The sequence below is a fragment of the Vigna unguiculata genome, chromosome 2 (genome assembly GCF_004118075.2).
Source record: "Vigna unguiculata cultivar IT97K-499-35 chromosome 2, ASM411807v1, whole genome shotgun sequence".
Classification (NCBI taxonomy): Eukaryota; Viridiplantae; Streptophyta; class Magnoliopsida; order Fabales; family Fabaceae; genus Vigna; species Vigna unguiculata.
The window spans coordinates 22,278,885-22,350,973 of record NC_040280.1 but is presented as its reverse complement, the minus strand read 5'-3'; the positions used below and the strand labels follow the sequence as shown (position 1 = coordinate 22,350,973).

General features: G+C 30.2%; 4 protein-coding genes across 7 annotated transcripts in view; all 4 read right to left on the bottom strand.

Annotated features, from left to right (window-relative positions):
* Positions 1-5,424, bottom strand: part of LOC114173979 (disease resistance protein RGA2-like) — a 12,694-nt gene extending 7,270 nt beyond the window's left edge. Inside the window, exon 1 of the mRNA XM_028058692.1 lies at positions 3,714-5,424. Within this exon, the coding sequence (XP_027914493.1) occupies positions 3,714-5,246 (1,533 nt within the window). The 5' untranslated portion in view covers positions 5,247-5,424. The remainder of the gene's footprint in view (positions 1-3,713) is intronic.
* Positions 5,425-12,402: 6,978 nt separating this feature from the next.
* Positions 12,403-15,549, bottom strand: LOC114169678 (putative disease resistance protein RGA3). Its single transcript, XM_028054939.1, has one exon. The coding sequence runs from the start codon at positions 15,430-15,432 to the stop codon at positions 12,511-12,513; it is 2,922 nt and encodes a 973-aa protein (XP_027910740.1). The 5' UTR covers positions 15,433-15,549; the 3' UTR covers positions 12,403-12,510.
* Positions 15,550-30,211: 14,662 nt separating this feature from the next.
* Positions 30,212-39,917, bottom strand: LOC114167820 (NLR family CARD domain-containing protein 3). Of its 2 annotated transcripts, none has more exons than XM_028052817.1 (18): positions 39,655-39,917; positions 39,302-39,563; positions 37,925-38,143; positions 37,033-37,091; positions 34,722-34,859; positions 33,240-33,314; positions 33,082-33,165; positions 32,932-32,993; positions 32,700-32,769; positions 32,258-32,333; positions 32,031-32,161; positions 31,580-31,639; positions 31,377-31,451; positions 31,193-31,297; positions 31,018-31,113; positions 30,841-30,921; positions 30,673-30,774; positions 30,212-30,588 (listed from the first exon to the last, which is right to left on the bottom strand). In XM_028052817.1, exons 1-18 carry the CDS (start codon positions 39,694-39,696, stop codon positions 30,520-30,522), a joined length of 1,806 nt encoding a protein of 601 aa, XP_027908618.1. In that variant the 5' UTR covers positions 39,697-39,917; the 3' UTR covers positions 30,212-30,519. The 2 variants fall into 2 exon arrangements, with proteins under 2 accessions (XP_027908618.1, XP_027908617.1); XM_028052816.1 differs by having other exon boundaries at positions 39,302-39,581; positions 39,655-39,916.
* Positions 39,918-54,995: 15,078 nt separating this feature from the next.
* Positions 54,996-59,783, bottom strand: LOC114173906 (chaperone protein dnaJ 16). 3 transcript variants are annotated; one of them, XM_028058574.1, is made up of 12 exons: positions 59,311-59,783; positions 57,884-58,007; positions 57,607-57,689; positions 57,354-57,465; positions 57,161-57,265; positions 56,542-56,592; positions 56,251-56,340; positions 56,048-56,156; positions 55,801-55,949; positions 55,679-55,732; positions 55,351-55,564; positions 54,996-55,278 (listed from the first exon to the last, which is right to left on the bottom strand). In XM_028058574.1, exons 1-11 carry the CDS (start codon positions 59,451-59,453, stop codon positions 55,352-55,354), a joined length of 1,233 nt encoding a protein of 410 aa, XP_027914375.1. In that variant the 5' UTR covers positions 59,454-59,783; the 3' UTR covers positions 54,996-55,278; position 55,351. The 3 variants fall into 3 exon arrangements, with proteins under 3 accessions (XP_027914375.1, XP_027914376.1, XP_027914377.1); XM_028058575.1 differs by adding an exon at positions 58,396-58,482 and having other exon boundaries at positions 54,996-55,564; positions 59,311-59,420; XM_028058576.1 differs by adding an exon at positions 58,417-58,482 and having other exon boundaries at positions 54,996-55,564; positions 59,311-59,420.
* Positions 59,784-72,089: the final 12,306 nt, after the last annotated feature.

Here is a 72,089-nt window from a genome sequence, read left to right as displayed (position 1 = left end):
ATGGGGACCATTACACCAACACCGACAACCAACAAACAAACCAACTAAAATAATACCCCACTGAACCCCATCTACAGACACAAACTACACAAAATCATGGAAGTAATTTAGAAAACATGCAGAACATCACAACAATCGAAAGAAAAACAAACCCCAAAATAGAATTACGAAAACCCTAACCCCACGAGCAAACACAACCCAGAAAATCCTAAACCCGCCTACCTCGTTGATGATGATTAACGGGAAAACTGAAATGAAGAGCGCAACTGCAATCCAATGATGAAATAGTAAATATTAGCCGCTTCCTCTACAAATCCGAGCTCAAGAAAGATAAAGATGAAGAAATTTTCCTAATTGCAAAATTTCCCCTAAATTTAAAATTTAACATTAATTAACCATACACGTAACACACCCTAATACAAACTGTGCCACATGTACAATACTCCATTAATGATTTAAACGGTGTTATAGAAAAGAACCAAATAAAACACGAATTGTGGAAATGAAGACCATTTTAAACATTCTCTAAAAATGAGAACCATTTTAAATATTGTGTCAAAATGAGAACCATCTGCAACAAACACTACGAAAATGAGGACCAAAAAAGTATTTAAGCCTTGTATTTATCATACACTAAAGAATTTCTCTTAAACCGAATCAAATGACTTTACTGTATGTCCCTGGCTCTTTACGATGTTGACAAACATCAAACACAATTTTAAATATATTTGATGAGATGACCAGGAAATAGAATGAATGAAGTAGTAAATCATGCAAATACACTTTTTACTATATTGATAAAAGACCTTAAGAGGTAAAATCAACAAAGAAGCATAGAATAGAAATATATTTCACCATTGTATAATGACATGTTTGCTAAAACTATTTAAACTAAACTTCATTTTGATCTAACATGAAGAAAAGAGACATTAAAATCTTCTAACAGCATGCGGGAAGCTTGAAATTTTGGATTTGAAGGTGGCAGGGACATGATTGTGACCACAAATTAGTATACAACTATCAGTTTAAGAATAAAAAAAGTTGTGTACTAATATATAAGATGGAAATCTGCAATCTGCATAAAATGAAATATGGAGCATACGAGGAGATTTTTAAATTGAGTAGTTAACCCGCTATGTAATGGGAATGAAAGAGAGGAGAAATCCTAAAATTTGGCGACAACAGCAAAATTTATCAGATAGAAAAGAATTATTTTCATAGTTAAAAGAAAGTCCTTTTGACATACCCTCCTCAAAGAATGTATTACAATGATGAATTGAACATTACGAAGAACAAAGAAACGATATTATTGATTATTGTTGGGCTCATATAAAAATAACATGTCTTGAAAAATTTCACATCGCCAAGAATAACCAAGAGGTTAGTGTTAGTATAATGAGCTCTAAGTCTATGATATTCTTTGCCTGAATCAAATACATTTTAAGCTTGTATTTGGCTTTTCTTATACTACTTGGAGTCAAAGAGCAAGGGCATGGGAGAGTAGTCTATGTGTTATACAAATTTTCATCTGGTGTTATTCTCTGGTGATGATGATTTTTCTCTGATTTTGGGATTTTTATGTTATATTCTTCATTCAGTAACAGAGGTCAAGTAGGTCGGATCGCAGTAGTGATAAGCACAACCTAGACTTATATAAACATAGGGAAAACAAAACAGCAGAACAAATATCTTATACAATGTGTTCTTGTTTGTATGTGATGTTTTTTCTAATCGAAATAGCTTTTCTGGTTTCATTTTAGGCTTTAATATTCGCCTTTGCTTATTCACTAAGAATTTGCTTCTTTTTTATGTCTTGGGAAATGGTCCTGCAATAGGATGCATAACATACCTGCAGCAGTACACAGGAAGTTTAGACATGGAGACGGGGAATGTGAGCTATTATTGGCCAGTCCTCTCCAATTTCCTTCTCACATCGCTTCTTCAACTCGGAATTGCAAAATACAATTCTCAATTCATTGAGACTGCTAAGGCTTAGGCTTGTGGGAAGACGCAACAACTTGCGACAACCGACAATGTGTAATTCACGAAGCAAAGGAAGGTCTCCAAAGCAGTCAGGCAAGAATTGTATGTTTGGAAGATCTCTTAATGTTAACTTCTTCAAGGCAGTCATATGTTGTAAACCTTCCACCTCCTCGCCGCATCTCTCAATCGTCAAATCCTCAAGACAGGTTAACAATTGCAAACCTGCCCCCACTTTCAACTTAGTACAATTGTACATTTCTAATTTCTTGAGAGAGTGCAACCCTTGCAGCGACTCATCCTCTACCAAGAAGTTTGGACACTCGTCGATTTCAAGAATGGAAAGGCGTGGAAACAGGTTTTTTCCATTTTCACGTGATAGCCTTGTGATAGGTTATATATTTTATATTTTTCACATATATAAGACCTTAGACATCATTTTAACCCTAAAACCACCTTAAGGTAATCTTTATTTTTATATAGTGTTCAACTTTTCTTTTTTGGTTATTTTTCATATAATTTTGGTTTATGGTCATGGTTATAGACATGGTTATGGCATGGTCATTGAGAGATTGCGGTTCTATATGGTTATATGACATTAGTCTTACACATATAAGACCTTAGACACCACTTCAACCCTAAAACCTTAAAGCAATGTTGTTATGGGTCTTTATTCTTATATAGTGTTCAACTTTGTCTTTTCTATCCAATGTGGGACTTTTTGACTCACACTTGGACTATTCCTAACACCTTGTAAGGCGCCGAAGCCAGCAAAGTAACAGATGTTCCAGAGCCATGAAAGTTACACCACCATTGTAGCACTCCTCGTCCACGTATTTTACATATTTTGCCCCAACTATGTCTAGCCTCTTTAGTAAAGGTAGTTTCCCCAACTCAGAAAGTTTTACACAGTTTTCGCAGAACAACAGCTCTAGATAAGTTAAATACCTGAAAGAAGGGGTAGACATCCATTGTGGGAAACGGGAACCTTGGTACCCTTCCACCCTCAAACACCGAAGTGTGTCGGTATTAGGTTGAAGGGCTTCAAGAACCTCCTCATCATTTCCTACAAATTTCTCCTCTCTGAATCTATCCCATGTCAAAGTCAGTTTATTCAGCTCCTTACTTGGCATATTGGTTTCTTTGGCATCGTTTACACTTTTCACTTTCTCCAGATGTTTGATCTCAAGGCTCCCTTTAAGTTTTAATGGTCCCAGTTCTTCCAGAAGAAACCCTCTTCCTTTCCCAACTAAGTACATGGTTAAACTCCTTAAAGAAGTTAACTTCCTCATGTGAGGTGCCAAGCGTGACAGCGACACACATCCTTTAAGAGACAGCTGTTGCAGGACTTTTAAGCGTACCAAACTGTCAGGTAACTTTTGGAGATTATAACAATAATCTAATTTTAATATTTGCAAATTCAGTAATTTACTGAGGGATTCTGGAAGAGTTTTGAAACCACCATGAGAAAGATTCAAGTATCTTAAATGTTTCAGATCACCAATTGAAGATGATAATTCTTTAACTAGACTTACTTGAAGCAACCGTAAAGAATAACATTTCAATAAGTCAGAAGAAAGTTCGTCAGTTGTTCTGCTTTTTACATAAGTCTTCAATGATTTTAGTTGATGCAACTGGGTTGAATGTAGATTCCACTGATGGTCTGACAGATGGTGGATCCTTCTTCTTTCAAATAAAACAGGTGCAACATAGTCATCTTTAATGCAACAAACCTCTTCATCAGCAACAAATTGTGCAAGATCATGAACAAGATCGTGCATCTTGAAACTTGTAACTTTTCCAAATTGATCTGTCTCTATATCCTGAAAAAGTGATCTCCTATATAATTCATTCCACACTTCATCACCAACATCCTCAGCATCTAACCTTCCATCAGATGAAATGAATCCATTAGCAATCCAAAGTTCAATTAAATACTGTTTCTTTATGAGATCATCTTTGAGAAATATTGCGCAATAAGCAAAACATTGCCTGAGTTGAACTGGTAAGTTCACATAACTTAGTCTAAGGACAGGCATTACGGACTTTTCATTGGATGATAACATTAAGATGTTACTTTCCATAATATTGAGCCACTTATCCTTATTTCTGTGAAAGCGTAGAAGACCTCCAACTGCCTTTGCTGCCAGAGGCACTCCTCCGCACTTCTTTACTATCTTTCTTCCTATAACCACAAGCTCATCTGGTTCTGCCTCGTCTGCTCCAAAGGCTTGGTGTTTAAATAATTCCCAGCAATAATACTCGGATAGCTCTGATAATCTATGAGGATGTTTAACTGTTCCCATGATTTCCGCAACATTCCAAAAACGAGTGGTGACCAAAACAGAACCACCCTTTTCTCCACAGTCCAGTACAGATCTCAACATATGCCAATTCTCCTCCCAATTGTGTCTCGTAACATCCCACACATCATCCAAAACAAGCAAATATTTTTTTCTGGGAAGCAGATTTCTAACTTTTCTTTGCAATGACTCCAGATCCAAATCCTTGCACTCCTCAGATGCGGCATGCAAGATAGCTTTTAACATTCTCTCCAAACCGAAATCTTCAGAAACACATATCCAAATTTTTAACTGAAAATCTATGAGATCCTTGTGATTGAAGATGAGTTTTGGTAGTGTTGTTTTTCCAATTCCGCCTTGACCCACGATCGGATAGACAGGTAAATTCTCAGCACGAGAAGCAGCACCTGCCAAAAACTCTACAATTTTTCTTATATCTTTCTCTCTTCCGTAGACTCTTGGTTCAGTGACAAGTGAGATGGTTTGGCGCCACTCAGGGACTCCACGGGTTTCCACTTCAACCGTCGAAGTCAAACGAAGCTGGTCTTTTTCTCTAGCAATTCGATCTAATCTCTCACTTACACTTTTCATTCTTCGAACAATATTGTGACGGAAATAAAGATTCGTTGGATGAAGAGAGGATAAGGAAGAGCATAGTACCATTTCGGATTCACAACACTTGACTTCTTCTTCATCTTTTTGTTCCAACCACAATTGTTTATAAACAAACTCATCCAAGATGTCATCAAGCTCGTATGCTGCATCTTTCAGCTTTCCAACCCAATCCTTTATGGCTTTGTCTGAGAATTGCTTCTCTTCAGCGTCTTCAAGAGTAGCCTTGATTGCAGTGAACATGCTCTCAAGCTTTTCTTTTTCTCCACTGAAAGCCAGAAATGATCCCAGCTCTGTTGCAACCAGAGAGGTCAAACTTCCGAGCACAGCTTTGAGTACAGCCTCTGCCATTTTGAAGGTTCTTTCTAAGTCACGGGATAAAAATGCAAAATGCGAGAGATTGTATGTTTCAGAAATGGCAATGCAATGATAAGTTTTGGGATTTTGCAAAGGTTTGGAAGTCAACAACTGCCCTCTGAAGACTGTATTTTTGGTATTTTCAATGTGCAGTCACTTCTAGTTTGATTAATGAACATGCATAACGATCATGCATTTGATCCAGCATACCTCACACTCTCTATAATTGGATTAATTTACTCGCATCAGGGTCATGCCAGAAAATTAATTAATGGAACCTGACTCAAGTTGCATGTCACTCAACCAATCATGCTCAATTTCCACTCTTGGTACTTTAAAATTTCATGCAAGCAACAATTGGTTTCAAGAAAAAACAAACAATACCAACCCACTTTTAACAGTACATGATACGCCAAATGCCCAACAAATAAATAAATCATTTCAATTTTATTATATTTATTAATTATTTGTTGTTTTTAATCAACTCAATCAACCATATGAGTGTAGTTTATCACCTAAGGACAGTTTGGTGGGTAGGATATAACATGATAACTATTTTATCTGTTATATTTTGTTATTGGTTGCACCAGATCTTATTATCTTTTCACCGAATTTATATATATATATTATAACGGTAATTAAAATATTAAAAGTAAATTTTTATTCTTATTTGAATTTGAATTATTATATTGACTTTGCAAAACTTACGTTATTTATTTATAATGTTAAGAAAAAAAAATAAAATTTTATAATTTTTTTAACATCAATTTTTATCAGAATATGTATCATAAATTTTTATATCTTATGTATTTATATTTATAATTATTTAAAAACATAAACTTAAATTATGTTATTTATTAGCTAAATAATAATTATTTAAATGCTTTTCAAGATAAGTGCTATAATTTTAAAATCTTATATACTTTTTTATAATATAAAATAGTCATTTAATAATTTCATAATTTGTAAAGAATTTAAATTAAAAGTCAATTACTATTAAATACATGTTTCTATTACTTTTAGCACATTAATCAGACTGGTGTAAGGCTCACTTTTCGTTCTGCCATTTTTCTTAAGGTTGCCCCTAACTATTGAATCTTAGGGCTGGCCCAAAGGAGAAAACAGACCTAATCTGCCCCAAATCCTAACTTGTGCTCACTTTTCGTAAAAAAAGAAACATCACCTCCTTAGAGCTGCTACCACCTTCCTCTGCTAGGGTTCCAAAGTTCCCTCAGATTCACGTTTGGCTTGACCTTGATTCCGCTCACGTAAGTGTTCTTTAACTCTTATCACCATCTCTAGTCTAGTTTCATGGTCACAGTTGGAGGCCCTGTAATAACCTGTTTCTGTTCGCTGTTTCTAGTTGCGAGTCTGGTTTTAGAGTTGTGTTGCTCTGTGGTTCAGTGTCGCAGTCTAGTACAAACCCTTTTCTAAGTAAAGGAAGCTAGAACCTAATCATGTATTCATTTTTTTCTGCTGTTCTTGCTATTGTGCTAAGATTCTATGGTCGATATGAGGTTCTAAATGCGTGGAGTGTTTTAGTATGTTAGTTGGCTTGGGGTGAATGGCTGTTGCAGGAGAACAGTGGCGAGATCTCATAATCTCGCCCAAGCGAGCCTGTCTCGCCTAGGCGAGATGAACAGAGGCTCGCCCATACCTTTTTACGCGAGGGGTCGCTCGAGCAACCAGCTCAAGTTTGAGCGAGCGAGTGTCTCGCTCAGGCGAGGGGAGTCTCGCCTAAGCGAGAATGCGCAGAGGCCGCCGTCGTGTGTGTGTCGAGCTCTCGTCTAGGCGAAGGGAGCTCGCCTGAACGAGAGTCCTTCTCGCTTGAGCGAGACCCTCCAGCCTGAGCAAAGAGTTGGGCAAGAATGCGTCCCGAGTTGGTTTCCCTCTGTGCTTGGATGTTTAGCTTGTGCTTGTTTGAGTTATTGTATGATGGCTTAATGGGAAGGATTATGCATGATTGGGAGAGGATTATATGTGGTGAATTGTGAGTTTGGCATGATCTTTATATGAATTATACATGAGAGGTTGGATATAATATATATATATATATGTGTGTGTGTGTGTGTGTGTGTGTGTGTGTGTATGTGTGTGTATGTGTGTGTGTGTGTGTGGTCACGAATTTGACATGAGCAACAATGGACATGATGGTTGGTAATCCAGTGGCACGGTTTTGGTATGAGAAGAAGCACTTTACTCATGGTTGGGAATAACGAGTTGGTTTGATTCAACATATGATTAATGAGGGTTGGTTACGAATGTTGGTATGAGGTTCCTATAGATGATATATGTATCTATTACCTGGCTATTTGTACATGTTTGATATGTGGTCAGTACGTAATTCCTTGAAATTTCTAGGTGGGACTTCAAGGTTGTGCTTCAGTGGTCGGGACGTAATTTCATGGCCCCTGTTAGTAAGTGTCCATGGTGGTGCCCCATCTATATAACTTGGTAAGGATTCAAGGTAAGGATCGCATCCTGACACTGTAAGGAGTCAGTTAGTGTCACTTAGAGCGGACTGATTCCTGTGGTGAGAGTAGCAGGAGGCCTAAAACTCATTAAGGGCTAACCTTGTGCGTGAGGGAATTGATTCATTATAACACTTGTGACACATAGCTTGGGGGTGAGCAGAGGTATCCACCGCAAGTGCAAGCATCCGCTGAACCCGACCATGTTATATGTATCCGGATGAGTCGAGTCGAGTCGTAGTGTATTAATTGAAAGGTCATAACATGCTTGGTTGATATATGGATTTTGGACTGTGAAAGTATATCTGATTGCATTGATGAAATCTTTTTGGCTCTAACTTACCCTTTCTTGTTTGAATGCCTTGTATGTTATCCTTCTACTTTTGCGATGATCATCAATTTATTGATGGGAGCATATGCGAGAGGTTCTCGTGGCCAACAGGGGAGAGATCATTCCGCTGCATAGTCTACTTGGGCTGGACTTGATTTTTTCTTGTTGGGCTTTTTGTTAGGGCTATGGCCCATATATTGCTTTACTTTTTAATACTCTATTTTTTCTTCTGTTAGTCTTATAACTGGTTTTCTTTTGGCATCGTGGTGTGCCTAGGATTGTAGGAGTGTCTTTAAGACCCCAGGACTTGTGACACATAGCTCGGGGTGAGCAGAGGTATCCATCACAAGTGCAAGCATCCGCTGAACCCGACCATGTTATATGTATCCGGATGAGTCGAGTCGAGTCGTAGTGTATTAATTGAAAGGTCATAACATGCTTGGTTGATATATGGATTTTGGACTGTGAAAGTATATCTGATTGCATTGATGAAATCTTTTTGGCTCTAACTTACCCTTTCTTGTTTGAATGCCTTGTATGTTATCCTTCTACTTTTGCGATGATCATCAATTTATTGATGGGAGCATATGCGAGAGGTTCTCGTGACCAACAGGGGAGAGATCATTCCGTTGCATAGTCTACTTGGGCTGGACTTGATTTTTTCTTGTTGGGCTTTTTGTTAGGGCTATGACCCATGTATTGCTTTACTTTTTAATACTCTATTTTTTCTTCTGTTAGTCTTATAACTGGTTTTCTTTTGGCATCGTGGTGTGCCTAGGATTGTAGGAGTGTCTTTAAGACCCCAGGACTTGTGACACATAGCTCGGGGGTGAGCAGAGGTATCCACCACAAGTGCAAGCATCCGCTGAACCCGACCATGTTATATGTATCCGGATGAGTCGAGTCGAGTCGTAGTGTATTAATTGAAAGGTCATAACATGCTTGGTTGATATATGAATTTTGGACTGTGAAAGTATATCTGATTGCATTGATGAAATCTTTTTGGCTCTAACTTACCCTTTCTTGTTTGAATGCCTTGTATGTTATCCTTCTACTTTTGCGATGATCATCAATTTATTGATGGGAGCATATGCGAGAGGTTCTCGTGGCCAACAGGGGAGAGATCATTCCGCTGCATAGTCTACTTGGGCTGGACTTGATTTTTTCTTGTTGGGCTTTTTGTTAGGGCTATGGCCCATGTATTGCTTTACTTTTTAATACTCTATTTTTTCTTCTGTTAGTCTTATAACTGGTTTTCTTTTGGCATCGTGGTGTGTCTAGGATTGTAGGGGTGTCTTTAAGACCCCAGGACTGCACTGTTATACTATTTGTGTGTGAAGTTTCTTTTAATTACGCTTATTAATTAAATAGCACGTTACAACTAGTCCTATGATTTTTTTTTGCTTAGTAAGTTTTTCTTCTTTGTTATTCTTATTCTTCATATATAGCAGTGTGATATTTGTAAACGAATTTAAATTAAAATTCAATTACTATTAAATACATGTTTTTATTACTTTTAGCACATTAATCAGACTGGTCCTATGATTTTTTTTTTCTTACTAAGTTTTTCTTCTCTATTATTCTTCATAGCAGTGTGATATTTGTGGTTTTAAATTTTAATTTGTTTTGTTATTCTGAATTAATGTTAGATAAAACTATTTTTAAGCCATTGAATGTATTCTTTTTCTTTTAAAGTTTTTAGTGATTTTTTTATAAATAAATAATTTAAAATACTAAATTTTAAAATAAAAATATAACAAATTTGAATCGTTTTATTTAAATTAGGAAAAAGACATGCATTTCTGGGTATGTGTGTTTATCTTTAGCTTATGATAATAAAAAGTAAAAATTTATTTTTAATTATTATTAAAATAAAAAATATTACTAAACTTATAAAAAATATATTCTCAAAAAATAATTTAAGAAACAGTTATAAAACTTTAGAAGTAAAATAGTCACGTTCAAACCAAATTCTGCATCTAAAATCATGTCTTTGTGGTTGTTCAAGTTCAAAATTGCTTAGATAAGTTGGAAAGGACTTAGGGAAATGTTCTTTTCAGAAAAACTAAATGGTGGATAGAAAAGACAAATTTAATTATTATATAAGAAAAAATATTTATAAATACATTAAATTTTAAATTAAAAGTCAAATACTTTATATATATGAAACTAATGTTATATATATATATATATATATATATATATATATATATATATATTTATAAAATCATAATGTCTCGTGACAATACATATGAGAAAAATAATAACCCATCGGCATATTTATTATCATAATCATCTTCTTCATGATATTATTGTTCAAAAACATGTCTTAGCTATAGTAGAGTTCAAGATCTTATTTTATTGTCCATTCTTCCTTAAAGGTGGTAGAAATTTAAAAGTGAATTCTTTAAACTAATGTTTCTCCAAAACCATATTTACTTTTCCTTTTGTTATCCTTTGATCTTCTTGCAAAAGGGAAATGATTTGAGCATTAAACTACTCGTTTTTCTTCTTTAGATCTTCAACACACTTTTATAATCATTTTGTTAATATTCGTAGTAGCAAATTGAAAATAACTAATTCTTCTCAACAAAGTTCTCATATTGAAAATCATTCCGGGCTTCTTTTTTTAGTTTCTTGTTGAGTTGCTTGTCGTTTATTTTTGTAGATTTTATGCCATGACTTATATATTAGAGTTCACGATCTTATTTTTGTAATCGAAGGTGCCGAGAATATTATTTAACGTACTACTAAAAAAAATTATATTTCTTGTCAATTTTGTTTTAATTTTTTTTATTGGAAATACTTATAAATTTTATTATGAAAAAAAATTGCAGAAAATTGCTGTCAATTTTTTTGCAAAATATTTTGTATAAAACATTTTTCACAATAAATTTTGTAGAAAATACTTACGAATTTTATAATTTTGTAGGAAATAATTACTCACAAAAGAATTACTTGTCAATTAAGATTCTTAGAAAAAATAACAGAAAAAAGTATTTTCTTGCAAATTTTTTTAACAAATTTGCAAGAAAATTTCTATATAATATGAGAATTTTTAGTAGTGATGTCTTTTTTTATTTAAATTAGTTTTTAGAAAATATTTCAGTTTTAAAAATATGTTTCAGTTATAGTAATTAGCTATTATTTTAGATTAAGATTGAAATGTTCTAAATATTGTAGAGTTGATATTCTTGTTACATTTTGCTCTATATATAGGGTATATCAATCAAATACAACAACAAATTTCTTTATACAATATATCTCATATCTCTCATATTTCTAAAAGTCCTAAATGTTTCTCAGCATCCTCAAGTATTGCCTCATGTTATCCATACCTGAAAATAGTAATTGCAATACTCAAGTCTTATCCTTGATTCAACTGATATAAGCATTTTAGCTATACTTAGCAGTTAGAGAATAAAAGGTTTTAAGAATATGAAAACTGAAAATGATGAAATAACAAAAGATATAGAAAACAATATGATTCTCATCACCAAGAAGAACGAGCAGTCTTGGTAAAGTTAAGAGTTCAAAATAAACAAAGAAAGAGCCTAATTTTTTTATGTCGAAAATGGGATCGCAAATATTGTTAGATAATCTTTAATTTTGTAAAATAATATTTAGATTATGGAGTTGTTTTTTTATTTAACAAGGTGATAGGGTATTTTATATTTAGTGAATTAAATTTAAATTGGTTGTTATTTTAGTTAGTTGGAGTATCTAAGATTTAGTTTGATAAAATAGCATATTAGATAATATTAGATTAGATTAAGATTTAGTTTGGTTTGTTAATATTTGGTTTGTAATTGGTTATATAATAGCAGATTCTCCATCAATGAAAAATATCAGAGTGAGTTAAATTATTCTTTTAGTATATGTATGGGTGGATGTTAGAAGGGCCAGGTGGGGGCAATGACCCCCCTTTCCAAATTGTTTAAATCTTTTTTATTATTTTATATTTAATTTTTTTTGAATTATATAAATTTTTAATTTTTTAAATTGTATCTATCTTTTTAAATTAAATGAAATTATATAAAAAATTAATAAAAGTTAAATTAAGTATTTTTTTATTTATTTTATAAATTATAATAATAAATAATAAAATTAAATATATAAAAAAACAAAATTATTAAAATATTTTTTATTTTCTCTCTTATTATTTTTAAAAATTTTTATATATTATATTCTTTATTTTTTTTTAAATATATAAATTTTGAATATATTATTTTAGTTCTAAAAAATAGGATTTGATTTGTTTTCACCAAAGTAAAATTCTATTATGTTATTTACGTAGGAAGTAAGGAATGATCCATATATACCTTCATCGGTATTTTCGATATAGAAATTAGGAATGTGAGCTATTACGGGCCAGTCCTCTCCGCTTTCCTTCAGACATCGCATCTGTAACTTAGGATGACAATCTTGAATATACAATACCTCCAGACGGCTAAGGCTAAGGCTTGTTGGAAGACGCATCAACAAGTAACCCATAAATGTGTAATTCACGGAGTAAGGGAAGGTCTCCAAAACAGTCAGGCAAGGTTATGTTCATAAGATGAATTAATGCTAACTTCTTCAAGCCAGTCATAAATTGTAAACCTTCCACCTCGTCACAGCTTTCAATCGTCAAATCCTCAACACAGGGTAAACATTCCAAACCTGGGCACACCTTCAACTTAGGATTTCTGCTCATTCTTAACAACTTGAGTGACGGCAACCCTTGCAACGAAAAGTGAGGACAATCCTCAATGTCAAGTGCGGAAAGACACGGAAACTGGTTTTCCCCATCCTCACTTGATAACCTTATTAGACTTGGAAGATTTCGGAGCGATAGATATTCTAGACGCATGAAACCTACATCGTTATCGTAGCACTCCTCCTGCACGTATTTTACATATTTTGCCTTGGTTATCTCTAGCCACTTCAGCGAACGCAGATTCCTCAGCACTGGAAGTTTTATACAGTTTGTGCAAGACCACAGCTCTAGATGAGTTAACTTTTTCAAGGAAGGACTTGACATCCATTCTGGGAAACGGACACCTTGGTACCCTTCCACTCTCAAACTCTGAAGTGTCTCTGTACAAGGTTCAAGGGCTTCAAGAACCTCCTCATCATTCCCTTCTAGTTCCCCTTCTCTAACTGTCCTCCATCTCAACATCAAGTTATTCAGTTGCTTACTTGACATATTGCTTTCTTTGGCATCATTTATATTTTTCACTCTCTCCAGATGTTTGATCTCAAGATCTCTTTTAAGCTTGAGTTGACCCAGTTCTGCTAAAAGGAACCCCTTTTCCTCTCCAACAAAGTACATGGATAAACTTCTTAGAGAATTTAACTTTCCTATATAAGGTGCCAATCTTGATAGTGACCTGCAGGATTTAAGAGACAGTTGTTGCAGGGCTTTTAAGCGTACCAAACCGTCAGGCAACTTTTGGAGCCTCCGACAGCTATCTAATTTCAATATCTTTAAATTCAGTAATTTACACAGGGATTCTGGAAGAGTTTTGAAACGACCGCGAGAAAGATTTAAGTAACTTAGATATTTCAAATTATCAATTGAAGAGGATAATTCTTCAAGTCCAGATACGTGAAGCATCCGTAAAGAATAACATTTCAAGACATCAGAAGAAAGTTCAGTTGCTGTGCTCTTTATATAAGTCCTCAAAGATTTTACTTGATGCAATTCGGTTGAATTGAGCCACCACCGACAATCCGAGAGATGGTGGATTCTTTTTCTTTCAAATAAAACAGGTGCATAATCCTCAGCTGTAATGCAACAAACCTCTTCATCAGCAACAACTTGGGCAAGATCATGAACAAGATCATGCATCTTGAAACTTGTAACTTTTCCAAATTCATCTGTCTCTATATCCTGAAAAAGTGATCTCCTATATAATTCATTCCACACTTCATCACCAACATCTTCAGCATCTAACCTTCCATCTGATGAAATTAATCCATTAGCCATCCAAAATTCAATTAAATATTGCTTCTCTATGCGTTCATCTTTGGGAAATATTGCACAATAAGCAAAGCATTGTCTGAGTTCAATTGGTAAGTTCAGGTAACTTAGTCTAAGGACAGGCATTATGGACTTTTCATTCAATGATAACGCCAAAAGGTTACTTTCCAAAATATTGAGCCACTTATCCTTGTTTCTGTAAAAGCGTAGAAGACCACCAATTGTATTTGCTGCGAGAGGCACTCCTCCACACTTCTTTACTATCTCCCTTCCTATCACCACAAGCTCTTCTGGTTCTACCTCGTCTGCTTCAAAGGCTTGATGTTTAAACAATTCCCAGCAATAATCTACGGATAGCTCTGGTAACATATGAGGATGTTTTATTGTTCCCATGATTTGTGCAACATTTGAGAAGCGAGTGGTGACCAAAACAGAAGAACCCTTTTCCCCACAGTCCAGTAAAGATCTCAGCACCTGCCAATTATCCTTCCAATTCTGCTTCATCACATCCCACACGTCATCCAAAACAAGCAAATATCTTTTTCCTGTAAGCAGCTTTCTAAGTCTTCTTTGCGTTGCCTCCAGACCCAAGTCCTTGCGGACGTCCTCAGATGCGGCTTCGATGATAGCTTTTAATATTCTCTCGAGACCGAAATCTTCAGAAACACATACCCAAATTTTTAACTGAAAATCTTTGAGATCATTGTGATTGAAGATGAGTTTTGCCAGTGTTGTTTTTCCAAGACCGCCTTGACCCACGATCGGATAGACGGGTAAATTCTCAGGACGAGAGGCAGCACCTGCCAAAAACTCTACAATTTTTTTTATATCTTGCTCTCTTCCGTAGACCTTTGGTTCAGTGATAAATGAGAAGGTTTGGCGCCACTCAGGGACTCCACGGGTTTCCTCTTGAATCGTGGAAGTCAAATGAAGCTGGTTCTTTTCACTAGCAATTTGATCTAATCTCTCACTTACTATATTCATTCTTCGAACAATATTGTAACGGAAATAAAGATTCATGGGATGAAAAGAGGCTAAGGAAGAGCGTAGTACCATTTCTGATATACAACACTTGACTTCTTCACTTTCTTCTTCTTCCAGCCGCATTTGTTCATAAGCAAACTCGTCCAAAATATCATCAAGCTCGTAAGCTGCATCTTTCAGCTTTCCCACCCAATCCTTTATAGCTCTGTCTGAGAATTGCTTCTCTTCCGCATCTTCAAGCGTAGCCTTGATTGCAGTGAACATGCTCTCAAGTTTTTCCTTTTCTCGCCTGAAACATAGAAATGGTTTCAGCTCTGCTACAGCTGGAGAGGCCAAACTTCCAAGCACACTCTTGAGTACAGCCTCAGCCATCTTGCAGGTTGTTTCTGAGTCACAGGATAAAAATGTATGAGAAATTGTATGCTTCATAAATGGCAATGCAGTGATAAGTTTTGGTATTTTGCAAAGGTTTGGAAGTCAACAACAACTATCCTCTAAGAAATATAATGTCGGTATTTTTAATGTGCAGTCAGTTCTGGTTTGATTAGTTAACATGGAGAAGGATCATTGATACGGTCCACTACACCTCACACTCTGCTTAATTGGAATAATTTACTTGCATCAGGAGAATTAATTAATGGAACGTGATTCAAGTTGCAAGTCTCTGAACCAATTAACTTGGGATACTTTATGGTCAATGACTTGTTTCCACTATTTCTATTTTGAAATTTCCTGGAAGCTTCAATTTTGTTGAAGAAAAAACAAACAATGCCGACTCAGGTTATCATAGTTTATTATGTATGTTTTCTTATCGTATTGTCTCTATTAAACCAGCCAAACCCTATAAGGTATAAGATAAACTGTACATATAAATTGATACACTTTCCATCGATGAATGGTTAGAAAAAATTTATCTGAATGAACCATAACTAGTTCTTGCCGGCATATATGAAAAAACAAATAGTTCTACTTTATAACACATACCAACTTGTTTTTAATTGATGTTGTTGTCCAGGTTTCTTTTCCACTTTTGTATCAATGTTTGCTCAAAAGTTTTGTTGGCCGAGACATTGGAAAAAAAAATCATAGTCAATCCGAAGATTTCTTTGTTAACATTATAAAAAAAAAAATCTCGTAATAAACTATTAACAAATAAAAGCATTGTGTTGTTGAGAAAAAGAAAAAAAAAATGAATATATTGATAATCATTATCATCATCAATGTCATCCTCAAAATGTAATATTTCTTAAAAATGTAATCATTATCATCATCAATGTCATCTTCTTCCCTTTTATTATCTCATCATCTTCTTCGGCATCAACATCCTTACCGTATTTATTCTCATCATAAAAAATTTCAAATTCATATTTTTATGTGAAATTTCAACGTCTCTAATTTTGAATAATTTCATTACTATCCTTTTACAAAATTTTATCTTATTTTAAAACTTTACCGAAAATACATTTTTTCAAATTATTTAAAAAAAAATTCCAAACCTCTATCATCGAAAAAATATAAGATTTCTTAGTAATAATTTTTTAATATTATAATTAATAATCGTTGTTATTGTATCAAAGAAGATTAAGATATTATTTTTGATGATGTGCTAAAAATGGTTTAGAATAGGTAGATTTTATAAAGATATGAACATGTATCTAGATATACTGTATGTCAAACTAGATTATCCTTAAAATCAATTTAATCACAACATAATCGAATAGAAATAATTATAACATGAATGAGATATTTTCAAATATAATAAATACTAAAAATGTTAAAACTGTCATGTTAATTAATTAGGCTATATATTTGAATGATTAGGTAGATTAATAACATAGTTGATTAATCTCGTCAGAAAAATATTTTGTTTAAAACTTAACCTTCTTTCTTATTTTTCAGTGACGACTTTGGCAATTAAAGATCAGATAAAGAAATACCTTATTATTATGTAAAGTCTGCATAGTTTCTCGGTGCACTCGTTTCATATTATTTCTATTATTGTTTGTATGTACTTTTTTCACCGTGTAAGTGATAGGTATAGGTAACTGTGAATAGTATTATCATAATTGAAATTTTTGAAGTGTATTTCAAGTTTTTGTATATCTAGTAAATCTCCTAATTCTTGATATTCTAGTAAAAATTTTAGGTAGAGTTGCTAAAAATGGGATGTAAATTCATTAGAATCGAACTAGTAAAAAATTTTGTGTCTTGTGTTTTTCTTTCATTATTTTTGAGTGTCTTGTTCAAAACTATTCATTCTTGTATACATCATGTCAATTAATTAAAAATATTTTGAAAACTATTTTTAAAATAAAAGAACAACTAATTTTTGGAAAAACTAATTCACCACTCTTAATTTGTGAATATTGGCCGCATCTTTTTTACCAATAACCTATGAAAAATTTATGTCAAAATTAAATCTGTGAATATAAGAAATTCTCTTCTTAGTAGTTGTTGCAAGTTGGGAATGTTTGTGGAAGAAGTGGCGGTGTTAGATTCTACGATGGAATGTGGTCGTTTACCACATAAGCTTCCTATTTGTGGGCTGTTTGAACAACTGGACAAAGAAAAGGCTGAAGCAGTTTTTGAACTTTACTACGTTGTGGGTATAATTATTATGAAGTTGCTTGGAAAATTCTAATTGATGGCTTGGCTTGGCTACATTGTGGAACAAGAATGGCCGCCGTTTACATTCTGGGACATACTCTATGTTAACGCAGGAACTGAATTGAATAGACTTGAAGAAAATGATTGTTAATCTTTTCCGTGGAATGGAACCGTTACATTTCTTTTTATTCATACCACCTAATATCTCTGCTACTGATACATAATCTACATAATCTAGTTTCATAGCAATTTCATGGTACCCATTGTTGCCCCTTCTATTTTTTCAAAGGTTTTCTAATGTAATTTAAAAAAAAAATGCTTAGTTTCTTCTTGATTTTTTACTAAAATTTTAAATAGGTCTTCGAATTTTTATTTTTCTCATATTCATATTTTTTTGAAAATGTGTAATAATTAGGTCTTTTTCATTATTATAAAACTAACAATGTTAATTATGTGTCAGAGTTCCTATTTTTTTATTTTTCTTTTTCATTCAATTTTTAATTTTTCTAAAAGAAAATTATTTTTGCCATCACGTCAGTATTGTGTAATGTGTCAAGTCAGTATGGTGATACGTGCCAAATCATTGTCTGAATCTCAATTTTGTCCAATAATTTGTTAATTTTATTCCATTTTAATCCTCTTTTTTTTATTTTTCAATTTCATTCTCTTCAAATTAAGACTAAATTTAACTTTTATATAAACGTTATAATGATATTTTTATTAAAATGATTTCTTTTTAACAATATTAAGTTTATTTAAATTTATATTTTACATAAAACATTATTTAAATTTTTTTAAAATTTTAAATATGTAGATTGATAAATTTGTATTAAAAATATTTGTATAATATTATATATCAATAATTTTTATACAAATGTTGGAGTTGATTTAAAAATAACAATTTTATAAATCTAAATGTAAAATTTTAAAACAATTTTATAACAAGTTAAAATAAATATATTTAAAATTTTAAAACGAAATATAAATAAATTTTAATGTAAAATATAAATTTACATAAAATTAATATTATTAAAATATTTAATAAAAATATCAATGTTAACAAAAAATATCAATAGAACATTTGTATAAAAGTTAAATTTGGTCTAAATTTAGAGAGGACAAAATTGACATATTTTAAAAAAAAATGGGACTAAAATGGAATTAAAATAACAAATATAGGAATCAAATTGATATTAAGACAATGATATGAAACTGGCTTGAAGAAAAAAAAATAGGCCAAATCAAATCTCAATCTAAGTGGGGAAAAATGAACAAATGAGTGAGAAATTTCATATTACTTCTTGTACAATTTTTTAGATATACTAATCAATCTTTTATTTCTTATCAAATGAGATGTACTTGTTATGTACCACAAATTTGCTTAAAAGTCACAACAACCAACCTTACCTTATTGTTTGCATTGAATGAATGACTTGAACAAAAATAGGTCAAACCAGATAGGTAAATAAGATGGACATAATAAACAAATAAGTGGGGAGCGGCATAGTACTTTTCATACAATCTTTCTTTTTTTGTCATCCAATGGATGTATTTCTTATGTACCACGAATTTGCTTACATGACACAAAAACCAACCCTTATTGTTTGCACTAGGTACAACATGGAAAAAAAATAGGTCAAATCAGATATCAGTCTAAGTGGGGCGTGGTGAACAATATTTGGGGAGCTACTTATTACTTTTCATACAAGTTTTTAAAATTTGTTAATTAATCTTTTTTTATCATCCAAAGGGATATGTACTAAAAATTTAATTACAAGTCAAAAAAATCAACTCTTAGTGCTTAAACTAGGTGACTGGCTTGAAGGAAAAAATAGGGCAAACGAGATAGGCAAATAAAAGGGGCATAATAAACAAATAAGTGGGGAGTTACGTATTACTTTTCGTACCATTTTTTAAAATTTATTGATCAATCTTTTTTTTATTAGAAGTACCTCTTATGTACCACGAATTCGATTATAAGTTACAAAAATCAACCATTATTACTTGCACTAGGTTGCTGGCTTGAAAAGAAAAGGCCAAACCAAATAGGCAAATAAGTGGGGCACAAAGAACAAATAAGTGTGGAGCTGCGTATTACTTTTCGTAAACAAATGAAAGGGGAACTGCATATTATTTTTTGTACAATTTTTTTAAACATACTAATCAACCTTTTGTTTGTTATCCAATGGGATCTACTTCTTATGTACCACAAATTTTCTTACGAGTTAAAAAAATTAACTTTTGTTGAATAAGTGCGGACATAATAAACAAAATAAGTAGGGAGCTCCGTATTACTTTTCGTACATTTTTTTAAAATTCACTAATCAATCTTTTTTTGTTTGTCTAATGAGATGTACTTCTTATGTACCACGAATTTGATTATAAGTTACAAAAATTAACCTTTATTGCTTGCACTAGGTAGCTGGTTTGAAGAAAAAAATAGGCCAAATCAGATAGGCAAATAAATGGTGCAAGAAGAACAAATAAGTAGGGAGTTGCATATTACTTTTCGTACAATTTTTTAAAATTTATTGATCAATCTTTTTTTGTCATCCAGTGGATGTATTTCTTATGTACCACGAACTTGCTTATAAGTCACAAAAAGCATTTCTTATTGCTTGCATTAGGTGGTTGGCTTGAAAAAAAAAAAAGTCAAATCAGATCTTAATCTAAGTGGAGCACAATGAACAAATATGTGGGATCTGCGTGTTATTTTCGTATAATTTTTTAAAATTTTCTAATTAATCTGTTTTTTAATATCATACAAAGGGATGTACTTCTTGTGTACCACAAATTTGATTACAAGTCAAAAAAATCAGCCTTTAATACTTGCATTAGGTGGCTGGCTAGAAAAACAAATAGGCAAAATCAGATAGGAAAATAAGATGGGCATAATAAACAAATAAGTGCAGAGTTACGTATCAATTTTCGTACAATGTTTTAAAATTTACTAATCAATCTTTTTTTTTCTGTCTAATTGGATGCACATCTTATGTACCACGAATTTGATTATAAGTTATAAAAATCAACCCTTATTGCTTGAACTAGGTGGCTGGCTTTCTAAAAAATAGGTCAAACCAGATAGGCAAATAAGTGGGGCATAATAAACAAATAAGTGAGGAGCTGCAATATTACTTTTCGTACAATTTTTTGAAATTTACTAATTGATCTTTTTTTTGTCTAATTTGATGTGATTCTTATGTACCACGAATTTGACTATAAGTTACAAAAATCAATCCTTATTGCTTGCATTATGTGGCTGTCTTTAAAGAAAATAGGTCAAACCAGATAGGCAAATAAGTGGGACATAATAAATAAATAAGTGTGGAGTTGCGTATTAATTTTCGTATAATTTTTTAAAATTTACTAATCAATCTTTATTTCATCATCCATTGGGAAGTACCTTTTATGTATCACGGATTTAATTATAAATTACAAAAATCAACCCCTATTGCTTGCACTAGGTGGCTAGCTAGAAGAAAAAAATAGACCAAATCAGATAGGAAAATAAGATGGACATAATAAACAAATAAGTGGGGACTTGCGTATTACTTTTCGTACAATGTTTTAAAATTTAGTATTCAATCTTTTCTTTTTCGTCTAATTGGATGCACTTCTTATGTACCACAAATTTGATTATAAGTTACAAAAATCAACTCTTATTGCTTGCACTAGGTGGTTGTCTTTAAAAAAAAAATAGGTCAAACCAGATAGACAAATAAGTGGGAAAAAATAAACAAATAAGTGGGGAGCTGCATATTACTTTTCGTACAAGTTTTTAAAATTTACTAATCAATCTTTTTTTATCATCCATTGGGAAGTACCTATTATGTACGACAAATTTAATTATAAGTTACCAAAATCAACCCTTTATTGCTTGCACTAGGTGGCTGACTAGAAGAAAAAAAATAGGCCAAATCAGATAGGCAAATAAGATGGACATAATAAACAAATAAGTGGGGAGTTGCTAATTACTTTTCGTACCATGTTTTAAAATTTACTGATCAATCTTTTTTTCGTCTAATTTGATGCACTTCTTATGTACCATGAATTTGACTATAAGTTACAAAAATTAACTCTTATTGCTTGCACTATGTGGCTGTCTTTTAAAAAATAGGTCAAACCATATAGGCAAATAAGTGAGGCATAATAAACAAATAAGTGTGGAGCTGCATATTACTTTTCGTACAAGTTTTTAAAATTTACTAATCAATCTTTTTTTATCATCCATATGGAAGTACCTCTTATGTACCACGAATTTAATTATAAGTTACAAAAATTCAACCTTTATTGTTTGCGCTAGGTGGCTGGCTAGAAGAAAAAAATAGGCCAAATCAAATAGAAAAAAATAAGATAGACATAATAAACAAATAAGTGGAGAGTTACGTATTACTTTTCGTACAATGTTATCAAATTTACTAATCAATTTTTTTTTCGTCTAATTTGATGCACATCTTATATAGCACGAATTTGATTATAAGTTATAAAAATCAACGCTTGCTTGAACTAGGTGGCTGGCTTTAAAAAAATAGGTCAAACCAGATAGGTAAATAAGTGGGGCATAATAAACAAATAAGTGAGGAGTTGTATATTACTTTTCGTACAATTTTTTAAAATTTACTAATCAATCTTTTTTTTCGTCTATTCCTTGCATTGAATGACTGACTTGAAAACAAATAGGCCAAACCAAATAGGCAAATTAGTGAGGCACAATAAACAAATAAGTGGGGAGCTGGTTATTACTTTTCGTACATTTTTTTAAAATTCACTAATCAATCTTGTTTTTATATCATCCAAATTGATGTAGTTCTTATGTACCACAAATTTGATTACAAATCACAAAAATCAACCTTTATTGCTTGCATTATATAACTGACTTGGGAAAAAAATAGGTCAAAGTAGATATGCAAATAAGTAGGGCACAATGAACAAATATGTGGGGAGTTGTTCGTTATTTTTCGTACAATTTTTTAAATTTTACTAATCAATCTTCTCTTTTATTACCCAAAAGGATGTACTTCTTATGTACCACAAATTTGATTACAAGTCACAAAACTCAATTCTTATTGTTTGCATTGAATGATTGACTTGAGTAAAAAAAATAGGTCAAACCAGATAGGCAAATAAGTGGGAATGGGGAGCTGCGTATTACTTTGCGGTCAATCCTTTAAAATTTACTAATCAATGTTTTTTTTATAATCCAAAGGGATGTACTTCGTATATACAACAAATTTGATTACAAGTCAAAAAAATCAACCTTTATTGCTTGCACTCAATGACTGACTTGGGAAAAAATAGATCAAACTAGATGTGCAAATAAGTGGGTCACAATGAAAAAATATGTGGGGAGTTGCTTGTTATTTTTCATACCATTTTTTAAAACACTAATCAATTTATTTTATCATCCAAAGGGATGTACTTCTTATGTACCACAACTTTGTTTACAAGTCAAAAATCAACTCTTATTGCTTGCACTAGGTGGCTGGCTTGAAGAAAAAAATACGTCAAACAAGATAGGAAAATAAGTGACAAATAGTAAACAAATAAGTGGAGAGTTGTGTATTACTTTTCGTACAATTTTTTAAAATTTATTAATCAATCTTTTTTTTATCATCCAATATGATGTACCTCTTATGTACCACGAATTTGATTATAAGTTACAAAAATTAACCCTTATTGCTTACACTAAGTGGCTAGCTTGAAGAAGAAAATAGGTCAAACCAGATAGAGAAATAAGTGGTGCCCAATGAATAGAGATGTCAAAATGGGTTTCAACCCGTGAGCCAACCCGGCTCACCACGGGTTCGAGCCAGGTTGGGTTGAGAAAAATTAAACTTTTTCAAAAGTGGGTTGAACTCAACCCGGCTCACTTAACCCACGGGTTAAACAGGTTCGAGCCGGGTTGAAGGTGGGTTGGCCCACTTAACCCACCAACATTTTTTTACAATTTTTTTATTTATTTTTTTAATTTTCTTTTAATTTTCTTTTATTTTTTTAATAATTATTTACTACTCCTATTATATTTGTTCACAATTTCATACTTTTAAATTCTAGAATGTTGCTTAATTATATTTGAATAGTTTAAATGTTTAATTAATTTGATTATCAAGTTATATATATATATATATATATATATATATATATATATATATATATATATATATATATGTTGATACTTTAATCTTTAACTATAATCTTTATAGTAAATTACTCAAGTAACCATCTTATAATTTTTTTTTTCTAAATTAGTATGAAAAAAAATGTATAGTTTTTTTATTTATATTTTGTTGAATAGCAGGACAAAAAATTTGTAATATTAGCCATGTTTTCTTAGACTAATGGATACTTTCTTGGAAATAATTCTTCATATATTGGTGGTGAGCATGATCAAAACATTGGTTCTTGATTTTACTATGATTGTCATCTCATAGGTTATTTAAAAATTTATTTAAATATTTGAATACTAACAAAAAAAATTTAGGTGGGTTGGTGAGCCAACCCACTTAACCCACCAACCCGTGGTTGGTTGAGCCGGGTTACAAAATTTGTGGCTCACCAGAAAGTGAGTCGGGTTGGGTTCACTCATTTTCAACCCGGCTTGTGGTGAGCCAACCCGTGTGAGCCGGGTTGGCTCACTTTGACATTTCTACCAATGAACAAATAAGTCAACCATTATTGCTTGTATAGGTGGCTAGCTTAAAAAAAATGTATAATCATATCTCAATCTAAGTGAGGAACAATGAATGGGGAACTGCATATTATTTTTTCTACAATTTGTGTAAACATACTAATCAATCTTTTGTTCTTTTGTTTATTATCCAATTTGATGTACTTCTTATGTACCACGAATTTGATTACAACTCACAAAAATCAATTGAATGACTTACTTGAAAAAAAATAGGCCAAACCAAATAGGCAAATAAATGGGCATAATAAACAAATAAGTAGGGAGTTGAGTATTACTTTTCGTACAATTTTTTAAAATTAACTAATCAATCTTTTTCTTATCATCCAATGAGATGTATCTCTTATGTACCATGAATTTTGATTATAAGTTACAAAAATCAACACTTATTGCTTGGACTAGGTGTCTGGCTTGAAGAAAAAATGGGTCAAACCAGATAAGCAAATAAGTTGGGCACAAAGAACAAATAGGTGGGAAGTTGTGTATTACTTTTCGTACAATTTTTTAAAATTTAGTGATCAATCTTTTTTTGTCATCCAATGAATGTACTTCTTATGTACCACGAATTTGTTCACAAGTTAACAAAATCAACCCTTATTGCTTCAGCTAGGTGGCTAACTTGAAAAAGAGAATAGGTCAAATCAGATCTCAATCTAAGTGGGGCATGGAACAAATATGTGAGGAGTTGTTACTTTTCATAAAATTTTTTAAAATTTGCTAATCAATTTTTATGTACTTTTTATGTACCAAAAATTTGATTACAAATCTCAACAATCAACCCTAAAAAATTTGCTAATCAATTTTTTTTTATCATCAAAGGATGTACTTTTTATGTACCAAAAATTTGATTATAAATCTCAACAATCAACCCTTATACTAGATGGTTGGCTTGAAGAAAAAATAGGTCAAACCACATAAGCAAATAAGTGAGCAAATAAGTGAGGAGATTTGTATTACTTTTTGTACAATTTTTTAAAATTTATTAATTAATATTTTTTTTTTCATACAACAACCACGAATTTGATTACAAATCAACCTTTATATATATATATATATATATACAAACGAGAATCGAGAAAATATTTTAACCATAACAAAAAAATCAAAGAACCAAACTGACTTATCAAATTAATAGATTGAACCGGCCAAACCAAAAGAACATGATGGATTAAAATTTTCATCTTCGACTGTTGCATTCCAAACGAGCTGGTCCATCGGAGCCAGTGCATTTTACCACTTCTAAAAATAATAAGTAGCCTACATTTTCTCCTTGTTCCTATCACAAGGAAAAAAAAAAGGAAAAAAAAAAAGGCTATTATTTCCTGTATCGAATCAGATTTCTTCCAGCACCCTATCATTTTCGAAAATTATTTTTCAGAACACGATAAATAATTCCGATTTCTTTAGGAATCACTCTTTTCCTTCTATTACGGAAAAAAAATTCTGGATAATTTTGTTATGGGATGGATGAAAATTTTGATGAGGTGTAGAAAGCAATAGCCAAGAAATAACAGTCACTATCGAGGTCCAAGTTTGTGTTTGAGGTAGGGCAAATGAGGTCATTGCTGTATGCTATGCTATAGTACAATTTTAATTATACATGTTTAAAGAAAAATGAATAAACTATTAAATAATGTATTTTATTATTTGTGGTTAATTTATTGATATGGTTATAAAATTTGGAAAGATATATATGTGCACCCATATTATTATAGATTGCTTCAAATTTATTATTAATCATTTAAGAAGCAATAAGAAAAATAGTTTACGTTTCTCTGAATTTAAACAAAAAAAATTGAAATCAAATTACATAAAAAAAAAGTATATTATTCTTTAACGTATTTTTATAAAAGGCTAGTAAGTTCAAATTTAATTTTTTTTTATTATCATAAAAAATAATTCACTCTTTAATTTTGATTGTTTGTATACATATCAGAACGATTTATATTTTATTCACCAATTACGTAAACAATTTTAAAATATGTAATCACTTTCCAACTTTTTAAATTAAATCAATTAAGTTTTACTAAATATTAATTTAATGAGTGGTCTTGACTTTTTTTTCTAAATTTACATGGTTCGAAAAGAAATATTAAAAAAGAAATTAAAGTTCTACTGTAAGCCTTAAATTATACTAAAAAAATATTATTTTTAAATGCATTTAATGTTATAGTGTAAAATCGTAGAAAATGATATTTTAAGAAATATAGTGATTCAAAAACAGTGAGACTCGATTATTTAAATATTAAATAGTTTTAGTATAAATAAAATTGTTATAAAAGAGTTTCATTATCGTTTTATCACATTATCCCTCTATAAATCACTTTTCTATAGTTATCTGATTTCTCTCTAGGATTTTTGTCTCTCTAGTCGTCTGTCCTTATCATCTTGTGTCTAGTTTCTCCGTTGGCATATGTTCTTATCGTTCTTATGATGTGTCTGTATAGATAGAGCATTCTGTGGAGTTAGAGGTATTTGGCGTTTATAGAATCGTCTAAGCAGAATAACAAGTAAGGGAAGCTAATTTCACCTTTTTAATTTATAAACATGTTAAAATAGTAAATCTTTTAGTTATGTTGTAATTGATTTTGGTATCTAAGCTGTGAAATAGTATGTGATGTATGAAAGCTAAGGAATCTAAGTTCTAAATGATGTTGTTTGGAAATGTTGATGTTTAAGATTGTAATTGAAATCAATTGATTTAAATGTTGGTGTAAACTTGATTGTGATATGTGTTTGGTATCTATAAAGGTCCAGCGAAAACTTAGAAATTTTCTTGGGATTACAGAATTATGCAGAAATCTAATTCTGCAAAATTATGCAAACCCATTAGGCGAGCATTCACTCGCTGGGCGAGTTTCAAGTCAGGGGTTCACTGACTTTTAACTCGCTAGGCGAGAAAATATTCGTTGGGCGAATTATTTGGAAAAACTCTTCTTGAAACTATAGTGATAAACTCGTTGGACGAGCATTGTATCGTTGGGTGAGAATGTACTTTTAGCCCAACGAGAAGACATTTCAGCTGAGCAAGTGGATCAATACCTAAATTGGATATTGGTTGTTTTAAGTTTGGAAGTTTTGAAATTTTCTATGAACGATTGGTATATGATATGGATTGATGTGTGCAGTGGCGAATCTTGATCAAAATTTATGGGGGAGCCAAAATAATATACTTAAAATTTATATATTTAATATTATTATCACTCATTCAATAAAAATGAATAATACTTTAGTATAATTATAACTATAAAACAAACTATACTATTTAATGGATTGTCCATCATATGTATGCGATGAGTAACCATATTGTCATGTTTTAATTTTCACTCATTTTTTATCAATTTTAAAAAATGAATTTAATTTTTTGTTTTTCATTAATATACTTATTTAAAAAACAAGTTTAAGACTAAAAATAATTTATCATAATATAACCAATAATTGAGAGACATAATTACTAAAAAATTATGATAAACAAGTCACAATTAAAAATTGTCTATAAATATATATATATATATATATATATATATATATATATATATATATATATATATATATATATATATATATATATATATATACATATACACACACACACACAAAAGGGTCCTGAGATAAAAAGATAGTGGTAAATATTAAACGTATTTCAGTACCAAGTGAGACCGGAGAAAATTACTTTTTTTCTTTTTTAAGAATGGAAGGAGAAGATAGAAAAAATGAGGACATAGATAATAAATTTTTTCTTAACTTTTTTTTGTTTCTTCACAACATAACAAAATGAAATTAGGTAAAAATGAGAGATAAATACAATATGTGAAAAACTAAAAAGACAATTAGAATAAAAAATAAAAATTATCTTAATAATTTATTTTCTTTATTATATTTGATTTTATATTTTATAATTTATTAATTTATTAATATTAAATGTTATACTCTATAATAGAAATAAAAAATACCTAATTTTATTTTTATTAACTTTTCAATATACTATTATCTAATTTAAAAAGATATGCATCTAAAAAAATTTAAAAATAAATAATTAACAAATTTAAAGCATATATAATTTAAAAAAAGATTAAAAAATTGAAAGAATGAAAAAGTTTGGAGGGGCCGTGGCCCCTCCCTGCCTCAACTATGCTCCGCCCCTGGATGTGTGAGCACATGAGGTGGTGATGTTTAAAGAGTTTCAAGGAAAATTCTTGGTGATGGTGTTTTAGTGTATGTCTTGATATAGGAGATGTCTAGATAGGAAAATATTTTGATAATCGTTCATACTCATATAGGGTACAATGTATTATGTGGTAAGAGTGGCAAGAGATCCTAGTCTTAGGACATATTGGGCTTAAGGCATAATGGGATTAACCTTGTGAGTAGTTGGGTGATAACCCCTTTTGTCTAAAACTCTGCAAAGTTTAAAAACCATCACAGGTGCATATTTCCTTAGAATTCTATATCAAGCGCATGATCTAGATAATTGAGTCTAGTATCAAGTGTTGGTGTGAATTATAGATACAGATATGTTATATACCATGTTTGTATGGTATTAGTATGATATAAATATATGTATGAATATTTCTTTTGTACACTAGCTTACCCTATTTGTCTATTTCCTTGGTTGTCTTGTGTTGTGTTCTCTTCTTTTGCGATAATCATTCATTTTGGTAGAAGCAAATGAAGTTGCAGGTGTAGAGGCACCTCTACTAGATACGGAGTTATCCATTAGAGTAGTGGAAGGTCTCGAGAAATTTTAGTAAGTGATTAGTCTCGTATAGGGTTTGCTTGTTGGTTTAGTTTAAGTGTATGGATAATATATTTTTATAGTCATATTTTTTGTAATTGTAAGACTATATTAATATATGTTATATGTTGAATTACCTGTTTTGGACATTATAATGAAGTGTCATATCTTATGAATTTTAAGCTGTTAAAATTGAAGGATGTTAAATACAGAATACTATTAGTAGTAAATATTATCATTGTTAAAAAAAATTCAAAATAAATAATTTTAAAGTTTATTATTCAAGTTTTAAGCATTCATAAATTTGGTGTTGTTAATTGATTTATTATTAAAATATTTCTTATTTTTACTTAAGTACATGTTTTTTTTTATTCTACTCTTAATGAAATGAAGTTGCCATTAATTTTTGTCCTTCCGTCTCTAATTTATCAATCAAAATGCCCATCCCCTCTACGATCTCCCAATTTATCAATCAATTCGCTGGTGAAGGAAAAAATAAATTAACCAACGAGTTAAAAAATTAGAGTGGTAACTAAAATTAAAGAATAAAGAATAACAACTCCATTATCATTTTGGCACAATAAAAACTAAACATAAATATATAGACAATAAAAAATATTTCAAACACTAAAATCGAATAAATCTTTTTATTAAAAACCTATCTTAATACAAACAAATTTATCAGATCATTAACCTTTAACTAAATCTAATATAATTTTAACACATATTATGGTCACCAATGTTGAAATTGCTCGAGTATGAAACTACGGTTAATAATTTTAAAATAGATTAGGAAGTTAGACAAATTTCATGAAAAGTTAAAGAATTAGATCAAGAATGAATCAAAATATCCAATCCATCATTCATTACGCTTTTGCTGTCCAATTCTCTGACCAGACGGCAATCTTCTTCGGAGAAGGAAGGGGCAATTCTTTTTAATTTTTTTCTTATTTTTGCGTCTTTAACTGATCGCACCAATTTTATAATGCAAGTACAGCATCGACCCAACACATATTACCAAAGTACACAACGTTCATAAAAGAGATGGAAACAAAAGATTCGATTGAGCTTCACGCACACTACCGTATGCAACAAAATTAGCAACACAATAAATTAATAATTCAAAAGTCATCCTAAAACTTCCATTTGATAACTCTACGTAATTTAGCAACTATGATTCGGAGGAAAAATCTACTGCTTGGAAAAGTAAACTCCAACTGCACATGATACCTATGCCGACAAGCTATCACTATTGTTGTCAACTATATCATCCAACCGCTGTAACGGTTTCAAGATAAACAACATAAGGCTAAACTGCAAACAAATTTCTATACTTTCCCTCAATAAATTGGTTAGAACTCAAAAATTTGATAATGACGAGTTCCTACCAGTAATCGCCGGCAGCATATATGCAAAATTAAAATTAAAAAAAAAAAAAAAAAAAAAAAACTAGTTTATAAAAAATATTTATTGCAGAATATAATGTCTACTAGAGGAAGATGTTGATTTCCTTTTCGGTCATCTCCAAGACATGGTCTCTTGCATCAGCCAAGGCACCCTGCACGTGAAGTATATTCAAACTCGTGAAAATACAATAAAATGGACGATTAAATGGCAATAGCAAAAGCACAATATACATCACCTGCCCAAATTTTGTAAGGAAGTTACTTGCAATGTTAAGGGATGTAACAGCTACATCATCATTAGACTTGAGTGCTTGAGCAATAGCAAAAGCTCCGTCATCCTGTGAATCAGACAACATTAGAGACAATATAATTTCCTAAGGAACCAAAAACATACACATTCATACCCTTATTTCATTGAATCCTAAATCTAGAGAGGTTAAAGCTTCATTAACCACTTTCAAGCTGCGAGCCAGGCACTGTGCACCCTGCAGTAGTTGATTCATAAAACAATAACACACTCAGATTGATTGACAAAGGTTTGAAAAAAAGAGATTAAAAAGAAAAATAAACTGAAAACAAACTTCATCTCGAAGTCCGTTCGCTCGCAAGTCCAAAATTGATATTGTGGTATTGTATTTTAAAGCATCTGCAATGAACTCTGCCCCTTTTGCTCCTATCTGTAATGTTATTCTATGTCACAAATAAGAGTTATAACAAATAATTTACAAGTAGTGTAGTGCATGGTCAAAAGGTTACCTGGCACCAACCAAGCTTAAGGGTTTTTACGTTCCCATGAAACTTGAGAACTTCCGCCAAGGCCTTGGCTCCATCTGGTCCAATGGGATTATAACTAAGTTCCAACTAAGAATGAGACAAAATCTGTATTAGAGTATAAAAAAGACAAGCAGAACAAAGAAAATAAATAACTCTTGAGGCTTACAGTGGTAATAACTAAATTATCCTTCAAAACTTGAGCAACGGCATTAACACCACCAGCGTGAATGTTATTTCCACCCTGCAATATTAAACTCAGACAAGCCTCGATGTTTTTGGTTTTTGTTTTTTAATGACCAGAGCAGGGGAAGTAACAAGCCATGTACAATGAGCAAACATAAAAGAAACAAAAACAGGATCTCTTCTTACCAGATCCAATGTTGTTATTGACCGATTTTCCTTTAAAGCAGCTGCAATTTTTCCGGCTCCCTAACAATTATACACAACCAGTTAATGAATATATAATCAGAGCTCCTTGTCCTCTTAAAAATCTGCCTTTGAAGAGCTATTTATTTTGTTGTAGTAGTTGTTACTGAATGATACTAAGGGAAAACCAAAACATGTTTTCTCAGGTAAGGCAATTTGGACATACAGGTTGACGCATGGTTATTTCTGAGTTATACACATCAATTTACTATTCATATATACTTGATAGTTTATGCACCATATACGTGATATTTTGACGGAATAGAACGCAATTTCAACTGACAAGTTACGGGGAAAAATAATCGTTAAACATCTTAAGGATCGTAATTACCATATGACCTCACACTGACACAATATCAACAAGATTTATAATATGAAATAGGGAACGGAATACCTCATCGCCAATGTCATTCATGTAAAGATTCAACCATAACAGGCTTCTGCTCTTCTTAACATACTCAGCGACATGGAATGCACCTTTAGCTGTTAATGAGTTGTTGCCAATGTCTAGAAGTGAAAGTTTCCCTTCAGAACAAATACTTGTTAGTTAATTGTGTAATACTGAAATGGAACTGTGGAAGCATAAATGACAGTCAAGATCAGAAATTAGTACAAGTTAACCTTTATGTGAAGATAATCCCGCCATCAAAGAACGGATTCCTTCATCTCCAATAGAATTTCCATGCAAATGAAGTTCCTGTCCATATATTATTAAAGTTCGAGGGTAATTGTGACAAATATTTTTCTAGTGGATGCAGCAACATTTTGTAATTGTGACAAGATAACAAGATCTAGTGGCCAAAATGGGAATTCTTAAAGCTGTGCCAAGAACGTAAAGGAGTGAATGTAATGTTGGGTTTCATCGTGTGAAAATAGTCAAAAACTAGGTATAGAATTAATTCCCCTTGTGCAAAAAATACACATAGGGTAATGCTTTTATAATGAAGACTCATTATCGAAAATATGGACACCTGATATTGTGACTATCACAGGATATTGTAACTACCAATATCTAATGATATCTTAACGAACCAAAATATCTAAAAGACAACAAGAATAGTACCCTTAATGACTTGTTGCTCTCAAGTGCTTTAGCCAATGCATTAGCCCCCAAAGGACCACCATAATTGCCACTTGAATAGTGATAATGTTGGAGGGATTCACAAAAGAGGAAAAGAATAAAGTAATGAGCTTAAAGATTTACTCAAAGCAACCCAAAAGCATGAAGATCATAAATTAAACTGCTACTTCCTCAAAATTTTGGGTAGAATACTTGATGTGACAATCTTACTCACTTGAGATGTATATTTCGTATACTGTTATTCTCAAGAAGTGCTCCAGCCAGACTTGAAAATCCCTGCCTCCATTTCCGAGAAACATATTAAAATATAATATTTGGACACTCACATCTACGCTCTTAGAATAAGCTTAGGTAAATTACATACAGAATATTCAATCATGTTATTGTTCAGTTCAAGAACCCGCAAACTTGAATTTTTCTTCAACATTTCAGCAATAGCTTTTGCACCCTGCATAACAAAGTTAGCATTTCTTAGTTTCATTTGGTAGCCATTCTCTGACAAAAACGAATCACCAAGCTAACCTCATCACCCAAGTCAGCACTGTTTAGCTGGAGCTTCTCAATGCTAGAGTTATTCACCAATATGTCACATAAACACTGTGAAGAATGAACAAGGATATTGACAGTCAATAGTTAAATACAATAATTATACATAAGTGCATGACAATGAGTCGATGATCAGCACTAACTGTCAAAAATAATAGAGTCTTTTATCTGTTTGAGAGAGGATAGAGATAGGCTATAAACATAATCTAATAACCATTATGGTTAGCTAAGCCATAAGCTTCTTAATCTTTAGTCCCTGGTTCTTTATGGCAAAAGAGAAATGAATATATTCCAGCAAATTCAGTATCAGAGAGGATCTTTGTGTCATACCAATTCAGTGAATAAATACGGCTGTGAACGTATGTCAATTTTATAATAATCCATTGTACTCCTCATCTACACTTGAATGGATACGTCACTGGCCACAAGAACGACACTCAACAGATTCAATTTATTCCAAAGGAGCTATAGTAGCCTAAACCAGTGAACCAAGCTCCAATAAAACATTTGACTTGTTCTTTTTCGTATAATATTCAATATTATATTTGATCGAAAACAGCCTCATAAGTATAAGAAAAATAGAAAATACAAAGATGCTATTTATACGCATCAAACTCAATTTATTGTGCAACAGTAATGATTATGAAATGATTGATGGTAATAACAAGAATAATCACAGAACATGTAATATAAACAACCATTGACCAGTCAATAACAAAAGCCTCCAGGAAATGATGCCAACAATTTTAATGACTTATACAAAGAAAAAGTAGTCTAGAATCATTTAAGCAAAAGGCATCGTCTAGCAGTTAGCCTGCTACCCCTACATGTCTACCTTCTTTCAAATTATTTGGACATAGAAATAAGACTGTAAATTGAATAATTTATTACAATTTTTCATTAGAAATAAGACCACACTTGATCAAAACAAAGAGCAGGATTTTCATAATTGCTCAATCTTGAAGAAGCATGAAAGATGTAGGGAGAATTTTTTTATTATTAATAATAAGAAAAAGAACAATATTAACAATAACAATATGAAGATTATGAATTAAAGGAAAATAAGGGCCCCAAATATAAATAAATACATGAGTTTTTATCTAAATTATTATAATCTATCATGACCATGGTATCAAAGCCTCGGTGACCAAGTGGTCAATAGATGTCACCCCAATTACTAAAAAAGGTTGAACTTCACAATAAGGCGTGTTGGCTTGTACACTGTCACATTTAAAAGCCCAAATGGCTCTTGTCTGAGGAAATTTTAGAAACAAAAACATTCACGAGACTTCACCTAATAATTTAAAATTGTGTTACAGACATAAGTGTATGAACGCACACAACTTTTATAAAAACATCCTAACATATGTTTTAAGGACCTTTCAAATAATTATATAAATTGAAACTGTAACAGTAATCAACCCAAATCTTGAATTCAGAGAAACACTTGGGACTGACCTTGGCACCTTCATCTCCAACTAGGTTTCCTGAAAGATCAAGAGTCTTCAATGTGATGTTTGATTGAAGAACGCCATCAAAAGCCCTCAACCCAGCTGCAGTTATTCCATTTGCAGCAAAACTCACTTCCTCTGCAGTCTTCATAACAAACTATATTTAGCATGTGCTTAAAGAGAGAGCACCAAAGAGCATCATCTTTCATTACACTACTTTTTTATGAACTACAAACAAGATTTGGCTCAAAGATCACAGATTGAGATTATGAACCAAAACCCAACTTCCACACAGCTAATTTGTCTATAAACAAGATTTGGCTGATATAGATTATAATGGATATAGAAGTCTCTGCAATCTTGTACAGTATTAAACTACTAATTTATATGCTTCTCAGTTTATCAACAATAAGTAAGTGTAATTAATTAATTATAACGTATATGATCCTAAAGAAATATAATTCTATTTGAAAATCTGGTCTATCCAATCTGTTCACGAATTCTCTATAAGAAATAGGAATCTTTTAGGAGATATGTGAGCTCCTATAATGTTTATTTTTTCTGAGTAACATAGATACTTGATATTAGATATATCCAGCATTATTGAAAAAAGATCCATGCCAGTGCCACAATAGTTAGTAGTGACAAATCAGGTTTTGCATAGCGGTCATAAAGGCTGCATTGGGCATTGTGAAGTGGTGGTTCAGAGTGGAATTGGAATACCAACACAGCTGGTCTGAATAATGAAGGAGAAGAAGCCTACAGTCAGCATGACCTGACCCAAGGAACTTAAACCAACTCTTATTATCTATTTTTGGGTTATACTTATACATATTGTTGGGAACCCTAATAACAGTGATGAAAGAACAAGACAGAAAAGAAGCAGAGATAAAGTTTTGCACTGTATTATTCACTTTACAATGCAAAAGCCAAAGCTTTCAAAGGAAAACTGTTTTCCTTTCTCACAGGTTTCTCCCTGTCACAAACATCAACTCAGAAAAAAAAAACTCCCCTAACTCTCCCTAACAAGACAATATATAGACTTATACAAAAGTCTTCATCTCAAATCAGATGACAACTAATTGGTAACCAGTTAACTGCCTCCGATTTTATTTTTCTTACTATATAGTATACTCTCAAAACCCCTTACTTTTTCCCTTACCTATCATATCGGGTCAGTCCAACAGTTTTTTTTAAAAGGTTGGCCACACAATCCAATCCAAACCCAAACAACAGAAAATAACCAATTTTGAATCGTGATTTGTATCATGAAGAGTAAGATTCATAAACATTAAAAAATGTAACATATACTTAAATATATAAGATACATAAATATGCAAAGATACAATTAATAGCAAAACAACCTCATAGTCAAATAGAGTGGTAGTATCTATGTGTATTTACCACACAATTTCAGTATTTCAGCAACACAACCTTCAAAAAACAATGTGGTTGCTGCATAAGATTCCTTTAACTATGGCTATATGGTACTAAACAAATTCGGCATTATAGCCATCCAAAATAAAAATGTTGTTCCAGCTATTTGCATAATTACTACATAGACCAAAAGTAGAACCTCTGTACAAATTCATCAAGTGGGGCTTTGCAGATATTAATACTAACTGAATATATAACCCAAAGCATCCAATCATAAAAACACTTGACCTTGAAAAATTACAAGACTATGTGATTTAGGAAATCATTCTCAGAAAGAACAGACACCATGCCATGCACAGTAAGTTGTTTATTTTTAGATCGATTCACTGACTAGTATCTCAACTTTCAACATGTATTAGCCCTATTGACCTTTACAGATACACTCAGATGAGCTTCATATAACATGCAGACCAGCTAGCTAAAGCTCACAGATGGATTTATTTAAAGTAAATGTTGAAAAATTTCAACGTTAATTACATTGATTAAGCCATGATGATGACTTAAGTTATATACTTCGGGAAGAAATATACTTAATAATTCAATGTGATAAAAAGATCACAATAAAATGAATTATAGGGCTTTCCTTCATGCCATTGCGTAAATGTGCCTTTTTGAAGCAAGGGATTACATGTGACAAATGATAGTTACATTGACACTTACGTTTGGCTTTCAAAGACGTTAAAATTGATTAAGCTGTTCAATAGATTTCTTTATTTACGTAAATGAGGCAATGAATACTCAAATAATTCTGCAATATGACTCAACAGTAGGTAAAATCACACTAAAACTTTTAATAACAGTATCAAAACAGGCAGCTTATCTATAACTAATAAATATACAAGAAAATAAGAAAGCAATGATAAATGAAGGATAGTTGTTACCTGGTTAAATGCCAAGCTCTCAGCAAGGAAGAATAATCCTTCATCACCAAAGTTGCGCCCTGCCAAATTTTAAGTACGATAAATCAATTACTTTTGCTTATATTTATCCATTCATTTCTATGGTACCCACAAATAGTCAATCAATCAAGTCAACTGCAACGAAGCAAGAAATATCTAGTTTTATGAGTGATTAAAATATTGATTTGCTAAGTTTTGAAATGAAATAATTGGACTTAGAAATCAAATCATATATTTTTTTATCCTAATATAAAATTATGGTTTAAATCTTTTTACAAAAACACATTAGCAATAAAAGAAATTAATTTAGTAAGGTAATTTAATTTATAACAGGTTACCCAGAAAAAGTTAAGTAATTTACTTTATAACAAGGTAACACAGAAAAAGATAAGCAATTTACTTTATTATCCTTATTAAGATTGTGGTAAAGTGGGTAAACTAAAATCAGTAAAATTGTCAATCAAATAATTAAAACTAAAATGAAATAAAATCGAGTCACAAAATGTATACTTCCAGATTGATACAAATCAAAAGGATTTGAAAATCAAATCATTTTGTATTTCCTAAATTACCAAACATTAATATTTTACAAATTAATTTCTAAAAGTGTGAAAAGAAAAAAAAAACAAGGAGGCACAAAACTTCAATTGGAAGATGTGACGGTCTTATAGATCGACGAAAGTCCAATATCAACTAGATTAGCCAATAAAAACTTTGGTATTCATGAAAATATGAATCAAATCCAGTCTACAAACGACAAAATAATGAAGTTATTTTGAAAAATTATCAAGAATCTTCATTATTGAATCAAAAGTGTTCCATATAACCATAAATATCTTTCTCATTTATAAAATTTTCAATCCAGCCAGCGTACCTGACATATCAATACTAGGAAATGACCTTAGTTCCCGAGCAAACTCGTTGAGCTTCTGTTTAGATTGTCTCTCGATCTTTGCCCCAAGCTGGGATAACAAATTTGTACCAGCAGCAAAAGACCATTTCAGTCCTTGTGAAGGTGGTTGACTTTCCACAGTTGAAGATTTCAATTGTTTTGGAGCTGGAAGAAGAAGCTTCTCCACTAATTTCCATATAACTGTAAGCTGAAAACAAATTAGTACAACCACTATTATGAAATCTAATAACTAAGACAAAGACAACAACAACAACAAAGAAAAAGAACATAATCATACTAATAACACAAAAACACTGATTAATTGAGAAGCAAGGATACTTCAAAAATTTCAAAATGTATACCGGACTACATTCAGATATTTACTTAAATTAGATGCTCGGTAGGAAAGTACACATGAAATTTTTTTCTTTACTTGAGTCCAGGGAAGGGGAAATGGGTTACAGGAAAGATAGTAAATAAAAATAAATTGTATGTAATATTCATAGGCTTCAAAACATTAGAAGGGACATGCAATTTCCAGGCAGACATATCAAATACTTCTCAACAATCAATGTTTACTATACGACCTTGCAACTTCTTTGCAATACAAGTAAAACAATATATTATTAGAAGTTGACCCTTCTATAATTCCAGTTGAGTTCATGAGTTGACACAAACAAATTCAATGTTTGCATGGACAAGGATAAGTTAAATAGCTTGCAATTTCAGACTTGTTTCAGTACATTCACATAAATTCAATCGAAATCATGAATATGTCATGTTAGCAAATTCGTGACCATGGGAAGAGATATGGCCCCCAAAATGCCAATTTCATCTTATTTTTCATCTGAATAGGGATAAGTTGGTAATATCACTTGTGAATTGTGATAATTGACCACTATGGCATAGGAATGTTGGATATTTAATAATTTATGGCATAATATGTTGTTTAGGTATGATTATATGCTTTCGTAACATTCTTATCAAACAAACTCTGAGTTTGATAACTATGCATTTATATCTAATATTAAAATACATTTCCTTGTATAAAAAATGGCTAAATTATGTTACCCTCTAAGTTAAAAAAATAAAATTACCTTAGATAAACATATGAATTTGATATGTTCTAATGTTGAATGAGTTTTCGAAAGATAATCCCTTTCTTAATTATGATTAGTGGCATTATCAACAGCTGGTTTTGAACCTCGAGTATCAAATAACATAGTGTAGTTCGTTAGAAGAGAGTGTACCAATACTGACACTCAAAGTTTCAATGTATCATAAATTAGAATGCAGACGACGATGTGAACAAATAAAGAGTACATAACAAAATAGCAAAAACAAAAAAAACAGCCATACCAAAAGTGAGGGCGACCAACACGGCGAAGGGGCCAACAACGTTGGCAATCTGCTTCACCGGAGCAATGGACAGCGGCCCGCTGACCTGAGACTGCCCATAGACTCTGCGAGAACCGGCAGCGCGCGGGCGAGTTCCTTCCACACTTGAAGAAGCCCTAACCACGCTTCCGAATCGCACTCTACACGTTCTCCGACATTTTAGTGTTAGTAGTGACGCAAATTGAGCGAAGCCGACGGAGGTTAAGGCTAGCGATTGCAGACGCTGATTGCGGAGGCGAACCTGAGAAAGCGTTAGGTTTCAATAACAAAAAAAGGAGCGGTTATGGTTACCTGTGCAGAAGGAAGATGGTTACCTGCGGGTGAGAGTAGAGAGAGAGAGTGGAAGTGCAAGCCATAGCCTGTTATGACTGAAGGAGCATAGAAGAAAAGATAGATGATAGAAGGTTTTCGATATATAAATAAAGAAATGGCTTTGTGTGCAGATTTTGGAAGAAGATTGAGAGAATTGAAAGCAGAGAAGAATGGAGGAGTCAGGTTACTCCCTATGAAGCATGTCTCACTGGTTCTATTGTGTTCTAATCTATCAACTGCTGCCAGTAAGAGTAAGAGAAAGTGAGCTGAGTGTGGGCTTTTACTTCCCCAACCCAAAACAACCCCACAAATTTTTAAAACAAAATTTTGAAAACCTATAAAATACATTTTAGAATAAGATTTTTATAATAGATTCTCAAAAAACATATAATATTTTACAAAAAAATATACGGTCCACATTAAATATATTTTGAAAATAAATTTTCCATAACATACTTTTCAAAACGTATATAATATATGGGTTAAATATATTTTTAATTTTTTAACTTTTAGTAAAAATTAGAATTAGTTTATTTTTGAATTTTTATTTTAATTTAGTCTCCTAATTTTATATATGTGTGAATTTAGTTTTTTAATCATATTTTATTAAATTTTTTTAATGTTTGAAACACGTTTTATAATAATTTTTTAATTAATATTAAAATTAAAATGTGTAAAAAATGACGTTAAAAATTCAAATATCAGTTTTTCTGAGTACCTCATGTGAAATGTGATTTGAAAAAAATTTCCGAAACATATGAAAGTGGCAGCTGCAGCAGCAATAACAACGTAGAAGGATAGTAACTGTGAGGATGTAGGGAGCAAGAGCCCTCAGTGTGTTTATATGGGGAGTAATATGCCGGTAAGGCCCAATTAAGAGCGAGCTTTTTCTTTCTGGACTCCCATTATTACAAACCATCGTGTTTACCAAAAATTATGTTAGAAATCATGTTTCAAAAATTTCATAAGACTTATATATAAAGGTCAGAAAGAAATGAAATTACAATCATTTTAGAAAGTATAGGAATACAAATAGAAATAATGGCATGCAAGAAAACTTTTATTTCCAGCACCCAACAATTTCCAAATCATAATTTCCAAGCTGAAATTTCTAGAACGCATATAGTGTTTTTTGGAATGAATTTTTTTTAGCATTCCAAAACGATATATATTTCAAAAGGGATTTTTCGGAACTTTTCGAGCGTCAATACAAACCATTCCAAACTCATGTTGACATGTTGAGTTCATTTGAGGGGTTAACTATTTCGAGAGAATGACGAGGAGGAATCAATGATAGTATCTTTATTCATTTAGGCGGATTTGAGAACGAGAAAATGTGAGGATTTGCAAGATGATGTGATTTTGCAATCCCACTTATTAAATGGAGTTGATTTTAGTTGATATGTGTGTAAGTACCATTTTACCATGGAATTCGTGGTTGGTGAAGAAACAAAAGGATTTGATTTTCGTGAGGTGGAACCAATCCATAAGAGAGTGAACTGAAGACGAATCTGATCCCATGAGCGTGGAACTGATCCACTTTACTAATGTGAGAGAGGGATCTGATTCCCATTTATCTAGATCCGATCCATGAGAGAAATTGAGAGAGGATCTGATCCGCTTGCCTCGAACTAATCCATACACTAGCTATCACAATTACTATTTAAAATTTCTTATAATATATTACAAACAAAATATATTAATATATTATTTTATTAGTTTATTATATTATTTTCAATTTTAGTATTTAAAATAAACTTTATAAAATAAATGTAACTCAATTATATAATTTTATACTACTTTTTATATAAAGGGCAACTTGATAATCTTAATTTTATATCTATTAAAACAATTTTTTAATTTATCACATCAGTCAAATTTTTCACAAACTTTATTTCTAAGTTCACTCATTATCACCTCTAAATCCCTTCAAAAACAACACACATAATACTCTCAAATCCATCCACTCACACTCATCAAACCCATCTTCCAAAGTGAACACAGCCTGAAGGTCAAGAATTAGTTCAATCCAATGGTCAAACCAATATTTTTAAAATATAATGTTGTTATAAAAGAGAAATTAATTTGTTTTATCCAAACAGGAAAATTGAAATTCAAGATATTTCAATTACTTCTTTAAAACAAACTATTTAAGAGATGAAAAAAAAATCAACTATAAGTGATTCAAATATCATGTATTTAAATTTCTTGAAATTGTTAAAATTTCTTATCCAAACGCAAGGTTACGAAAGAGTTACCAGTATACTCTATTTTAAATACAATTAAATATATAATTTTGAATAACCAAATTTAATATAAAGTAATTAATATAATCAATTATGATTATGTTTTCTTAAGGGTAACCCAAACTACCAATGCTAGCAGGGTTATTCGTTCAAGAAGAATTTCTCTTAAGTTCATTGGTCCATATTAGATATTAAAGAGAATTGGACCAGTGGCTTATGAGATCGTTTTGCCTCCTCAGTTAGGTAATTTTCATTCGATGTTTCACGTCTCTCAACTAACGAAGTATGTGCATGATCCTTCTCATGTGCTAGAAATGGAGGATTTGCAAATCAAAGAAGATTTCTTAGTGGAGGTGCATCCTATTGGTATAAAGGACCACTAGACAAAGCAACTCAAAGGAAAATTCATCTGTCTTGTCAAGGTTGGTTGGAATAGGATAATAGGTGATTCTACTTGGGAGTTAGAGGAGGATATAAAGCAGTCATACCCACATATATTCTCTAGTAAGTCAATTTTTTAGGTCAAAAATTTTTTTTGTTGGAAAGAATGTGAGAACCTAGAAAATTGTATTTTAAGAGTGGTAGCGTTTAAAATAATGAGACCCTATTATTTTAATAATAAAATTCTTAACTATAAATAGAAATTTTATAAAGAGATCTCATTACTAAAAAACACTTTATCTCTATAAAAACTTCTTTCTAAAAATTCTCTCAATTATCTCTAAGTATTCTCACCATCCGTTTGTCCTTTTGAAAATCATAGATTGTAAGATTACTCCTTGCGGCGAGTTGATCAAGATCAACCGATCAATTTCTTCATTTGGGGTAAGTTAGATTTTTGCCTCTTCTTGTTGTGGCTTGCATGTGGCTATCTCATGGTTGCATGTGAGGTCTCAGTCTTCTTCTTGAGTATTTGTTGATTAGTGATCATAATGTTATGGTCTGGTCATGTTTTTGTGTGTAGATAAAACATTATGTGAGTTGAAGGGTGGTCACTACAAGAAAATGTCTTATTAGTAACCAATTTTAGTGACTAAAAATTGTTAGTCACTATAGTGACCAATTTAGATACCAATTTATAAAATTAAAATTTATTGGTTACTAAAATAGTCACTAATATAAATAAAAAATTATAATTGGTTACTAAATTTGTCACTAATTAATTAGAGAGCAATTTAGTAACTAAGTTATTTTGGTAGCCAAAACTTAGGTAGCTAATTTTTAGTGACCAGTTTTCTTTGGTAGCCAAAACTATGGTAGCTAATTTTAAAAACCAATTTAGTGACCAATTATAATTTTTTATTCATAATAGTAACTATTTTAGTAACCAATAATGTTTTTGCTTTGTAAACTTGTATCTAAATTAGTAATTATAGTAACTAACAACTTTTGGTCACTAAAATTGGTTACTAATGAAGCATTTTCTTGTAGTGGGTTGTTGTTCTAGAACTTTAGGGTTGATCAATCAAGGTAAAGGAAGCTAGTTTTTTTGTTTGTTTGCGTGAGTTTAGTAGCAATGGATATTTTGTATATATGTAATTGATTGAGATAGGTGATGGTTCTTGTTAGTATGAATGATTTTAGTGTGTGAATTGCTTTATCAATTATGTATGTTTATTTGTTTGATCTCGTGGTAATTGGGGGAAAGTGAAAGTCTGAGTCATTGATCAAATTGGTACCCATTACTATGATTTAAAAACTATTTGAACCAATACCTAAAAGAGGAGAACAAATTTGAACTATGAAACAAGTCCGGATTGCCCAAAAATCACAAAATGCAATTGTTGACATCTAATGTGATGTTGAGCAGCAAGTTTCACCATTAAGCACCAAATTATGCAAGCTAATTGGTGTTGAGCGTCACCCAGGTGACGCTGAGTGCCAGTGACCATTGTAAGGTTGGGAGCATTTTTACTCTAGGGTGATGAGTGGTGGCATGCTGGCGTTGAGTGACAATTTTTGGGAGACAAATGGCACTGAGTGGTGGCATGCTAGCGTTGAGTGCCAATTTTTTGGATGTAAATGGCACTGAGTTCTAGCACTGAGTGTCAGATGCCTTGTTTTACATGTTTTCCATTGTTTGGTTGTTTTGGATGTTTTGTGGTTGATGTGAAACATGTTTATGGTTTTCATTATTGTAAATTGAAGAGAATATGTTGTTCTGAGCATGAATGACAATGTTTAAAGAGTTTCAAGGGAAACTCTTAGTGATGGTATTATCGGTGTATGTCTTGATGTAGGAGATGTCTGAAAGGAGATATCCTAAACTTTAATAACATTCACACTCAAATAGGGTATACTTACGTCACTTTAGCACAACCTAAATAAAATAAAGGGATAAGTATGTTTTCCATCCCTGTACTAACATGCTAAATTGGAAATCGTCCCTCTGTCAAAGTTTATATAAAAATGATCCTTTTACTTTTATAATGAGTGAAAAGTATCCTTCATTTTAAACGGTGTTAAATATTTAATGACTTGGCAAACGACATAGATGACGTGGCAATTTTTTACTTCAACAGTTGTTACTGCAATTAAAACATTTAAAATTTAATTACTTGATTTTTATAATCTACCGTTGGGAGACATTATAGGGTTGTGGGTGAGTAAAATTGGGACTTTCTTTGTTGGAGCACCATTGATCAATCTGCACTAGGGAAGGCTCGCACCAGCTTCAGGCCGTAGAGCAACATCGAAAATCATCTGTGAAAGTCGATCTGAACTTGGAGTGTGGTTTCATTGAAGAATAGGTAAGTGGTTTCGATTTGGGGTTCATATAGGGTTCGTAAACAATGAATGGGGTAAAGTTCTTTTTATTTTGTTAAAGATAGGTTGTTGGTGATGAAATCCCAGGGCGAGAGCTCTGCATACATTCACAGAAGTTTTGGAACGAAGAGTGTTGGTGCATTAAGTTCGTTCTCGGGTCTAAGAGGCAAATTATGTGGTTGTGGGGAAACAGTAGTGCTTTTGCAAGCAAGCACGACGAAGAACAAAGGAAGATTTTTTTGGAGATGTAGGAATTGAAGAGTAAGTTCTTTTAATTCTGTTTTTGTTAGAGAAATTATTTATGATTGGTTTTGGTAATGTGTTTTTGTTTTAAGTGTAGAGTGATGATAACTGTAAGTACTTTGAATGGGTTCATGATGGTGAAGAAAGTATGATGGAAGACAAACCAGAAATAGAGGAAGAAGATGGTGAATTAGTTGTTGTTAACGACAAATATGTGATACAACTGATTAGGAAAAATACCAAGTTGAAGTTGAAATTAGAGGCAGAGATGACAACAAGGAGGATACATTCAATTTCTAACACTGATTCGAAAAGATAACCCCAAATTACAATGTGTTTCAAAACAATGAATTCATATGCGGACGAAAATCAAAATCAAAAATCAAAAATCAAAATCAAAAACTTATAAAACATATCTTCACTGTCGCGGACGAAAACCCTAGGATTCACTTTCTCTAACCTCGCATTGTTGCAATAGAAGAAAACCCTATTGGGTTCTTGATCAAAATTCGTAGACAATGTTGTCGTCGTATTGCGCACCAGATTTTCCTCTCTCAATGGCACACCATCGTCACAGCACTCAAAGACCCTTTCGCATTTTTTTCTACTCACGAGGTTTACCTAAAAAGTTAATAACTTTAAAACGTAATATTTAAAAGTATTTACTTTAAACGTAATATTGCAGTAACAGTTGTTGAAGTAAAAAATTGCCACGTCATCTACGTCGTTTGCCAAGTCATTAAATATTTAACACCGTTTAAAATGAAGGATACTTTTCACTCATTATAAAAGTAAAAAGATCATTTTTATATAAACTTTGACAGAGGGACGGTTTCCAATTTAGCATGTTAGTACATGGATAAAAAACATACTTATCCCTAAAATAAATGATTATACACACATAGTATTAGACTCTAAACTCAATTATCCGGATACATGCCTTTGATATAGGATTCACTAGATGTGTGCACCTGTAATGGTTCCTAGACTTTGCAGAATCTAGCTTTAAGGAGTTATCACCCAACCACACACAAGGTTTCTAGATTTTACAAAGTCTTTTGGATAACTGCATTAATATTTATACACATAACTATTTGTTTTGTTTGATCAAAATATCTAATATTTTATTTAGTAGTTTATACTATTAAATGAGATATTAAACAAAATGTACTAAAATTTCATATAAAAATGAATTTCAATTTTGCATTAAAATTTAGAGATTGAAACAACCCTAATGAGAACAATAGTAACAATTTTATTAATTTTTATTATCTTAAAGAAAAGTAAACACATATACCCATGACACGTGTATTTTCACTAATATCAATAGAAAAAGTTAAATAAATTATTATTTTAAATTTGTTAGGATTTAGTATTATTACTATTATTGTTCGCAAATTTATGATATTATTATTAATAATATTACTTTTCCTAAAAGTTCATTTATATAATAAATTTAAAGAATTAATAATTTAATAAATGATAAATTTATTATTATTAACATTAAAAATAAATTATATTTTTAGATATTACTATTAATCTACTTTTGTTATTGAAATAAGTTAGTAAATTTGTTATTATTAGTTTCAAAAATATCTTTAGATTGTGTATATATTAATAGTTTTGATTGCTTATTATTATTATTATATTTATAATTTTATTATTAATACCTTTATAAATCCACTGTGGAGTTCAAATTTAATTTACGGTCCTTAATTTATAAATCTTACTTATAAAATATAAACAATGGTGAAGTACTGTTCACATATCTATTAGAATGACATGAGTTTGTGATAAACATATTGTTAAAAATGGAGATAAAAAAGAAAAAAAAACAATAAATACAAGAAGTATGATAAAGAAAAGAATAAAAGATTCAAAAAACGAGTTTAAAAATAGAGTTATCGATTTGACCTACTCTACAATGTTTGGTTTTAATCCGTAACCTATACGTATCGAGACAAAAAGAACTTATAGGATCAAAAAGCCTATAAAACCAAATATGCCCACTAAAATTCTATGGGTAATAAGGCCAGTCCACCTACTTTTTTAAAACATGAAAATAGACAAGCAAACTTCAATTTTGTCTTAATTAATTCTTAAATTTATCATATATATATATATATATATATATATATACACTTTGAATTTTAATTTTGTTCTGGTTGAGTTTTTTTTTTCTGTAAACAGAAATATAAAACTATAATTTTATTATAATTTTTTTAACAACTTTGAGTTAAATAATAAGAATAATAATAATATAGGAGCAGCAATACTAATTTAATCAAAATTATTTGATTCAAAACTGTAACAAAATATTATACATAAAAAAATGGTTCTAAAAATAATTATAATAAAATTAAAGTTTTAGATGTCTATTTGAAAAGTAAAGTTTAATTATAATAAAATTAAAAATTAAAATATTATTTCATGAAAAACAATTATACACGTTAAAATCATACAAAAAGAACCAATAAAGGCTAATAAATCGACAAAGAAAAAAAAAATCAAGTCCCATGTGTTCTTGTTCTGAGTCACTTGCTGGTAGTGGTTCCTATTATCAATACATAAATTATTTGTCAATTACTCCTAATATATACAATTATAGTTTATTAGTGTTGTTTCATCTAAATATTGTACTTCTCACAAATTAGTTCGTACCTTGTAGTACTTATTGTCATTGACAATGTCTAGCGTACTTCACCCTGTATACTTTCTATTAATTATATTTTTTTTGGTTGGTACAGCAATAATATACTTAACATTGCAATTTTTTATTTGTGGAATTAATGGTTTCTAACTTTCGTAAACTATAGTTACAACAACTAGAGCCACGAAATTACAAGTGTAGTAAACACATAACAAAATATTCAAAAGCAGTTAATGTCACGGCAAACGTACTTTCTTGGAAAACAAAAATAGGATTACACCATTCACTTTCAGAGTTAAAGATAATTAAAGAAAAATAAGTAAAGATAAATTACATGAATATCTCATATTAAATTAACATGGGATATATAATCCGATTATGATTTTGATTGAGTTTAAAAAAGGGATTATTTATGGGTAATGATTTCACGTGTTTCTAAAGATTTTCAGCGGTTAATTGAGGTGGATTACGCAAGATCAAACGTTTTTATTGGGATGTTTTCAGCTATGTAGGAGTAACATGTTGTTAGCTTATATTTGAACTATTTAAAGACATATATTTGTAAACCAATTCTTATGAATTGTTAAAATTATTAAATATATAAAAAAAATTATTTTTTTCTTAATTTTATATATTTAACCTCCTTTAATATATTATTCTGACTGATTTAAGATCTTAGATTTATCATTAGTTAACATGTCAAACATACGGAGTTAAACTTCTTATCTTCAATAATAAACTGCAGTTTTATACATTAATAAATAATAAGTGAACAAAAAAACTGAAAATTTCAACGTAAGTATATATTATTCTCTTCATTATAATATCATTATTATATCAAGTATTATGACCATGAACAATTGTAAAAGTCAACTCATGCTCCTATATAAATACATATAAAAAAACGAGTTATGTGAAGCAATATAGTGAAGAATTCTGCAGATTCAATCATCTGAGAACATTGCAAGCATGGCTTCACAAGTGAAATTCTCATTCTTCATGGCCCTTTTCATTGCTTTGGTTGCAGTTGTAGCTGCTCATGAGGGTCATCATCACTTGGCTCCTGCAGAAGCACCTTCTAGTCATGCAACTACCCTCAAGAATCATCATGCACTCATAATCACTGCAATTTTTCCCCTTCTGTTTACTCTTCTCATTGCTAGAGAGAGGCTTTGAAATCTTTCTGTTTCTCACATCTTCTTTTGTTTGTGCTTCTTGATTTTGTCATTCACATTTTGGTCTTGTTTCTCTTGTGTGCTGATTTCAATAAGCTGTGTTCTGATGTTATAATACACAAGCAGTGTTTTTCATTGTTCTTATATGAGAATTTTGTGATTATAATTTTTTTGTATCAATCATCTTTCATGGGCTTTAGTAAAGAGATGGAACGATCTTAATGATGTTTGTTTGCATAATTAGTTTCCTCTAATCTTGCACAATGAAGAAGGCTAAATAAAGGAAAAGACTTTTTAACAAACAATCGCTTGAAAACTAGATTTTAAGGATAATGTTACCATTAACAAATAAATGTTAAGAGAGAAATAAGGACAGAAAATTAGGTATAAGCTTCCCATCTATAATTTTTTTTTTGATCTAGAGAAGAAATAAAATGAACTAAAACATAATAGAAACGTGTAACAATTGGAAAAAAAAAAAAAAAAGAGATGCAAAATAGAAATTTAGGAAAATAGCTTGTTATTTGATTTAAGACAAAAACATAAAGAAAAATAAAGCGAGAGGATATGATTTGTTGGAAATAGAATAAATTTGAAAAGATTACACAATTATTGTAATAAATATATATATATATTGTTAGTATTGATGAGATGAAATGGGAACTTTCCGCATGTTGGACATTTTTTAATGATAGAAAAGATGTAACTTAGCAATGGTGGGTTCTAATTTTTGAAAGAAAAATAGCATAAATTGGACTTTATTGCATTTTCTTTTGTGTGTAAAATTGGACAATGTGAAAGCCACACGGTGTTAATGATAAACTATCTAATAAACCAAGTTAGTGAGAGAGTAAAAAGAATGATAAATAATTTATTGGAATTAAAATATTGTACATACATACACACACACACACACATATATATATATATATATATATATATATATATATATATATTAATTCTAGGATTACCCCCTTTAAAAAAGCATTATACTCTCTCTAATCAATCTAAACTTGAAATACCAAGCCAAAATTCAACTATAACTTCTTTTTTTAAAATATTTATAAGTTACAAACATTTCTTCTGTTTAAAACATACAAGAAATATAATTTATGATTTAGAGTTGTGAGTTAATTATATCACCCTTCGTAGATTAATACTAGTATATTAGTTGAGTTGGATTAGACTTTTTTTTAACCTTAATAATAAAAGAAAACTTTAACATCTCCATTCATTATTTTAAATATGTTTTTACATGTATTTATCATGTAAATATTATTATTTTTCCGAAAAAAATAAATGTTAAACTCTAATACACACTAAAAGATAATCATTAAATAACAATTAATATATAGACAAAAATAATTAATTATTATATTAAAAAATTAAATATTATTTTAAAGTTATTGATATTTAAAATAATTTGTATTATTAATAAAAAATTATAATTAATTTTTCAATCAAAGTTCAAATAAATCTTACATTAGTTATTAAACTTTTAACTATTTAACATTATAATATTTAGTACCAAACAATAATAAATAACTAAAATCCTGATAATTAAGGATAAAAATCAATTTAAAATTTAATTCACAAAATTTTCATTAATAATAAATATTATTTTAAATATTAATAATTTTTAATTTATAAAATAATGTTTAAATTAATCAATATATTGATTAATTATTTTTTGTTTCTAAATTAGTTATTATTTAATATTTTTCTTACGGTAACATATTCACTAATACGATGGTTATTAATAAAATAAACTGTTTTAACTTGTGTTTCTAATTTATGTTTAATTTCAAATTATTCTTGCCAAATTTTGAAACACTTTTTCTTGTTCTGTTTCGTCTGTCACTCAGGCATTCTTTCGTGGCTTCCCGTTTCCACAAATTATCCTTTTACATTTTTTTTAATATGCAATAAACATTGCAAAACCTTTTATGAGAATGAATATTAAATTTCATTAGAATATTCAAAATTTATTTTATAGAATCATTAATCAATAATTGATATATAAATTTTAGTTTTTGCCATTACTATTTTAAAAAAGGTGATGAGGAAGGGAGTGAGCAACGAAACCACAAAGGAAGAGGATGACTGCCAGACGAAAGAAAGTGAATAAAAAATTGTTTCCAAAGACTAATAAAGAGAATAATTCGAAATTGAAAATAAATTAGAGGAGTATTTAATAAGAGAAATTATTCTATTTAGACTAAAATATATTGATTTAATATTCTTTAATAGTAATAAATTATTTTATAGCAATATAAGGGAAAAATTAAAAAAAAAAAACTAATTTGAGACCGTGTAAATGAAATTAGTTATAAATATTTCTTTAGCATCTTCTATTAATAATCTCGTTTTCTTTGTGTAACATGCATCTCTTTTAATTACATTATTATAGTATTAAGTATTTATAACTTTCTTAATTTTTTGAGATGATGAAACTATCTCTAGTAGGACTTTTCTCTCTCACAATATGATATTTTTATTTCATGACTCTAATCAAAATATCACTTCAAATATATTGCCATGAATGTTATTTCAAACAATGACCACATTCTTACATCGACATGAAAATGCTATTAAGAGACATTTGGTATTTAGTTTTTTCTTTGTTAAAAATGATTAAATTTTCTTCGTATAGAGTAAAAATCAAACATAAATTTATACTAATATCCATGATATACTGCGATATATTTACGTGTACATAAAAATGTATAAATTTGTTGAAATTATGATCAAATGTTTGAAAAAAAATTATTTAATTCCCTTATTTTATATATTTGTCTTCCTAATTTTATCCTCTCTAATTCTTTATTTTTAATTTAAAAAATTATTGAATTCAAATCCAAATAATTTTTAATTTTCTTACTAATTCATTAAAATAGAAAAAAGTTTTTGCCGCAGTTACTTTTTACATTTAACTTCGATTCTCAAACCAAGATGAGGTAAAAAAAAAAGTGACCTTTTCATGACATTTTGGCAACCGAAGCCCAAAAAAGTCGGTATTATGGAAGCATATAAAAAGTTATTTTGAATTTCACCACTCCACTGGTGTTAGATCCGCGACTGCTTCATCGATCATATTATAGTTTATATAACGAAACCAGTGCATTACGATTAAAACAAAGCACCCCTTTGTTGAACTTCATCGATCATATATATATTTTTCAATTCAAACAAGAAACAACATATAGGAGCCAAATCCAAGACCACCTTTGTGCACAAACCAACTGGCCTAAGCAATGCAACCTCAACTTTGTTCACTATTTATATTCAAAACATCATAAAAGAAAATCTCCAACACTAAGTGCAACACAGTAATCAGCAAAAGGGTACCTCGGACATGGCTTCATCACTCAAATTCTCTTTGTTCTCAGCTTGTGTTTTGGTCGTGTGTATGGTGGTTGCTGCTCAGTATGGAGACGATGATGGATCCAGCAACTCTGACATGCCTAACATGCCTAACATGGCTAAGGGTCCTTCACCTCAAACCAGTGCTTCTCCAAGAAACCTTACTTATTCTGCAATCTTAACTGTTATCTTTCACCTTGTGCTTACCTTTCTTGCAGCCAAGAAGACAATTTAACTAACATCTTTGCATGAACATTTCCTTGGCTTCATATTTTTTATATATGCTCTCTGTGTCGTGTCTGTGTTGGTTGTATTTTTGAAGTATGTGTTGTGGCCTTGAAACTAAACTCATGTAATAAATAATACAAATCTTTATTTTGCTAGCCGTTGGGCTACGTATAAATAACAAGGGTTTGGTTAATTATAATTTTCATTTTTGTTTTATAAGCTATCAATGTAATTATCATTCTTCATGACTTTACCAAATTTGTTTAACAGTTCATGCAAAGCAGAATTCCACTTATCCATTATTGAATATCGCATTCATTCAAATTCCGTACAACATGATTGTTTAAAGGAAAAAAAGACTAAAAGGACTAATATTCTTAAACCATCTCCAAGCCTACTAATTCTTAAAATTATTCTGTTGAATTTTATGTATATTATTTCATTAAGACACTAAATAAGAATTCGTTTAGAACTTCTAACCCTAGATTCTAAAACTCTTAAACATTAATTGTTGGAAGTCCCACATCAACTAGAGATAAGGTCATTTCATAATATATAAGTGAGGTGCAAACCTCATCTTACAAGTTAAAACTTATTTCTAACACAATATCAGAACCAAATTAAAGCCTATTCTAGCAAACTTTTTTAGACATTCTATTCCATCCGATATCGATTTTGTAGGATTGAGTTAAGCCTAAAACTTACTTCTATCATTGATCCTTCTAAAAACACCTGTATTCCTTCATCCTCAGCTAAGTTATTAAGTTCTTAAAAAACTCTTAAGAATTAGGAACAATGTTTACCATTCACTTTATAAAAGGCTTTAAAATAAAAGTCAATAAATTTTAACTACTAAGATAATATAAAACATTTTTGAATATTCAGTATATTTTAGTTAAACTCCTCTTTCGTATTCATCCATACAACTCATGTGTTGACAATAGTGAAGTTTGTTTATTTATAATCATTTTCTTCTTTGTATATTCACAAGCTTGCCCAATACAAACCTTTGTTACGAATTCAATTTGCACAACTAGAATTGAAGAAATCAAAACATTCTAATTGGGGTAGACAAAAGACCAGAGTTAAACTACGTTATTGTAAATTGAACTAAATTTTAAAATTAATTTAGACTAAACTGAATAATATAGTTATTCAGTGTCCCTTACCCTCCAACTCTTTACACAGCCTTCAATATTAGCTTCAACTTTCATGAATGAATTATTGGAACTTGAGGAGAGAAGACTCACCAGAGACAGCGTCTTGTGGATGTATGCGTGGATAAAAGGATTGGGCACTGCATGTGAGAATATTGATACAAACTTTTCTACAAGCTTTATAATATATTTTCTTTTGTATACCATTTTTCACCTCATCACCGTCTCTATTTTTGTTCACACTTTCGTCTTCTTCTTTTTTCATTGTACAAAACTATATAAATGAGTTTTAGAAATACAGTTTCTAGAAAAATGCTTGCATTTAATGGTATTATTAATTTGAGACAATACTATTATTCTATCCGAGTCAAAATATCTACACAACGTAATGACATTAAGTCTTTAAGATACGTTTTATATACAAAAATGAAAACTAACAAAAATAATCAAATCAAATAATTTTTTTGGGTTTTTTTCAAATGTCATTTATTTATAATTTTTTTTACTTGTTTATTTATTGATTGTGAAGTTGAAGATAATATTTCTCTCTTACCAATCGTTCCTTTTTTCTAACTCAAGAGGAAATAAAAATTTGATAATACTAAAAAAAGATTAAAAAGAATAAGAGAGAAGAAAGCTAATGTCTCGTTCTTGTATAGATTCCATTAATATTTTTTAATACTTATAATTATAGTCATACATAGTAGTAGCACTGCCTAAGTTACACGATTTATAAATGAAGAAAACAATTCAAACAAGTTACAATACGTTTAAACGGGCCCCTCTTAAAATTTGAATAAGAAAACTTTGGCCAGCTAGTGATCTGGCTCTTAGTAGCAGTGACAGTAGTATTAAGACTCTTTTAGTTGTCGCAACCACTTTGGATGCATTCTTATTTATCAAATAAATGAGGTGTCAAAAATAACAAAACTCCTTTTCATTTGTTGTTGCATTGCATCCAATTAGGTTGATTCTACACCTCATTGGGTCATTATTAAAAACAGTTGGTTGCAATAGGAATTTTTAAATAATGCATCATTATCAGTACCCTCTGAAGCCAAGCTTAAACTAGAAAGTTTATTTAGACAACATCTCTCTACTTGCTTTTGTCGTCATTTTACAAACTGAAGCATTGCTCCTATTCACATCGTTGGCTGTAAATTGTCTTCTGGAGACATCATTAGGGTATTAAACATTTAACGAGATCAAACCACCAAAGATTAAAGGCCATGAATAAATAAAATAATAAAATACACAACCCCAGCTGCCAATTATTGCACTGGTAATCATAATTTCCAGAAAAAATTAAGGTTCTAAGAAAGAATCCAAAAAGTCTATCTTAAATATGCGAGATCAATCATTATGCGAACAGACGATGAGCAGGGGCAACAAAAAAGTAAAATAAAAAGCTATAGAAGTGATAGATATAATATTTTATATAAATTAAAAGGTATGCTGAAATAACTAAACTCAGCTAAATTTCAGATAGTAGTAATTACAAAATTGAAAATACCATTAAGCAAGAAAATACCTGACCCTATCCTCCAATGATTTGCCATTACTTGTAAACAAAATTACAACCCGCTCAGAGAGTTAATCATGCTTCATCAATAAATCAAACAATTTACAAGTACGAATTCTTAAGATGAACTACATAGAGAGAAATAAAAGAAAAGGGGAAAGGGATTATACATAAACAATGAGTTGTTGTCATCCCTGACAAGCTTGAGTGATAGACAACCTTCTAACAACATTTTATGTTGCTTTGTCAAGGGCTTCTTCTTAACTTGTACGAGTGCTAAACAATCAAAAGGATCCAGATCAACTGATTATAGTTTTACGGTGGAATTCTTAATTTTCCAATTCTCACCTTAGCAAGCCTTTCTCTTATCGACTCTTAAATGGAGGTTATACCATTTCTTCTTCTTTGGCCGATCTCTTGTACTCCTCTTCTCTCTTGTTTGGCCATCTTCTTTGTTTTCCTTGGAAGAACTTTTACTTCTGCTCTTACTTGTACTCCGTTTAAAGGGAGTAATAGTGTATGATGCATGTATTTCATTCCTATGCTTCAGTAGCTCGTCAATCTGCAAAGGAATAAATAGCAAAACTTCAGTGTTTTTCATTTTTGATGAATTTTTGCCCCCAAGAGGAGGGCTCGGGGGAATGCTGTACAAAAACCGTTGTAAATAAGAACTCACTGATTGAATTTCATGTGCATATCTACTTGTCATCTCTGAGAATTGAGCCAGAACCTACAAAGACCCAGCATGAGATTTGACGAAAAGTAATATAATTATAGCCATACAGATCAAGTGCCCACCTCTCGATATTCTGCCTCAAACTTTGATATTTCGGCCCTTTTAGACAAGATTTGAGCTTCTATACTTCTTAAATTTTCTTTTTCTTCACTAAAAGGTGCAGCACATAGGGCTTCTATTGTATAATTTGCACTTTTGAAAAAGTTGTCACCTAGAAGAAATTTGACGGTCAATTCATATGTGGCAAAAATTACAGTAACCAACATAACAAGCAGCACTGGCTCACTGGGTATAAAAGTAGGCATTTACCATAAACAGCAAATACATGGGTACCAGCCTTCAATTCATTTAATTCACAAGGCTGAAACCCATCCAGCTTTCTAAAAAACGATGTATCTGGATCCTTAGCAGCAGCTATCTATAGAGAAATAATTCAACAGCCAAATTTTTTTAAATGAAATTAGATAGACAAAATTTAAAATAAATACTATCTTGTTACATTAGCCACTCACAGAGTTCATTGTTTGGTCCAATCGATAAACAGGAAACCCAAGAAAATACATCCCAGCAGAGGTAACCTTCCCTGTTTTTGCACTGTCTTCCTACAACAACAATTATCAATGTACTAACGTCACGGAATGCTCAAAAGTCAAAATACGAAAGACAAAAAAAAAGTATGACTACGAAATAATTACCCAAGAGCCATTGAAATCCAACGTATAAACATTACATCAGAAATAATTAATTCCTCTGACAAAAATACAAGCATTGTGTTTCACAAACTCACAGAAGATGTATAATACCTGGAGTGCAAGACTTAAACCACCATTGTCTTCCTGATCAAAATATAGTAACTGTGGAAAGATAATCAAGGTATCAAACGCCATACAAAGAGATCATTTATCAGTTAAACATATTAATGTTTTTAAATATTAAAATTATATGGAAATCATCTAGAACATTAGTATAAACACACACATAATTGATTTACAATATACAAGGAAAAGAGAATACTTTTGAAACTGTAAACACAGAGCACAAAAATAAATTACACACACTAGGGATAATTCAAATTTTTGAAATGAAGAAACCGAATAAATTTGCAGAGTTCAAGGTCAAAGCTCCCTAAGAGCAAATCATTACAGTGAAATAGAATCAATCACCTTGCTAATTGAGAGCATTTAGAATATCAAGTAAACCTAAGCTCCCTAATATGCACCAAGTTAAAAACAGCTACAACAAACAGTTAATCTTGCAGTTGCATTGGGAACACCCAATCCCAAAAACTAATCTTACAAGAAAGAGATAGAGAACTCTGTGTAGAAACCAGTTTCCATAAGGCACAAATATAGATCTTAGTATTGTCTGGTTGAGCATTACTCTTGCTCAATCTTTCTTGAATGAGAGAGATAAAATTCCAACCTTGAACTTGCTTTTGTCTGATGACTGTACTCGACAAACAAATCCAGCTCGTGCCTCCTCTTCTGTTATTGTAACTGAATAGAAGTGTGCACATTGCTTCTCAACCTGTAAGATGAAACCACCAAAACAAGAACAAATGTAAGAAAACTATGACTAAAAAAGGATCAATGAATTAAAAGAAGAGGCAGCTCACCCTTTTAGATACATAATGTCCTAATGGAAGTGGACGAATGGTCACTAAACCATTGAGTGCCTCTTCCAAAACAGATGCAGATACAGTTGTCTTAATTGGCACGCCAAGTTTACTGTGATTCATGGAGAAAATAAATGATGAAAAGGAGAGAAAAGTTAAAAAACACAGAGAAATATGTAGCAATGTTCTGAGCATTCAACAAAGAAAAGGAATCGAGAGTGAAGAGGAAGAGAAGCACATTCAATCTTGCTACCTAAAAAGTGCTGCAAACATTGTATTGACAGCTCCCAAACTTGAAAGATCTAATTCCAACTCTTGGTTATCTGATTCAACAGCCTATACATAGACATGACAGTTCATATCAGAGATCCATGGTAAGAGGTTTGAAACTACTTTTTTAGCAATAAAGTTTGGAGACAAATTTGGAACAGAATTGGAATCTTCAATAAGTAATGAAAAACGAAAATCAGAAGGAACAATGACTATCCTAAAGTCTTAATGATTCGAAATAGTAAGAAATCTTCTATGACCTCAAAGCCAGCTGAGTCATATTGACGCCGTTTGTCAGGATCTGAGAGGATATTATAAGAAAATGTAACCTCTTTAAACATATCAGCTGCTTTAGGATCATTTGCATTCTTGTCCGGATGATATCTGAAATGAAATTGATTTAGCTAATTAATAAATTAACCATCCCTGCTTGGAGCTTTAGATGAAAGGAAGACAGGAAGGAAGAACAGTCAATTAGAGTAACCATGTACACCAGAAAGAATACTTTGTTTGGACAAATTTTTCTATAAGGACTTCTAGGAAAGAAAAATAAGAAGAAAAAGTGAAATAGATTTCTCCAAAAGTCAAAATTAATTTTTTCATAAGCTAATTTGTTGAAGCTCTCTCTTATGACTTCTCTAAATTCATGATTATTAACTTGTACATAAGCTAATTTTAACTTATAGCCAATTTCATTTTTTACTCCTAATTTTCTCTCCTTGAAGTCCTTATGGAGACGTTCATTTCATATCATATAATTCTAGGAAAACACCTTTAATACATAAAATTTTACTGGAAGCTGTTAGGTGCTTTGTATCAGATGCATGATGACATGATCAGTGATTCAGAGGCTTCGTTCCTACATTATATGTAAAGGATTATTTGAGCTTATCAACAGGAACAATTAGCAGGTATGAAAATAAAAAAACATTCAGGTTCTCCGCCGGTAATCAAATGAATCTTTTCCGAGGCTCTACTTTATGATTTTTAACGGCCTTTTTTCTCTTTCCTTTCTGCAACTAATATGAACTATATCATCTAAAATTGATTCTAACACCATCATAATTTCGGTAACAAATAAAAGTATAAAACGACCTTTTATGTACCTTCCATACAATTAAGCATAAATAATATCAACCACAACAAGAAAGCACAGAAGACTACGTTCACAGATCATCTACTCTACAATCAAAACTGGGTGATCACCGTTTCATCACAATCCTTGATTTTGAAGGAAATTGCAGAAAAATGAAGGCGATGCAGCTGCAATTGCAAGGTTTTAGGTGAAACCGTGATCACAAACCTTTCTATAAAACCTTGAAAAAATATATTACACACTCACACACATATATTAAAAAAAAGTATGACCAAGATTTAGCAAGGGGCTCGGCAGCTTTGTCAAAGTGTAGACCAAAGTGGCTGCAGCAGCGTCTTCAATCAAGAGACTCTGAGAATTAAAATAAAACGTATTCTTTTTGTAAGTAACATTAGCATCATCTAGATGACCGATTCAAGGAAGAAGAACACGTTTCAAGCACATAATTATTAATATCCAAAAATCCTAATCCAATATATAATAACAGCAGCAACTTCACTACTGTCTTCATTCTCAGCACACTCAAACTAAACAACACCACAAATTCAATAAACCACAGAACAACACCGAGAGAGGGGATTCGAAACGCACTTGAGCGCCATTTTTCGGTACGCGGTTTTGATTTCCTGATCCGTGGAGTTGCGCGAGACGCCAAGGACCTCATAGGGATCCCGCCGGAGCTGTTTCTCGCCGCCGTCGTGCTTCTCCGACTTCGAGCGGTGCCCCGGCATCATTCGTCGTGTTCAAACGAAACGACGTCGTGTGCGCGCGTGTTATCGGTCTCCGTCAAAACCCTAAAACTCGGGAACAGAGAGAGAGAGAGAAAGAAAAATCTCAGGGAGAATCGAGATCGAAACGAGAAGGTTGGCGATGAAGAGGTATCTCCCCGCGCCAGTGAGTCACGGGGAAGAGGAGAGGTTGAAGGAGCATTGGGAAGGTGTGACGGTGGCGGTGACGGTGAGATCCAGAAAGTGGACCATGGACCCTCCAAGCTGAAGCTTAGCTTCGGAGGAAGAGAGAGAAAAAAAACAAGAAGAGACAACAAGAGGGGAAGAAATTGGAGGGGAATTAAGAAATTTGGTTATTTTAATTTTTATTTAAAAATTTCAAAATAGTTTTTTATTCCATTTAAACTTGATGCGATTTTGAAAACGAGTGGCGTTACGGGTAAAGTACGCGCGGTGCGTAGTGCGCACGGGGAGGTCGACGTTTGATAACTCCGTTTCAACTGATACTAGTGCAGTTGTGGTAAATACGTTTTAACAAGGTGGTGTTTGGTTAATTAAGCTGAAAACAAAAATTGATACTGTCATTAATGGCTTTCTATTTTGGAGTCACCTGTTTGTTAATCTACTTTTGTTTTTATTATTTTAGTCGGAAACAACATTTTGGACTATGTTTCTTTATTTTAAATTAATTTAATTAGAATAGATTTACGGAAGAGTTACCAGATACTCTATTTTAAATTAAATATAAATAAATTATGTGAATAATCAATTTAAATATAAATTAATTAATTAATAAATAGAATTATTTTTTTTGTTTAATGGTTCAATTTCCGAACTATACTTCATGTAACTGTGATTTTATTTTCATGGATTTGTTTTTAGTCAAAACAACGTTTGTATTGACTTTTTAGTACACTTGTTTCATTGAAATTTATTAAAAATTTTAATAAAAAATTATTAAATGAGTTTCGGGTCGGTTTTCTTTTCAATAAACTTTTTTTTTAATTACACAGTCTGATTCATTCCACCCACTTTACTAACCCAGTTCAAGTTTTTTTTTATTATTAGTGAATTTTGAGTTTTTTTAGTTAATATGTTTTTAGTTCCTTAAATTTCACTGAATTTTAGAATTAGTTCCTCATCGAACTTTTATATCAATTTAGTCTTTTATTTTTAGAAATGTGTGAATTTAGTTCTTCTTACCAACTTTTGTTAAGTTTATTTGACATTTTAAACACATTTTATGATAATATTTTAGTTAACATTGAAGCGAAAATATGTCAAATAGTATAAACAGTTCAAATACTATCATGAAATATGCTTAAAACGTTAAATAAACTTAACAAAATTTAGTTAAAATGCCTAAATTCACACATTTTTTAAGATAAATGACTAAATTGATCAAAAATTTTGAAGAGGGACTAATTCTAATTTTAACTAAAATTTGAGGAACCAAAACCATATTTAATCTTTTTTTCATGGCAATGAGAAGAGAAGGTCAAAGTTCAATTAACTTAGTAGAATTCTAATATCTTTTCTTAACATATTTTTTAAAATAATAATAAAAACAATAAAATATATTAACAAAAATCAAATAAAAATAATATATTAAAAAATTTGAATTAATAAAATATTAATGAAATAATATAAATCAATAATAACAAATTTAGTTATTCTAAAATTAATATATTAACAAAAAAGATTAATTAAAATATTTGAAAGTTTTGAATTTATTATTATTATTAATGAAAATAGTATGTTCACTTTTTTTATTTTAAAATAAATATAAATATAAATAATTATATATATATATATATTGGTAAATTCATGATATTGTTATTAGTAATATTTTTTTCTTAAAATTTTATTTATATAATAAATTTAAAGAATTAATAATTTAACAATTGATAAAATTTATTCTTATTAACATTAAAATTAAATTGTATTTTAAAATATTACTATAAATTAAAATTTGTTATTAACATAATTTAGTAAATTTGTTATTATTAGTTTGAAACATGTCTTAAGAATAATATTAACATATTTGATCGCTTATTATTACTAATACATTTACAAATGAATTAATAATACATCTATAAATCTACTATTGACTTCAAATTTAATTTATGGTCCTTAATTTATAAACCTATATAAAATGTAAATAATGGTGAAGTACAATAAATTGTTGTTCACATAACCTTGAAGGCATGACGTAGTGATATAAAAAGATTTGAGGAAAGCCTTGATGGAGATAAAATAACTTAAATGATAAATATAAGAAGTTAAAATAGAGATCAAAGAGGTTGAATGAAAATCATGATAAGAGTTATAAATTTTAGAGAGTATAAAACATTTAAAGAATATCAAATAATATATTTTAGTATTCTAAAATTACAAATGAATGGATAATTGTCATTGATTTCACATGTCATTTTTAAGTGCATATGATTATCGTAATTATCTTCACACGTCATTTTTATGTGCATGTGATCGATTGTTGTAATTATTTTTACATGTCACTTTTAAGTACACGTGAGGCATATCATTTTCAAGTATATGTGAGACATGTCACTTTTAAGGATCTATGATGATTATAATTACTTAACAAGTTATCTCAAGGCCTTAATAGATTTTGAATAGAAAATAGCACATAAAAAGTTTATGCCTTTAATGTGTCAATTTAAAAAACATGTGCTCTTTTAATTACTTGCACATGTTATTTTTTAGGGGATGTTAAAGTTGTAACTATTTTACATTTTTTTTCTTTAATTAATAAATCTCTTATACGTCTCTTCAAAATTAAAGGAAAATAATAATATGATTAAATATTAAAAATTAACTTGATACATGTTGGTTACATGCAATTTTTGTTGTAAATTTGTTAAAAGAATTTACAAGAAAATATTTTTTTACTGTCATTTTTTTAAAAAGTAATTCCTTTGTGTGTAATTATTTCTTATAAAATTATAAAATTTGCAAGTATTTTCTACAAAATTGGTTGTAAAAAATGTTTTATACAAAATATTTTGTAAAAAAATTGACAACAATTTCTTATAATTTTTTTTTCATAACAAAGTTTATAAGTATTTTCTACAATAAAAAAACTCAAAACAAAATTGACAAAAAATATAAATTTTTTTTAGTGGCATTGATTCTAAAAAAACTTAAATATTTAGTACTGATTCTAAATTAAACCAGTATAATAACTATTTACTATAACATATAAACGTTTAACAGTAATAAAAATAGTTACTAGATACACTAAAATCATGATAGTAAATTGTTATCAAATGTAATTTTTTATAGTAGTATTATTTTAATCAATTAAATAATAATCAAATCAACAAAACATTTTCAAACCCTTTAACTTGGAAATTATGCGATCGTTCTAAAAACAACTAAACGAAAATAATGACATTCTCACAAGAGGTTGCAAAAAATCCTACCACAACACAACTATTTCATTTTTTATCTTCCGCAAGAAGGAGGAACTCCAACTATTAAACATATTTTAGTATTTTAAACGAAGTTTACAAATAAAAGAGAGAGAGAAAATTTTAAATGAACAAGTTAACAAATAATTAACTCACATTCTACCAGAGAACTGTGATATATATTTAAAATACTTATCTGTTGTGGAAAAATAATACAGTTGTTATCTTTTTAACTGGAGACTGGTGGAAATGATACTTAAAATATTGTTTATAAGTTTTGTCCTTTCTTAAAATTGATTTGGTATTGTCCAATTTTTAAGATAGGAAATACAGGCATGGGTAGATGTTGTTTCTTTCAAAGTTAATTATTTTTTTCAAAATCCTTTTATTGTTTATTGTTTTTTATTTTTCGTGAGTTTGCTTATCAATAGTATTTTGAAAACATTAAAAGTACTACTTTTAAATAAATTAAACAACCATATGTGAACTTTTTTTAATACTTTAAAACTAGAAAAAACTGTATAATTAAGTTATGAGAACACACTTTGAAATTAACTCGTCGATTCTAACAATAAAAAAGCAGCTTTTGTAATTAGTGAGGGTGTATTATATATAGTTTTTTTACTTCATGAAAAAAGGTATATAGCGCGCACCCGGTGCATTGCTTCAGTGCTTATGTACCATGGAACTTTCAAGTTTAAGCATCTGGTGGAAGGCTGTTTTATATTAATGTTATAGCTGAAAAATATTAGTAAAAGCCATAATTAATGTTACAATGTAAGCAATTTAGATAACAACCGATATATTGCACCATGTAAATAAATTCGTCTCATAGGTATTGCTCGAATCTGTTTTCGTTTTAATTAAAATCATTGTATTGACAAGATATAAATATAAGAAATCTCTTACTTTTTCAATTAGATATGTGGATGAATATACAAATCTACATATTCATCCTGTCCTCGTTTAAAATATATATATATATATATATATAATACAATATTTCTATTTGTTATTTTTTCTTTTAATTATTTGGTTTGTTATGAAATTCATTCACATCTCTGATATATTTTTTATCATATCATAATATTTATGCAATTATGTCCAAATGATATATGTCAATTAAATATTTTGTATGTCTCACATTTGAATATTTATATTCTTTTCTTAATATTTTTATTTATTGTATATTTTTCTTACACATAAGAATGTTTAGCACTCTCAATTTAAGTGTTTAATAGCATAAATATTTCATTTACTAGATAATATAAAAAAATTATATTCTTTACTCTATCATTATTAATTTTTGTTTCATTCGAAGAACTCTTTTATTTCGTTAGAACAATTTTCGTTATTTCTCGACCATTGACGATGTTGATATTTGAAAAGTTTTGTTAGATCTCTTCATCTCATCAAACTCTTAATTATACAGTTGTTTTTCTTTGTGCGATTTCATTTCTCTTAAATTATTTCTAAGAGACACATTTGATAATTTTTTTAATATTTTTATTTGTTGTTTATTTTTATCATGTAAAATACTATTTTAGTATATTTTATAGCTCTCATGTTCCTTACCCGCTGAATAAATATTTGTCACATACTTGTATTCATATCTATGCAGGTATCCGTTATGCAAGTACCCGCATATTTTTTTAATATCCATGGATATCAACGAGTATCTCAGATATTTACAAAAGAAAATTTTAATATTTAACAATATATTTTAACCATAAATTCAAATAAAAATACAATGCATAATATTTATAAATTTTAAACAAAATACAAATAATCTATTTAAATAGTGTTGAATGACAATTTACAAATAAATAAAGATTTTTTAAAATCAATTGATGAAAAATAACATTTTCATAATCCATATGTTAATGTTTTAATTATTTTTTAATTTAAATTAGAATATAGCGGATAAGAATATCCACGTACAAATACTATAATATTTGTACCCATCTATTAATATACAGATATAAAAAATACTCATACTCATATTTATTACTTATATAAAATTTATGAATTTTCATTTTTATATAATATTTAATTTTTTCCTTTTTACTTAATATATAACTTACATTCATTCTTAAATTCTCCTAACTAATCGCTCTTGCTAATACTACGCTAGTTATGAATAAAATAAAAAACAAAGCAACTATATTTTAAATGGTGAATATCATGTGTTAAATTCCCCACATGTCCTTAAATCAGTGGACCATAATATGACATGTGCCTTTATCTCCACAAACAAACAAGCTATGAAGCAGGACCATATTGTCGTGCCACACGACAAAGGAAATAACAGTTGTAATGTTAACTTTCTCATACTTGAATGTCAACTCAAATGCTAATCTTCCTAGTGTCGGCATTGCCGTTAAAATGGAAATTTCTCTATGAATTAATTAATTAAATTTAGCGTAACTTATTTGTTAATTAAAATTATTCCTACATTAGAATATATTCATATCTATAAATAACTAATGTAATGAAATTCCTATCTTTTAATATTAGTTCTTTTTCTGCAAACGTCATGGTTCTTGCCTTTATTCATCCTTGTATATTATCGGAATTCAATTTTTGATAAAAGTTTGTAATCGAATCTTATTTACGTTTCAATCAACTTAGATTAGTTTCAGATTTATAAGACCTTATAATATTAATTTGCCAAGTTCTTGAAAAAAAAAGGGTAGTTTGATTTTTGTCATTATACTAATTAATTTGTACTTGATGTAATTAATTTAATAATTTCTTATTTCATACATATTTAATTTTTTTGTGAATTGATTAAATAGTATAAAAGCATATTTCAATCAAAACTTACTAATAACAAACATCGCATTTTACGTAAATAAAATAACGTCAAATTGTATTCTTTTAAAAATATTAACTTCATTCATCACAAATAGTTTTAAATTTAATATTTTTTTACCACTAAATCTCGTAAATTATTTATATCTTTTAGTCATTTTACTGGAAAATAAGTGTTTGAGGTTATATATGGAAAAAAAAAATAAGAAAGGAATCAATTTGCAATAATTATAAAAACTTTACAAAACCAGCATTTATCATAATAGCCATACTACTATACATTAAATGCAAAAGTGATGTATTATGTCAACATTGCTATAAGATAATAAATGCAAGATTAATGTAAATTAACTAAAATAGTAAAATCAAATGCGCGTCAACAAAATCAAGTGCAACCACCTTAAAAAACGATGAGAATAAAATACAACAATATAATGAATAACCTTTTGTTAAAGATAACATTATTTAATCTAAATTATATAGTACGGTGTTCATTATTCTAGGTGTTTTTACTTTTAATTTTTTTAAATTAATAAATTATTATTAAATATTATAATTAAAAAGTTATAAGCCAATGAATTGTTATATATATATATATATATATATATATATATATATATGCCAACAATAAAATAAATATTAGTAAAAGTATAAATGTAATATCCACTTTCTGTCTTAAAAGTTTTGGATATGACTTTCTTAGACGAATCCAAGATTAGCTCACTTGCTATCTTTTGAACTCCTTCCAACTACTTACTTCTTTTCATGTCTCATTTTTTCAAAACAATTCATTTCTATTCTCCCCCTACTGAAACAAAAAACTTTGATAGGGCATAGGCTTCTTCCTCCTCCGAACTAGAAGAACATTCTGCCTCCACGTAAGTTGAACAAAACTTTTGTCTCTTTTTCCGTTTGTTTCTATTCTTAAGCTCTATAGTTTCATGTGACCACTGTCAAGGTCTCATTTTCCATCCTCATATGTCTGTTTTCAGATCCTTAAGTTGCTCTAAGTCCTGGTGCTCCTCCACTAAGAGTTCCTTAAGTCAGCTTTCAGTTTTAAGGTAACAAAAGCTAGATTTATTAGCGTTTTTATGTATATTGCATGTTTCAATTCTGTTTCATGATTGAGATGCATACAAATGTTTGTGTTTATATGGAAATAAACTAGATGTTGCTTGGTATTGTCTGAATTTGGCTTGCATGCGTGAATAGTGAAGAAACCTAGTATTCTCGTCCAAGCGAGCAAGCCTCGCCTAAGTGAGAGTAGTAGAAACTCACTTCTGGTTTCTGTTCGAGTTGTCGTTCAAGCGATGAGCTTCTGTTTTGAGCGACGAGTAATCTCACTCAGGCGAGAAGGTCTCGCTTAAGCGAGAACTCGCAGAAACCTATAGTGCTTATTGTTCGAGCTCTCGCTCAGGCGAGAACACTTTATCGCTTGAGCGAGAGTTTCTAACTTGAGCGAGATAGGTGCAAGGATGTGTTTTATTAATTGCTCTTTGTTATGGCTGGTTGTTTTACTCCTTAAAGGTATGTTGAATGATGTTGAGCATGTATGGTGTGATATTTGAAATTGTATTTCAAATGAATGGTATGACGTGATAATACTTGGAGATAACATGAGGTTTTGGTGTGGGAACATGAATATGACATGAAATAGACGTAATTTCATTAGTCTTTTGGCGATATTTCATGGTGGTGTTCTAGTGTATATAATTAGATAAGGATTTAAGCAATGTTGCATCATAAAACTCTAAATAATCAATCAGTCTCACATGGAGTAAACCGATTCAAGTGGTGAGAATAGTAGGAGGTCCTAGTCTTTGACATGATAATGACCCTAGATGATCATAGACTAACCTTGTGCGTAGTAGGGTGAAATCCATTGACAATGACTCTGCAGAGCTGTACAGGCCACCACAAGTGCAAACATCTAGTGAATCTGATCTCTTTATATGTATCCAGATAGTTGAGTTAAAGGGTATGCATTGTTTGTCATCACATGTCTTGTATCTTACTAATTCAACTGTTTATAATCTTCATGTTTTTAATCTGTTTGCTCATATAAATGTTAAAATTTATTTTTTATTTATCTAGCTCACCCTTTTCTCTCGGTGTTTGTGTTTTGTGTTTGATTTTCCTTTTTGCAATAATCACTAGATATTTGGTGTGAGCAGATGTGAAAATCCCTAGTGGTCACCATACAGATGAAAATGCTGCAATTTAGTTATGCTCGTTAGTTTTTGTTCTAAGATGGAGCTCCTTTTGAAGTACTGTTAGTTTTTAATTCTTGCTCTGTGAACACTCCCCGTTGACAACTACTTTCATGTTTAAGTTTATGGTTATGACATTGTTTCGTGCCTTATTACTCCTTTTTAGTATATTATGGATAACTGTAATAATTAGTTCTTATGTACTTTCTATCGGTGTTCTAAGTTATGATAACTCTGTTACCTATTATTTATTAGAATTTTATCTATTGAATGAGATGTCACAATAAATATCATAAAACTTTTGTATTAAAACAAAAATTGTAAAATAAGTTTAATAAGACAAAATAAAATTATATAAAATAATTGGGCTTAAATAGTAGTTTAGTCCTAGTTTTCGTTCGGTTTTTTCAATGTGGTCCTACTTTTGTTTTTTTTTTTTCAATTTGGCCCTAATATTAGTATTTTTTTTCAATTTGGTCCTTTTTGCTAACACCGTTAAAATAGTTAACGAATGTGAACAGTAACCGCCACGTGTCATTTTGTGATTTTTTTTAGTTTTTTTATTTAAAAAAATGTACACGTGTCAAGCTCATATCATACCACGTGCCATTTTTGTGATTTTTAATTTTTTTAATTAAAAAAAATCCACGTGTCAAGCTAATATCATGTCACGTGTCAGAATCAGATTTTTATATTCAATTTGGTTCTAATATTCGTTATTTGTTTTCAATTTGGTCATAGTTTTTTTTTAATTTAGTATTTTTGTTCCTCTCCAAAGACAAAATATAATTTGTATATAAATGTTATATAGATATTCTTATTAAAATACATATTTTTATTAAATATTTTTAATTTAAAATTAGAGTTGGTTTAAAATTAAATATTTTTAACCTTTTAAAATTTTAAATTAATGGTGTTATTGTTTTTTCGTTTTAATTTTAAACTAACTCTAATTCTAAATTAAAAATATTTAACAAAAATTTGCATTTTAATATATACAAATTAAATTTTGTCTCAATTTGGAGAGGAACAAAAATGTTAAATTTAAAAAAAAAATAGGACCAAATTGAAAACAATTAACGAATATTGGGACCAAATTGAATATAAAAAACTGACTCTGACACGTGACATGATATTAGCTTGACACGTGAATTTTTTAAAATTAAAAAAATTAAATTTTAAAAAATAATTAATAAAGTTAAAAATTAAAAATAAAAAATAAAAAATAACAAAAATGACACGTGGCATGATATGAGTTTGACACGTGTAAATTTGTCTTTTAAATAAAAAAATTAAAAAAAATTAAAAAATTAAAAATTAAAAAAAAAAATTACAAAATGACACGTAGCGGTTACTGTTCACATCCATCAACTATTTTAACGGTGTTAATGAAAAGGACCAAATTGAAAAAAATTTACCAATATTAAGACCAAATTAAAAAAAAAAAATCAAAAGTAGAATCACATTAAAGAAATCAAACAAAAACTAGGACTAAACTACTATTTAAGTCAAATAATTGAGGTGTAATAAAATAACTCCAGCAATAAAAATGGTCTTATAAATTCCTAATGGATTATTTATATAAAATGTCCAAAACTTAATCAATGACAGTGGTGTACGTTGACCGACACAGAAAGTAGGAATAGCACCATGTTTTTTGCCCTATCTTACCTGAACTTTAGGTCATAAGTGTTCTTCTGTTAGTAATTAGCGCAGTCACTTAAGCATTAACATTTGCTCAACGCTTCCTTCCTTAACTCTCATCATCTTCTAACTTTCAAAATAATAAAAAATCATCAATCACCCTAAAATAAATAACTGAGGATTAAAACCAAGTCAAATGACATTATTTCTTTCGATAACTACTAAATTTTAAAAGGACTTTTCAAAATTAATAAAGTTAAATAAAAAATACCATTTATATAGCATAAATTAGTCTTATTACCGATTAATGTGGACTTTCCAAAACAAATGCATTTTGGAATGAGTTTTTTTTTTCATATCTTTTTTTTTATGCGGAAATAGGCAGTGAACTTGGCGATATGAAACAGTTGCTAAGGGTATTTTAGTCATTTTAGTTGGTGTGTAGGTGCATTTAGGGATATTGGGGTGCATCAAACGATATCATACCCTACGTCGCATCCATAGTTCAAACTCATACAATAAAATCCAAATCGAATCTGGACTGACTTACAAGCCCAAATGGGAATGTAATTCGATTGGATCTATAGCCTTTTGACTTGGGCTCAAAAACCAGGGTGCAGATCAAGTTCAAATATAAGGCAGTTGTTGAATTAAATATTATTTTTTATTATATTTGGTTATTCTTTATTCTTTTTATCCATGGATATTTTTCAGTAATACTTGCTTATTTAAAATAATGTAATTATATAAAGACGCATAAATATACATCATTTTAATCACATAAGCTTGTTTATCTAATTTCTAAAACAAATGTAAGAAATAAAAAAAAGAGATGAGTGATATAGACTTGAATGAAGAAATATTATTTTTAAATCACGAGTCTTGCATATCTCTCCAAATCTTTAAAGTACACACACATGTATTAGAAAACTCCAAAGTCATCAGTTATTTCAATATTTAACATCGTTAAAAAACTAAAAGTACATGCACTTCATTATATTTTATTCTAACTTGAAATTGATTAAAAATTGTGATCAAGAAGAGTACATTATTTATTTATTAAACACGAGAGAAAAAAACTATTCTAGATTGAATTATTGAGTCATATACTCTTTATAGGGTGGAATCCAAACTAAGACTGAAGTTGTCAATTCAATTTGTGCATACTAATATTAATATATATTTTTTCGTTACAACATAAACTACTATATTTTAGGGGAAACTGATACTAATTCAATCATACGAAAACTAATTTTTATTCTATTCGGTATGACAATTAAAATATAAATATTTTTATTGTATTATAATCATAAAAAAATAAATAATAATAATATGTTATTATTATCATTCATTAAATTTAGTTATTTTTATTCATAATATAATCAAAATTATTAAATAAATTATCAATAAAAATAATTAGAAATAAGATTTTTAATAACGGTTGAGATCAATTTATAATGATAGTTTTAAAAAATTGTTATTTATTCAATTGTTGTTAAAAGTTAAACGATATAATTATGGTTGTAATTATCATTATTTTTACTTATATACAACAACAATTGTGAAGAAAATGATTGGTATTTTGTTGACATAATAAAAAAAGTGTATATAACGATGACACTAGTAGAATTCTCCTTCTTCTAACGAAAAGTAATAAGACAACACAAATGTTCTTCTGTTTATAGAATCACAAATGTTATTATTCTCCTTGCAAAAAGACTTAATTACAAGAAAAAATGTTAATAACATAACGACAATACAAGAGTGGTGACAACCATTATTCCTCTTCTTAAGAGTGACAATAAAATGGAAATAATGAGCGATGATAATGCATCACTCTATTGGGAGCTTTAAAATCGTGTAAGAAAAAAAAATCAATGAGAATAAATGAAAGAAAAGAAATTAAACGTAACTTTTGACGATTATGGTTATTTATATAATTATCACGGAAGTGGTCAAATGCTGAAAATTCACCTAAAACTTTCATTAAAAATCTTACTTTAACATTAAATTAATCATAAAATCACCACTATTACCTTTCTGACAACAATTATCAAACTTTTAACGATATGTTATTTTAACCGTAAATTAATTGTAAACTTATCACTACCATCGACTTTTTATGGTGATTTACATAAAGTCGCCATTAAAAATAACTTCAAAGTTTTAAAATTTTAATTACATTTTCAAAACTATTACTAAAGAAATCATAATTACATTTGTAAAAAAAAAAAAAACTAGAATTAGAAAATTTTAAGAAAGATGCATTAATGTATCAATTTCGGAAAAAAATTAAGAGGATTACATTAATCTACCGACTACCCTATGTATGTATATAATTAAATTAAAAACAATATCCACCATGATCATCTCTCTAGACATAGCCTAGGCAATATAATTGGTCTACAATTATATTTAATAGCTTTATTCTTCAATAATATCGAGAACTATAAATATTATATTGAGAAGTATGAAATAATCTATAAAATTATACTTAACCATGCACGCCACTTAGTTTTGTCTTACATTTGATTTGAATT

Excerpts from the sequence above, each read along its gene's own strand:
- LOC114167820 (XM_028052816.1), bottom strand. The coding sequence starts at position 39,696 with ATGGCTTGCACTTCCACTCTCTCTCTCTACTCTCACCCGCAG. Across the intron at positions 33,315-34,721 it reads TTGGAGATGAAGGTGCCAAG|TGTTTATGTGACATATTGGT; the intron begins GTCAGTCCCAAG and ends CATTCTTCACAG. Across the intron at positions 31,452-31,579 it reads CAATAACAACATTGGATCTG|GGTGGAAATAACATTCACGC; the intron begins GTAAGAAGAGAT and ends TTAATATTGCAG.
- LOC114173906 (XM_028058574.1), bottom strand. The coding sequence starts at position 59,453 with ATGATGCCGGGGCACCGCTCGAAGTCGGAGAAGCACGACGGCGGCGAG. Across the intron at positions 55,950-56,047 it reads CCATGTATTTGCTGTTTATG|GTGACAACTTTTTCAAAAGT; the intron begins GTAAATGCCTAC and ends AATTTCTTCTAG. Across the intron at positions 55,565-55,678 it reads ATGCACATGAAATTCAATCA|ATTGACGAGCTACTGAAGCA; the intron begins GTGAGTTCTTAT and ends ATTCCTTTGCAG.
- LOC114169678 (XM_028054939.1), bottom strand. The coding sequence starts at position 15,432 with ATGAAGCATACAATTTCTCATACATTTTTATCCTGTGACTCAGAAACA.